The sequence below is a fragment of the Schistocerca gregaria genome, chromosome 10 (genome assembly GCF_023897955.1).
Source record: "Schistocerca gregaria isolate iqSchGreg1 chromosome 10, iqSchGreg1.2, whole genome shotgun sequence".
In the NCBI taxonomy this organism is placed as follows: Eukaryota; Metazoa; Arthropoda; class Insecta; order Orthoptera; family Acrididae; genus Schistocerca; species Schistocerca gregaria.
This window is the reverse complement of record NC_064929.1, coordinates 29,838,675-29,910,763: the sequence shown is the minus strand read 5'-3', so window position 1 is coordinate 29,910,763 and position 72,089 is coordinate 29,838,675.

Here is a 72,089-nt window from a genome sequence, read left to right as displayed (position 1 = left end):
TCGGGATTGAATACAACATATACCATGCGCTCTTTCCTCCATGGGAGTAAATTCTCAAACAGTGTACGCTTTGATAGTTCCCTGGAAGACCTGAAGTTGTTTCCGATTCACATCTGGAGGCATTCTGTAATCTGTGTACTATCAGAGTGCTCATGAAACACAGAAATTGCATCGGGATGAATAAAACTGTCACATTCCGCACCTTCCTAAATGGGAGTAATGTCTCAAACAGTCTACGCTTTGATCGTTCCCTGGAAGACCTGAAGTAGCTTCCTATGCACATCTGGAGGCATTCTGTAATCTGTGGACTATCAGAGTGTTGATAAAACACAGAAATTGCATCGGGACTGAATACAACAGACACCATGCTACCTTTCCTCCATGGGAGTAAATTCTCAAACAGTCTACGCTTCGGTAGTTCCCTGGAAGACCTGAAGTTGTTTCCGATGCACATCTGGAGGCATTCTGTAATCTGTGGACAATCAGAGTGTTGACCAAACACAGAAATTGCATCGGGATTCAATACAACAGTCACCATGCGCACTTTCCTCCATGAGAGTAATGTCTCAAACAGTCTACGCTTTGATCGTTCCCTGGAAGACCAGTAGTAGTTTCCGAAGCACATCTGAAGGCATTCTGTAATCTCTGGACTATCAGGGTGCTGATGAAACACAGAAATTGCATCGGGATTGAATAAAACAGTCACCATGCGCACTTTCCTAAATGGGAGTAATGACTCAAGCAGTCTACGCTTTAATCGTTCCCTGGAAGACCTGAAGTAGTTTCCGATGCACATCTGGAGGCATTCGGTAATCTGTGGACTATCAGAGTGTTGATGAAGCACTAGAATTGCATCGGGATAGAGTGCAATAGCCACCATGAGCACTTTCCTCCATGAGAGTAATGTCTCAAACAGTCTACGCTTTGATCGTCCCCTGGCAGTCCAGTAGTAGTTTGCGATGCACATCTGAAGGCATTCTGTAATCTGTGGACTATAAGAGTGTTGATGAAACACAGAAATTTCATCGGGATTGATTACAACAGTCACCATGCGCACTTTCCTCCATGGGAGTAGTGTCTCATACAGTCTACGCTTTGATCGTTCCCTGGAACATCGGAAGTAGTTTCCGATGCACATCTGGAGGCATTCTGAAATCTGTGGATTAACTGAGTGTTGATGAAACACAGAAATTGCATCGGGATTAAATAAAACAGTCACCATGCGCACTTTCCTAAATGGGAGTAATGTCTCAAACAGTCTACGCTTAGATCGTTCCCTGGAAGATCTGAAGTAGTTTCCGATGCACATCTGGAGGCATTCTGTAACCTGTGGACAATCAGAGTGTTGATAAAACACAGAAATTGCATCGGGATTGAATACAACAGACACGACGCCATCTTTCCTCCATGAGAGTAAATTCTCAAACAGTCTACGCTTTGATAGTTCCCTGGAAGACCTGAAGTTGTTTCCGATGCACATCTGGAGGCATCCTGTAATCTGTGGACTATCAGACTGTTGATAAAACACAGAAATTGCATCGGTATTAAATACAACAGACACCACGCGCTCTTTCCTCCATGGGAGTAAATTCTCAAACAGTCTACGCTTTGATAGTTCCCTGAAGACCTGAAGTTGTATCAGATGCACATCTGGAGGCATTCTGTAATCTGTGGAGTATCAGAGTGTTGATGAAACACAGAAATTGCATCGAGATTGAATACAACAGTCACCATGCGCACTTTCCTCCATGGGAATAATGTCTCAAACAGTCTACGCTTTGATCGTTCCCTGGAAGACCAGTACTAGTTTCCGATGTACATCTGGAGGTATTCTGTAATCTGTGGACTATCAGAGTGTTGATGAAACACAGAAATTGCATCGGGATTGAATACAACAGTCACCATCCGCACTTTCCTCCATGGGAGTAACGTCTCAAACAGTCTACGCTTTGATCGTTCCCTGGAAGACCAGTAGTAGTTTCCGATGCACATCTGGAGGCATTCTGTAATCTGTGGACTATCAGAGTGCTGATGAAACACAGAAATTTTATCGGGATTGAATAAAACAGTCACCATGCGCATTTTCCTAAATGGGAGTAATGTCTCAAACAGTCTACGCTTTGATCGTTCCCTGGAAGACCTGAAGTAGCTTCCGATGCACATCTTGAGGCATTCTGTAATCTGTGGACTATCAGAGTGTTGATAAAACACAGAAATTGCATCGGGATTTAATACAACAAACACCATGCGCTCTTTCCTCCATGGGAGTAATGTCTCAAACTGTCTACGCTTTGATCGTTCCTAGGAAGACCAGTAGTAGTTACCGATGCACATCTGGAGGCACTCTGTTATCTGTGGAATATCAGACTGTTGATGAAATACAGAAATAGAATCGAAATTGAATACAACAGTCACCATGCGCACTTTCCTCCATGGGAGTAGTGACTCTTACAGTCTACGCTTTGATCGTTCCCTGGAATACCAGAAGTAGTTTCCGATGCACATCTGGAGGCATTCTGAAATCTGTGGACTAACTGAGTGTAGATGAAACACAGAAATTGGATCGGGATTGAATACAACAGTCACCATGCGCAATTTTCTCCTCGTAAGTAATTCTCAAACAGTCTACTCTTTGATCGTTCCCTGGAAAACCAGTAGTAGTTTCCGATGCACATCTGAAGGCATTCTGTAATCTGTGGATTATCAGAGTGCTGATGAAAAACAGAAATTGCATCGGGATTGAATAAAACAGTCACTATGCGCACTTTCCTAAATGGGAATAATGTCTCAAACAGTATACGCTTTGATCGTTCCCTGGAAGACCTGAAGTAGTTTCCGATGCACATCTGGAGTCATTCTGTAATCTGTGGACAATCAGAGTGATGATAAAACACAGAAATTGCTTCGGGATTCAATACAACAGTCACCATGCGCACTTTCCTCCATGGGCGTAGTGTCTCATACAGTGTACGCTTTGATCGTTCCCTGGAATACCTGAAGTAGTTTCCGATGCACATCTGGAGGCATTCTGAAATCTGTGGATTAACTGAGTGTTGATGAAACACAGAAATTGCATCGGGATTGAATAAAACAGTCACCATGCGCACTTTCCTAAATGGGAGTAATGTCTCAAACAGTCTACGATTTGATCGTTCCCTGGAAGACCTGAAGTAGTTTTCGATGCACATCTGGAGGCATTCTGTAATCTGTGGACTATCAGACTGTTGATAAAACACAGAAATTGCATCGGTATTAAATACAACAGACACCACGCGCTCTTTCCTCCATGGGAGTAAATTCTCAAACAGTCTACGCTTTGATAGTTCCCTGAAGACCTGAAGTTGTATCAGATGCACATCTGGAGGCATTCTGTAATCTGTGGAGTATCAGAGTGTTGATGAAACACAGAAATTGCATCGAGATTGAATACAACAGTCACCATGCGCACTTTCCTCCATGGGAATAATGTCTCAAACAGTCTACGCTTTGATCGTTCCCTGGAAGACCAGTACTAGTTTCCGATGTACATCTGGAGGTATTCTGTAATCTGTGGACTATCAGAGTGTTGATGAAACACAGAAATTGCATCGGGATTGAATACAACAGTCACCATCCGCACTTTCCTCCATGGGAGTAACGTCTCAAACAGTCTACGCTTTGATCGTTCCCTGGAAGACCAGTAGTAGTTTCCGATGCACATCTGGAGGCATTCTGTAATCTGTGGACTATCAGAGTGTTGATAAAACACAGAAATTGCATCGGGATTGAATACAACTGACACCATGCGCTCTTTCCTCCATGGGAGTAAATTCTCAAAAAGTCTACGCTTCGATAGTTCCCTGGAAGACCTGAAGTTGTTTCCGATTCACATCTGAAGGCATTCTGTAATCTGTGGACTATCAGAGTGTTGACGAAACACAGAAATTGCATCGGGATTCAATACAACAGTCACCATGCGCACTTTCCTCCATGGGAGTAATGTCTCAAAGTTTCTACGCTTTGATCGTTCCCTGGAAGACCAGTAGTAGTTTCCAATGCACATCTGGAGGCATTCTGCAATCTGTGGAGTATCAGAGTGTTGATGAAACACAGAAATTGCATCGGGATTCAATACAACAGTCACCATGCGCACTTTCCTAAATGGGAGTAATGTCTCAAACAGTCTACACTTTGGTCGTTCCCTGGAAGACCAGTAGTAGTTTCCGATGCACATCTGGATTCATTCTGTAATCTCTGGACTATCAGAGTGTTGATGAAGCACTAAAATTGGATCGGGATTGAGTGCAATAGCCACCATGAGCACTTTCCTCCATGGCAGTAATGTCTCAAACAGTCTACGGTTTGATCGTTTCCTGGAAGACCAGTAATAGTTTCCGACGCACATCTGGTGGCATTCTGTAATCTGTGGACTATCAGAGTTTTGATGAAACACAGAAATTTCATCGGGATTGAATACAACAGTCACCATGCGCACTTTCCTCCATGGGAGTAGTGTCTCATTCAGTCCACGTTTTGATCGTTCCCTGGAATACCAGATGTAGTTTCCGATGCACATCTGGAAGCATTGTGAAATCTGTGGATTAACTGAGTGTTGATGAAACACAGAAATTGCATCGGGATTGAATAAAACAGTCACATTGCGCACGTTCCTCCATGGCAGTAATGTCTCAAACAGTCTATGCTTTGATCGTTCCGTGGAAGACCTGAAGTAGCTTCCGATGCACATCTGGAGGCATTCTGTAATCTGTGGACTGTCAGAGTGTTGATAAAACACAGAAATTGCATCGAGATTGAATACAACAGACACCATGCGCTCTTTCCTCCATGGGAGTAAATTCTCAAACAGCCTACGCTTTGATAGTTCCCTGGAAGACCTGAAGTTGTTTCCGATGCACATCTGGAGGCATTCTGTAATCTGTAGACTATCAGAGTGTTGACGAAACACAGAAATTGCATCGGGATTCAATACAACAGTCACCATGCGCACTTTCCTCCATGGGAGTAATGTCTCAAACAGTCTACGCTTAGATCGTTCCTAGGAAGACCTGTAGTAGTTTCCGATTCACATCTGGAGGCATTCTGTATTCTGTGGAGTATCAGAGTGTTGATGAAACACAGAAATTGCAACGGGATTGAATACAACAGTCACCATGCGTACTTTCTTCCATGGGAGTAATGTCTCAAACACTCTACGCTTTGATCGTTCCCTGGAAGTCCAGTAGTAGTTTCAGATGCACATCTGAAGGCATTCTGAAATCTGTGGACTAACTGAGTGCTGATGAAACACAGAAATTGCATCGGGTTTGAATAAAACAGTTAGTAATGTCTCAAACAGTCTACGCTTTGATCGTTCCCTGGAAGACCAGTAGTAGTTTCCGATGCACATCTGGATGCATTCTGTAATCTGTGGATTATCAGACTGTTGATGAAATACAGAAATTGCATCGGAATTGAATACAACAGTCACCATGCGCACTTTCCTCCATGGGAGTAATGTCTCAAACAGTCTACGCTTTGATCGTTCCCTGGAAGACCAGTAGTAGTTTCCGATGCACATCTGAAGGCATTCTGTAATCTGTGGACTATCAGAGTGTTGATGAAACACAGAAATTGCATCGGGATTGAATACAACAGTCACCATGCGCACTTTCCTCCACGGGAGTAGTGTCTCATACAATCCACGTTTTGATCGTTCCCTGGAATACATGATGTAGTTTCCGATGCACATCTGGAAGCATTCTGAAAACTGTGGATTAACTGAGTGTTGATGAAACACAGAAATTGCATCGGGATAGAATAAAACAGTCACATTGCGCACATTCCTCCATGGCAGTAATGTCTCAAATAGTCTACGCTTTGATCGTTCCCTGGCAGACCTGAAGTAGCTTCCGATGCACATCTGGAGGCATTCTGTAATCTGTGGACTATCAGAGTGTTGATAAATCACAGAAATTGCATCGGGATTGAATACAACAGACACCTTGCGCTCTTTCCTGCATGGGAGTAAAATCTCAAACAGTCTACGCTTTGATAGTTCCCTGGAAGACCTGTAGTTGTTTCCGATGCACATCTGGAGGCATTCTGTAATCTGTGGACTATCAGAGTGTTGACGAAACACAGAAATTGCATCGGGATTCAATACAGCAGTCACCATGCGCACTTTCCTCAATGGGAGTAATGTCTCATACAGTCTACGCATAGATCGTTCCTAGGAAGACCAGTAGTAGTTTCCGATGCACATCAGGAGGCATTCTGAATTCTGTGGAGTATCAGAGTGTTGATGAAACACAGAAATTGCATCGGGATTGAATACAACAGTCACCATGCTCACTTTCTTCAATAGGAGTAATGTCTCAAACACTCTACGTTTTGATCGTTCCCTGGAAGTCCAGTAGTAGTTTCCGATGCACACCATTAGGCATTCTGTAATCTGTGGACTATCAGAGTGCTGATGAAACACAGAAATTGCATCGGAATTGAATACAACAGTCACCATGCGCACTTTCCTCCATGGGAGTAATGTCTCAAACAGTCTACGTTTTGATACTTCCCTGGAAGACCAGTAGTAGTTTCCGATGCACATCAGGAGGCATTCTGTAATCTGTGGACTATCAGAGTGTTGATAAAACACAGAAATTGCATCGGGATTGAATACAACATATACCATGCGCTCTTTCCTCCATGGGAGTAAATTCTCAAACAGTCTACGCCTTGAAAGTTCCCTGGAAGACCTGAAGCTGTTTCCGATTCACATCTGGAGGCATTCTGTAATCTGTGTACTATCAGAGTGCTCATGAAACACAGAAATTGCATCGGGATGAATAAAACTGTCACATTGCGCACCTTCCTAAATGGGAGTAATGTCTCAAACAGTCTACGCTTTGATCGTTCCCTGGAAGACCTGAAGTACCTTCCTATGCACATCTGGAGGCATTCTGTAATCTGTGGACTATCAGAGTGTTGATAAAACACAGAAATTGCATCGGGACTGAATACTACAGACACCATGCTATCTTTCCTCCATGGGAGTAAATTCTCAAACAGTCTACGCTTCGGTAGTTCCCTGGAAGACCTGAAGTTGTTTCCGATGCACATCTGGAGGCATTCTGTAATCTGTGGACAATCAGAGTGTTGACCAAACACAGAAATTGCATCGGGATTCAATACAACAGTCACCATGCGCACTTTCCTCCATGAGAGTAATGTCTCAAACAGTCTACGCTTTGATCGTTCCCTGGAAGACCAGTAGTAGTTTCCGAAGCACATCTGAAGGCATTCTGTAATCTGTGGACTATCAGGGTGCTGATGAAACACAGAAATTGCATCGGGATTGAATAAAACAGTCACCATGCGCACTTTCCTAAATGGGAGTAATGACTCAAGCAGTCTACGCTTTAATCGTTCCCTGGAAGACCTGAAGTAGTTTCCGATGCACATCTGGAGGCATTCGGTAATCTGTGGACTATCAGAGTGTTGATGAAGCACTAAAATTGCATCGGGATAGAGTGCAATTGCCACCATGAGCACTTTCCTCCATGAGAGTAATGTCTCAAACAGTCTACGCTTTGATCGTCCCCTGGCAGTCCAGTAGTAGTTTGCGATGCACATCTGAAGGCATTCTGTAATCTGTGGACTATCAGAGTGTTGATGAAACACAGAAATTTCATCGGGATTGATTACAACAGTCACCATGCGCACTTTCCTCCATGGGAGTAGTGTCTCATACAGTCTACGCTTTGATCGTTCCTTGGAACATCGGAAGTAGTTTCCGATGCACATCTGGAGGCATTCTGAAATCTGTGGATTAACTGAGTGTTGATGAAACACAGAAATTGCATCGGGATTAAATAAAACAGTCACCATGCGCACTTTCCTAAATGGGAGTAATGTCTCAAACAGTCTACGCTTAGATCGTTCCCTGGAAGATCTGAAGTAGTTTCCGATGCACATCTGGAGGCATTCTGTTACCTGTGGACAATCAGAGTGTTGATAAAACACAGAAATTGCATCGGGATTGAATACAACAGACACCATGCCATCTTTCCTCCATGAGAGTAAATTCTCAAACAGTCTACGCTTTGATAGTTCCCTGGAAGACCTGAAGTTGTTTCCGATGCACATCTGGAGGCATCCTGTAATCTGTGGACAATCAGAGTGTTGACGAAACACAGAAATTGCATCGGGGTTCAATTCAACAGTCACCATGCGCACTTTCCTCCATGGGAGTAATGTCTCAAACAGTCTACGCTTTGATCGTTAGTAGGAAGACCAGTAGTAGTTTCCGATGCACATCTGGAGGCATTCTGTAATCTGTGGAGTATCAGAGTGTTGATGAAACACACAAATTGCATCGGGATTGAATACAACAGTCATTATGCGCACTTTCCTATATGGGAGTAATGTCTCTAACTACGCTTTGATCGTTCCCTGGAAGTCCAGTAGTAGTTTCCGATGCACACCTTTAGGCATTCTTCAATCTGTGGACTATCAGAGTGTTGATGAAACACAGAAATTGCATCGAGATTGAATACAACAGTCACCATGCTCACTTTCTTCCATGGGAGTAATGTCTCAAACAGTGTACGCTTTGAGTTCCCTGGAAGACCTGTAATAGTTTCCGATGCACATCTGGAGGCGTTTTGTAATCTGTGGACTATCAGACTGTTGATGAAATACACAAATTGCATCGGAATTGAATACAAGAGTCACCATGCGCACTTTACTCCATGGGAGTAATGTCTCAAACAGTCTACGTTTTGATACTTCCCTGGAAGACCAGTAATAGTTTCCGATGCACATCAGGAGGAATTCTGTAATCTGTGGACTATCAGAGTGTTGATGAAACACAGAAATTGCATCGGGATTGAATACAACAGTCACCATGCGCACTTTCCTCCATGGGAGTAATGTCTCAAACACTCTACGCTTTGATCGTCCCTGGAAGTCCAGTAGTAGTTTCCGATGCACACCTTTAGGCATTCTGTAATCTGTGGACTATCAGACTGTTGATGAAACACAGATATTGCATCGGAATTGAATACAACAGTCACCATGCGCACTTTCCTCCATGGGAGTAATTCTCAAAAAGTCTACGCTTTGATCGTTCCCTGGAAGACCAGTAGTAGTTTCCGATGCACATCTGGTGGCATTCTGTAATCTGTGGACCATCAGAGTGTTGATGAAACACAGAAATTGCATCGAGATTGAATACAACAGTCACCGTGCGCACTTTCCTCCATGGGAGTAATGTCTCAAACAATGTACGCTTTGAGTTCCCTGGAAGACCTGTAGCAGTTTCCGATGCACGTCTGGAGGCATTCTGTAATCTGTGGACTATCAGACTGTTGATGAAATACAGAAATTGCATCGGAATTGAATACAACAGTCACCATGCGCACTTTCCTCCATGGGAGTAATGTCTCAAACAGTCTACGCTGTGATCGTTCCCTGGAAGACTTGAAGTAGTTTCCGATGCACATCTGGAGGCATTCTGTAATCTGTGGACTATCAGAGTGTTGACCAAACACAGAAATTGCATCGGGATTCAATACAACAGTCACCATGCGCACTTTCCTCCATGAGAGTAATGTCTCAATCAGTCTACGCTTTGATCTTTCCTAGGAAGACCAGTAGTAGTTTCCGATGCACACCTTCAGGCATTCTGTAATCTGTGTACTATCAGAGTGCTCATGAAAAACAGAAATTGCATCGGGATGAATAAAACTGTCACATTGCGCACTTTCCTAAATAGGAGTAATTCTCAAGCAGTCTACGCTTTGATCGTTCCCTGGAAGACCAGTAGTTGTTTCCGATGCACATCTGGTGGCATTCTGTAATCTGTGGACTATCACAGTGTTGATGAAACACAGATATTGCATCGAGATTGAATACAACAGTCACCATGCGTACTTTCCTCCATGGGAGTAATGTCTCAAACAGTGTACGCTTTGAGTTCCGTGGAAGACCTGTAGTAGTTTCTGAAGCACATCTGGAGGCAATTTGTAATCAGTGGACTATCAGACTGTTGATGAAATACAGAAATTGCATCGGAATTGAATACAACAGTCACCATGCGCAATTTCCTCCACGGGAGTAATTCTCAAACAGTCTACGCTTTGATCGTTCCCTGGAAGACCAGTACTAGTTTCCGATGCACATCATGAGGAATTCTGTAATCTGTGGACTATCAGAGTGTTGATGAAACACAGAAATTGCATCGGGATTGAATAAAACAGTCACCATGCGCACTTTCCTAAATGGGAGTAATGACTCAAGCAGTCTACGCTTTAATCGTTCCTTGGAAGACCTGAAGTAGCTTCCGATGCACATCTGGAGGCATTCTGTAAACTGTGGACATTCAGAGTGTTGATGAAGCACTAAAATTGCATCGGGATAGAGTGCAATTGCCACCATGAGCACTTTCCTCCATGAGAGTAATGTCTCAAACAGTCTACGCTTTGATCGTCCCCTGAAAGTCCAGTAATAGTTTCCGATGCACACCTGGAGGCATTCTGTAATCTGCGGATTATCAGACTGCTGATGAAATACAGAAATTGCACCGGAATTGAATACAACAGTCACCATGCGCACTTTCCTCCATGGGAGTAATGTCACAAACAGTCTACGCTTTGATCGTTCCCTGGAAGACCAGTAGTAGTTTCCGATGCACATCTGAAGACATTCTGTAATCTGTGGACTATCAGAGTGTTGATGAAACACAGAAATTTCATCGGGATTGATTACAACAGTCACCATGCGCACTTTCCTCCATGGGAGTAGTGTCTCATACAGTCTACGCTTTGATCGTTCCCTGGAACACCGGAAGTAGTTTCCGATGCACATCTGGAGGCATTCTGAAATCTGTGGATTAACTGAGTGTTGATGGAACACAGAAATTGCATCGGGATTAAATAAAACAGTCACCATGCGCACTTTCCAAAATGGGAGTAATGTCTCAAACAGTCTACGCTTTGATCGTTCCCGGGAAGACCTGAAGTAGTTTCCGATGCACATCTGGAGTCATTCTGTAACCTGTGGACAATCAGAGTGTTGATAAAACACAGAAATTGCATCGGGATTGAATACAACAGACACCATGCCATCTTTCCTCCATGGGAGTAAATTCTCAAACAGTCTACGCTTTGATAGTTCCCTGGAAGACCTGAAGTTGTTTCCAATGCACATCTGGAGGCATCTTGTAATCTGTGGACTATCAGAGTGTTGACGAAACACAGAAATTGCATGGGGGTTCAATTCAACAGTCACCATGCGCACTTTACTCCATGGGAGTAATGTCTCAAACAGTCTACGCTTTGATCGTTAGTAGGAAGACCAGTAGTAGTTTCCGATGCACATCTGGAGGCATTCTGTAGTCTGTGGAGTATCAGAGCGTTGATGAAACACAGAAATTGCATCGGGATTGAATACAACAGTCACCATGCGCACTTTCCCATATGGGAGTAATGTCTCAAACTACGCTTTGATCGTTCCCTGGAAGTCCAGTAGTAGTTTCCGATGCACACCTTTAGGCATTCTGTAATCTGTGGATTATCAGAGTGCTGATGAAACACAGAAATTGCATCGAGATTGAATACAACAGTCACCATGCGCACTTTCTTCCATGGGAGTAATGTCTCAAACAGTGTACGCTTTGAGTTCCCTGGAAGACCAGTAGTAGTTTCCGATGCACATCTGGAGGCATTTTGTAATCTGTGGACTATCAGACTGTTGATGAAATACACAAATTGCATCGGAATTGAATACAACAGTCACCATGCGCACTTTACTCCATGGGAGTAATGTCTCAAACAGTCTACGTTTTGATACTTCCCTGGAAGACCAGTACTAGTTTCCGATGCACATCATGAGGAATTCTGTAATCTGTGGACTATCAGAGTGTTGATGAAACACAGAAATTGCATCGGGATTGAATACAACATATACCATGCGCTCTTTCCTCCATGGGAGTAAATTCTCAAACAGTGTACGCTTTGATAGTTCCCTGGAAGACCTGAAGTTGTTTCCGATTCACATCTGGAGGCAGTCGTTAATCTGTGGACCATCAGAGTGTTGATGAAACACAGAAATTGCATCGGGATTGAATACAACAGTCACCATGCGCAATTTCCTCCACGGGAGTAATTCTCAAACAGTCTACGCTTTGATCATTCCCTGGAAGACTAGTAGTAGTTTCCGATGCACATCTGAAGGCATTCTGTAATCTGTGGACTATCAGAGTGCTGATGAAACACAGAAATTGGATCGGGATTGAATAAAACAGTCACCATGCGCACTTTCGAAAATGGGAGTAATGTCTCAAACAGTCTACGCTTTGATCGTTCCCTGGAAGACCTTAAGTAGCTTCCGATGAACATCTTGAGGCATTCTGTAATCTGTGGACTATCAGATTGTTGATAAAACACAGAAACTGCATCGGGATTGAATACAACAGACACCATGCGCTCTTTCCTCCATGGGAGTAATGTCTCAAACTGTCTACGCTTTGATCGTTCCTAGGAAGACCAGTAGTAGTTACCGATGCACATCTGGAGGCATTCTGTTATCTGTGGAGTATCAGACTGTTGATGAAATACAGAAATTGCATCGGAATTGAACACAACAGTCACCATGCGCACTTTCCTCCATGGGAGTAATGTCTCAAACAGTCTACGCTTTGATCGTTCCCTGGAAGACCAGTAGAAGTTTCCGATGCACATCTGGAGGCAGTCGTTAATCTGTGGACTATCAGAGTGTTGATGAAACACAGAAATTGCATCGGGATTGAATACAACAGTCACCATGCGCACGTTCCTCCATGGGAGTAGTGACTCTTACAGTCTACGCTTTGATTGTTCCCTGGAATACCAGAAGTAGTTTCCGGTTCACATCTGGAGGCATTCTGAAATCTGTGGACGAACTGAGTGTAGATGAAACACAGAAATTGCATCGGTATTGAATACAACAGTCACCATGCGCACTTTCCTCCATGGGAGTAATGTCTCAAACAGTCTACGCTTTGATCGTTCCCTGGAGGACCAGTAGTAGTTTCCGATGCACATCTGGAGGAATTCTGTAATCTGTGGACTATCACAGTGTTGATGAAACACAGTAATTGCATCGGGATTGAATACAACAGTCACCATGCGCAATTTTCTCCTCGTAAGTAATTCTCAAACAGTCTACTCTTTGATCGTTCCCTGGAAAACCAGTAGTAGTTTCCGATGCACATCTGAAGGCATTCTGTAATCTGTGGATTATCAGAGTGCTGATGAAAAACAGAAATTGCATCGGGATTGAATAAAACAGTCACTATGCGCACTTTCCTAAATGGGATTAATGTCTCATACAGTATACGCTTAGATCGTTCCCTGGAAGACCTGAAGTAGTTTCCGATGCACATCTTGAGTCATTCTGTAATCTGTGGACAATCAGAGTGATGATAAAACACAGAAATTGCATCGGGATTGAAAACAACAGACACCATGCCCTCTTTCCTCCATGGGAGTAAATTCTCAAACGGTCTACGCTTTGATAGTTCCCTGGAAGACCTGAAGTTGTTTCCGATGCACATCTGGAGGCATCCTGTAATCTGTGAACTATCAGAGTGTTGACGAAACACAGAAATTGCATCGGGATTCAATACAACAGTCACCATGCGCACTTTCCTCCATGGGAGTAATCTCTCAAACAGTCTACGCTTTGATCGTTCGTACGAAGACCAGTAGTACTTTCCGATGCACATCTGGAGGCATTCTGTTATCTGTGGACTATCAGAGTGTTGATGAAACACAGAAATTGCATCGGGATTGAATAAAACAGTCACCATGCGCACTTTCCTACATGGGAGTAATGTCTCAAACACTCTACGCTTTGATCGTCCCTGGAAGTCCAGTAGTAGTTTCCGATGCACACCTTTAGGCATTCTGTAATCTGTGGACTATCAGACTGTTGATGAAACACAGAAATTGCATCGGAATTGAATACAACAGTCACCATGCGCACTTTCCTCCATGGGAGTAATTCTCAAAAAGTCTACGCTTTGTTCGTTCCCTGGAAGAAAAGTAGTAGTTTCCGATGCACATCTGGTGGCATTCTGTAGTCTGTGGACTATCAGAGTGTTGATGAAACACAGCAATTGCATCGAGATTAAATACAACAGTCACCATGCGCACTTTCCTCCATGGGAGTAATGTCTCAAACAGTGTACGCTTTGAGTTCCCTGGAAGACCTGTAGTAGTTTCCGAAGCACATCCTGAGGAATTCTGTAATCTGTGGACTATCAGACTGTTGATGAAATACAGAAATTGCATCGGAATTGAATACAACAGTCACCATGCGCACTTTCCTCCATGGGAGTAATGTCTCAAACAGTCTACGCTTTGACCGTTCCCTGAAAGACCAGTAGTAGTTTCCGATGCACATCTGGAGGTATTCTGTAATCTGTGGACTATCAGAGTGTTGATGAAGCTCTAACATTGCATCGGGATAGAGTGCAATAGCCACCATGAGCACTTTCCTCCATGAGAGTAATGTCTCAAACAGTCTACGCTTTGATCGTTCCCTGGAAGACCTGAAGTAGTTTCCGATGCACATCTGGAGGCATTCTGTAACCTGTGGACTATCAGAGTGTTGATAAAACACAGAAATTGCATCGGGATTGAATACAACAGACACCATGCCATCTTTCCTCCATGGGAGTAAATTCTCAAACAGTCTACGCTTTGATAGTTCCCTTGAAGACCTGAAGTTGTTTCCGATGCACATCTGGAAGCATCCTGTAATCTGTGGACTATCAGTGTGTTGACGAAACACAGAAATTGCTCGGGGTTCAATTCAACAGTCACCATGCGCACTTTCCTCCATGGGAGTAATGTCTCAAACAGTCTACGCTTTGGTCGTTAGTAGGAAGACCAGTAGTAGTTTCCGATGCACATCTGGAGGCATTCTGTAATCTGTGGAGTATCAGAGCGTTGATGAAACACAGAAAATGCATCGGGATTGAATACAACAGTCACCATGCGCACTTTCCTATATGGGAGTAATGTCTCAAACTACGCTTTGATCGTTCCCTGGAAGTCCAGTAGTAGTTTCCGATGCACACCTTTAGGCATTCTGTAATCTGTGGATTATCAGAGTGTTGATGAAACACAGAAATTGCATCGAGATTGAATACAACAGTCACCATGCGCACTTTCTTCCATGGGAGTAATGTCTCAAACAGTGTACGCTTTGACTTCCCTGGAAGACCTGTAATAGTTTCCGATGCACATCTGGAGGCATTTTGTAATCTGTGGACTATCAGACTGTTGATGAAATACACAAATTGCATCGGAATTGAATACAACAGTCACCATGCACACTTTACTACATGGGAGTAATGTCTCAAACAGTCTACGTTTTGATACTTTCCTGGGAGACCAGTAGTAGTTTCCGATGCACATCAGGAGGAATTCTGTAATCTGTGGACTATCAGAGTGTTGATGAAACACAGAAATTGCATCGGGATTGAATACAACAGTCACCATGCGCACTTTCCTCCATGGGAGTAGTGACTCTTACAGTCTACGCTTTGATCGTTCCCTGGAATACCAGAAGTAGTTTCCGATGCACATGTGGAGGCATTCTGAAATCTGTGGACTAACTGAGTGTAGATGAAACACAGAAATTGCATCGGGATTGAATACAACAGTCACCATGCGCACTTTCCTCCATGGGAGTAATGTCTCAAACAGTCTACGCTTTGATCGTTCCCTGGAAGACCAGTAGAAGTTTCCGATGCACATCTGGAGACAGTCTGTAATCTGTGGACTATCAGAGTGTTGATGAAACACAGAAATTGCATCGGGATTGAATACAACAGTCACCATGCGCACTTTCCTCCATGCGAGTAGTGACTCTTACAGTCTACGCTTTGATCGTTCCCTCGAATACCAGAAGTAGTTTCCGATGCACATCTGGAGGCATTCTGAAATCTGTGGACTATCTGAGTGTAGATGAAACACAGAAATTGCATCGGGATTGAATACAACAGTCACCATGCGCAATTTTCTCCTCGTAAGTAATTCTCAAACAGTCTACTCTTTGATCGTTCCCTGGAAAGCCAGTAGTAGTTTCCGATGCACATCTGAAGGCATTCTGTAATCTGTGGATTATCAGAGTGCTGATGAAAAACAGAAATTGCATCGGGATTGTATAAAACAGTCACTATGCGCACTTTCCTAAATCGGATTCATGTCTCAAACAGTATACGCTTTGAACGTTTCCTGGAAGACCTGAAGTAGTTTCCGATGAACATCTGGAGTCATTCTGTAATCTGTGGACAATCAGAGTGATGATCAAACACAGAAATTGCATCGGGATTGAAAACAACAGACACCATGCCCTCTTTCCTCCATGGGAGTAAATTCTCAAACGGTCTACGCTTTGATAGTTCCCTGGAAGACCTGAAGTTGTTTCCGATGTACATCTGGAGGCATCCTGTAATCTGTGAACTATCAGAGTGTTGACGAAACACAGAAATTGCATCGGGATTCAATACAACAGTCACCTTGCGCACTTTCCTCCATGGGAGTAATGTCTCAAACAGTCTACGCTTTGATCGTTCGTACGAAGACCAGTAGTACTTTCCGATGCACATCTGGAGGCATTCTGTAATCTGTGGAGTATCAGAGTGTTGATGAAACACAGATATTGCATCGGGATTGAATACAACAGTCACCATGCGCACTTTCCTCCATGGGAGTAATGTCTCAAACACTCTACGCTTTGATCGTCCCTGGAAGTCCAGTAGTAGTTTCCGATGCACACCTTTAGGCATTCTGTAATCTGTGGACTATCAGACTGTTGATGAAACACAGAAATTGCATCGGAATTGAATACAACAGTCACCATGCGCACTTTCCTCCATGGGAGTAATTCTCAAAAAGTCTACGCTTTGATCGTTCCCTGGAAGACCAGTAGTAGTTTCCGATGCACATATGGTGGCATTCAGTAATCTGTGGACCATCAGAGTGTTGATGAAACACAGAAATTGCATCGAGATTGAATACAACAGTCACCGTGCGCACTTTCCTCCATGGGAGTAATGTCTCAAACAATGTACGCTTTGAGTTCCCTGGAAGACCTGTAGCAGTTTCCGATGCACATCTGGAGGCATTCTGTAATCTGTGGACTATCAGACTGTTGATGAAATACAGAAATTGCATCGGGATTCAATACAACAGTCACCTTGCGCACTTTCCTCCATGGGAGTAATGTCTCAAACAGTCTACGCTTTGGTCGTTCGTACGAAGACCAGTAGTACTTTCCGATGCACATCTGGAGGCATTCTGTAATCTGTGGAGTATCAGAGTGTTGATGAAACACAGAAATTGCATCGGGATTGAATACAACAGTCACCATGCGCACTTTCCTCCATGGGAGTAATGTCTCAAACACTCTACGCTTTGATCGTCCCTGGAAGTCCAGTAGTAGTTTCCGATGCACACCTTTAGGCATTCTGTAATCTGTGGACTATCAGACTGTTGATGAAACACAGAAATTGCATCGGAATTGAATACAACAGTCACCATGCGCACTTTCCTCCATGGGAGTAATGTCTCAAACAGTCTACGCTTTGATCGTTCGTACGAAGACCAGTAGTACTTTCCGATGCACATCTGGAGGCATTCTGTAATCTGTGGACTATCAGAGTGTTGACCAAACACAGAAATTGCATCGGGATTCAATACAACAGTCACCATGCGCACTTTCCTTCATGAGAGTAATGTCTCAAACAGTCTACGCTTTGATCGTTCCTAGGAAGACCAGTAGTAGTTTCCGATGCACACCTTTAGGCATTCTGTAATCTGTGTACTATCAGAGTGCTCATGAAAAACAGAAATTGCATCGGGACGAATAAAACTGTCACATTGCGCACTTTCCTAAATGGGAGTAATTCTCAAGCAGTCTACGCTTTGATGGTTCCCTGGAAGACCAGTAGTTGTTTCCGATGCACATCTGGTGGCATTCTGTAATCTGTGGACTATCACAGTGTTGATGAAACACAGATATTGCATCGAGATTGAATACAACAGTCACCATGCGCACTTTCCTCCATGGGAGTAATGTCTCAAACAGTGTACGCTTTGAGTTCCCTGGAAGACCTGTAGTAGTTTCTGAAGCACATCTGGAGGCAATTTGTAATCAGTGGACTATCAGACTGTTGATGAAATACAGAAATTGCATCGGAATTGAATACAACAGTCACCATGCGCAATTTCCTCCACGGGAGTAATTCTCAAACAGTCTACGCTTTGATCGTTCCCTGGAAGACCAGTAGTAGTTTCCGAAGCACATCTGAAGGCATTCTGTAATCTGTGGACTATCAGAGTGTTGATGAAACACAGAAATTTCATCGGGATTGATTACAACAGTCACCATGCGCACTTTCCTCCATGGGAGTAGTGTCTCATACAGTCTACGCTTTGATCGTTCCCTGGAACACCGGAAGTAGTTTCCGATGCACATCTGGAGGCATTCTGAAATCTGTGGATTAACTGAGTGTTGATGGAACACAGAAATTGCATCGGGATTAAATAAAACAGTCACCATGCGCACTTTCCTAAATGGGAGTAATGTCTCAAACAGTCTACGCTTTGATCGTTCCCGGGAAGACCTGAAGTAGTTTCCGATGCACATCTGGAGTCATTCTGTAACCTGTGGACAATCAGAGTGTTGATAAAACACAGAAATTGCATCGGGATTGAATACAACAGACACCATGCCATCTTTCCTCCATGGGAGTAAATTCTCAAACAGTCTACGCTTTGATAGTTCCCTGGAAGACCTGAAGTTGTTTCCGATGCACATCTGGAGGCATCTTGTAATCTGTGGACTATCAGAGTGTTGACGAAACACAGAAATTGCATGGGGGTTCAATTCAACAGTCACCATGCGCACTTTCCTCCATGGGAGTAATGTCTCAAACAGTCTACGCTTTGATCGTTAGTAGGAAGACCAGTAGTAGTTTCCGATGCACATCTGGAGGCATTCTGTAATCTGTGGACTATCAGACTGTTGATGAAACACAGAAATTGCATCGGAATTGAATACAACAGTCACCATGCGCACTTTCCCATATGGGAGTAATGTCTCAAACTACGCTTTGATCGTTCCCTGGAAGTCCAGTAGTAGTTTCCGATGCACACCTTTAGGCATTCTGTAATCTGTGGATTATCAGAGTGCTGATGAAACACAGAAATTGCATCGAGATTGAATACAACAGTCACCATGCGCACTTTCTTCCATGGGAGTAATGTCTCAAACAGTGTACGCTTTGAGTTCCCTGGAAGACCAGTAGTAGTTTCCGATGCACATCTGGAGGCATTTTGTAATCTGTGGACTATCAGACTGTTGATGAAATGCACAAATTGCATCGGAATTGAATACAACAGTCACCATGCGCACTTTACTCCATGGGAGTAATGTCTCAAACAGTCTACGTTTTGATACTTCCCTGGAAGACCAGTACTAGTTTCCGATGCACATCATGAGGAATTCTGTAATCTGTGGACTATCAGAGTGTTGATGAAACACAGAAATTGCATCGGGATTGAATACAACAGTCACCATGCGCAATTTCCTCCACGGGAGTAATTCTCAAACAGTCTACGCTTTGATCATTCCCTGGAAGACTAGTAGTAGTTTCCGATGCACATCTGAAGGCATTCTGTAATCTGTGGACTATCAGAGTGCTGATGAAACACAGAAATTGGATCGGAATTGAATAAAACAGTCACCATGCGCACTTTCGAAAATGGGAGTAATGTCTCAAACAGTCTACGCTTTGATCGTTCCCTGGAAGACCTGAAGTAGCTTCCGATGCACATCTTGAGGCATTCTGTAATCTGTGGACTATCAGATTGTTGATAAAACACAGAAATTGCATCGGGATTGAATACAACAGACACCATGCGCTCTTTCCTCCATGGGAGTAATGTCTCAAACTGTCTACGCTTTGATCGTTCCTAGGAAGACCAGTAGTAGTTACCGATGCACATCTGGAGGCATTCTGTTATCTGTGGAATATCAGACTGTTGATGAAATACAGAAATTGCATCGGAATTGAACACAACAGTCACCATGCGCACTTTCCTCCATGGGAGTAATGTCTCAAACAGTCTACGCTTTGATCGTTCCCTGGAAGACCAGTAGAAGTTTCCGATGCACATCTGGAGGCAGTCGTTAATCTGTGGACTATCAGAGTGTTGATGAAACACAGAAATTGCATCGGGATTGAATACAACAGGCACCATGCGCACGTTCCTCCATGGGAGTAGTGACTCTTACAGTCTACGCTTTGATTGTTCCCTGGAATACCAGAAGTAGTTTCCGGTTCACATCTGGAGGCATTCTGAAATCTGTGGACTAACTGAGTGTAGATGAAACACAGAAATTGCATCGGTATTGAATACAACAGTCACCATGCGCACTTTCCTCCATGGGAGTAATGTCTCAAACAGTCTACGCTTTGATCGTTCCCTGGAGGACCAGTAGTAGTTTCCGATGCACATCTGGAGGAATTCTGTAATCTGTGGACTATCAGAGTGTTGATGAAACACAGTAATTGCATCGGGATTGAATACAACAGTCACCATGCGCAATTTTCTCCTCGTAAGTAATTCTCAAACAGTCTACTCTTTGATCGTTCCCTGGAAAACCAGTAGTAGTTTCCGATGCACATCTGAAGGCATTCTGTAATCTGTGGATTATCAGAGTGCTGATGAAAAACAGAAATTGCATCGGGATTGAATAAAACAGTCACTATGCGCACTTTCCTAAATGGGATTAATGTCTCATACAGTATACGCTTTGATCGTTCCCTGGAAGACCTGAAGTAGTTTCCGATGCACATCTTGAGTCATTCTGTTATCTGTGGACAATCAGAGTGATGATAAAACACAGAAATTGCATCGGGATTGAAAACAACAGAAACCATGCCCTCTTTCCTCCATGGGAGTAAATTCTCAAACGGTCTACGCTTTGATAGTTCCCTGGAAGACCTGAAGTTGTTTCCGATGCACATCTGGAGGCATCCTGTAATCTGTGAACTATCAGAGTGTTGACGAAACACAGAAATTGCATCGGGATTCAATACAACAGTCACCATGCGCACTTTCCTCCATGGGAGTAATCTCTCAAACAGTCTACGCTTTGATCGTTCGTACGAAGACCAGTAGTACTTTCCGATGCACATCTGGAGGCATTCTGTTATCTGTGGACTATCAGAGTGTTGATGAAACACAGAAATTGCATCGGGATTGAATACAACAGTCACCATGCGCACTTTCCTACATGGGAGTAATGTCTCAAACACTCTACGCTTTGATCGTCCCTGGAAGTCCAGTAGTAGTTTCCGATGCACACCTTTAGGCATTCTGTAATCTGTGGACTATCAGACTGTTGATGAAACACAGAAATTGCATCGGAATTGAATACACCAGTCACCATGCGCACTTTCCTCCATGGGAGTAATTCTCAAAAAGTCTACGCTTTGTTCGTTCAATGGAAGACCAGTAGTAGTTTCCAATGCACATCTGGTGGCATTCTGTAATCTGTGGACTATCAGAGTGTTGATGAAACACAGCAATTGCATCGAGATTAAATACAACAGTCACCATGCGCACTTTCCTCCATAGGAGTAATGTCTCAAACAGTGTACGCTTTGAGTTCCTTGGAAGACCTGTAGTAGTTTCCGAAGCACATCCTGAGGAATTCTGTAATCTGTGGACTATAAGACTGTTGATGAAATACAGAAATTGCATCGGAATTGAATACAACAGTCACCATGCGCACTTTCCTCCATGGGAGTAATGTCTCAAACAGTCTACGCTTTGACCGTTCCCTGAAAGACCAGTAGTAGTTTCCGACGCACCTCTGGATGCATTCTGTAATCTGTCTACTATCAGAGTGTTGATGAAACACAGAAATTGCATCGGGATTGAATACAACAGTCACCATGCGCAATTTATTCCTCGGGAGTAATTCTCAAACAGTCTACGCTTTGATCGTTCCCTGGAAGACCAGTAGTAGTTTCCGATGCACATCTGGAGGTATTCTGTAACTTTTGGACTATCAGAGTGTTGATGAAGCTCTAACATTGCATCGGGATAGAGGGCAATAGCCACCATGAGCACTTTCTTCCATGAGAGTAATGTCTCAAACAGTCTACGCTTTGATCGTCCCCTGGAAGTCCAGTAGTAGTTTCCGATGCACACCTGGAGGCATTCTGTAATCTGTGGACTAACAGAGTGTTGATGAAACACAGAAATTTCATCGTGATTGAATACAACAGTCACCATGCGCACTTTCCTCCATGGGAGTAATGTCACAAACAGTCTACGCTTTGATCGTTCCCTGGAAGACCGGAAGTAGTTTCCGATGAACATCTGGAGGCATTCTTAAATCTGTGGATTAACTGAGTGTGGATGAAACACAAAAATTGCATCGGGATTAAATAAAACTGTCACCATGCGCACTTTCCTAAATGGGAGTAATGTCTCAAACGGTCTACGCTTTGATCGTTCCCTGGAAGACCTGAAGTAGTTTCCGATGCACATCTAAAGGCATTCTGTAATCTGTGGACAATCAGAGTGTTGATAAAACACAGAAATTGCATCGGGATTGAATACAACAGACTCCATGCCATCTTTCCTCCATGGGAGTAAATTCTCAAACAGTCTATGCTTTGATAGTTCCCTGGAAGACCTGAAGTTGTTTCCGATGCACATCTGGAGGCATCCTGTAATCTGTGGACTATCAGAGTGTTGACGAAACACAGATATTGCATCGGGATTGAATACAACAGTCACCATGCGCACTTTCCTCCATGGGAGTAATGTCTCAAACTACGCTTTGATCGTTCCCTGGACGTCCAGTAGTAGTTTCCGATGCACACCTTAAGGCATTCTGTAATCTGTGGACTATCAGAGTGTTGATGAAACACAGAAATTGCATCGAGATTGAATAAAACAGTCACCATGCGCACTTTCTTCCATGGGAGTAATGTCTCAAACAGTGTACGCTTTGAGTTCCCTGGAAGACCTGTAGTAGTTTCCGATGCACATCTGGAGGCATTTTGTAATCTGTGGACTATCAGACTGTGATGAAATACACAAATTGCATCGGAATTGAATACAACAGTCACCATGCGCCCTGTCCTCCATGGGAGTAATGTCTCAAACAGTTTACGTTTTGATACTTCCCTGGAAGACCAGTAGTAGTTTCCGATGCACATCAGGAGGAATTCTGTAATCTGTGGACTATCAGAGTGTTGATGAAACACAGAAATTGCATCGGGATTGTATAAAACAGTCACCATGCGCAATTTCCTCCACGGGAGTAATTCTCAAACAGTCTACGGTTTGATCATTCCCTGGAAGACCAGTAGTAGTTTCCGATGCACATCTGAAGGCATTCTGTAATCTGTGGAATATCAGAGTGCTGATGAAACACAGAAATTGGATCGGGATTGAATAAAACAGTCACCATGCGCACTTTCCTCCATGCTAGTAATGTCACAAACAGTCTACGCTTTGATCGTTCCCTGGAAGACCAGTAATAGTTTCCGATGCACATATGAAGGCATTCTGTAATCTGTGGACTATCAGAGTGTTGATGAAATACAGAAATTTCATCGGGATTGATTACAACAGTCACTATGCGCACTTTCCTCCATGGGAGTAGTGTCTCATACAGTCTACGCTTTGATCGTTCCCTGGAACACCAGAAGTAGTTTCCGATGCACATCTGGAGGCATTCTGAAATCTGTGGATTAACTGAGTGTTGATGAAACACAGAAATTGCATCGGGATTAAATAAAACAGTCACCATGCGCACTTTCCTAAATGGGAGTAATGTCTCAAACTGTCTACGCTTTGATCGTTCCCTGGAAGACCTGAAGTAGTTTCCGATGCACATCTGGAGGCATTCTGTAATCTGTGGACAATCAGAGTGTTGATAAAACACAGAAATTGCATCGGGATTGAATACAACAGACAGCATGCCATCTTTCCTCCATGGGAGTAAATTCTCAAACAGTCTATGCTTTGATAGTTCCCTGGAAGACCTGAAGTTGCTTCCGATGCACATCTGGAGGCATCCTGTAATCTGTGGACTATCAGAGTGTTGACGAAACACAGAAATTGCATCGGGATTGAATACAACAGTCACCATGCGCACTTTCCTCCATGGGAGTAATGTCTCAAACTACGCTTTGATCGTTCCCTGGAAGTCCAGTAGTAGTTTCCGATGCACACCTTTAGGCATTCTGTAATCTGTAGACTATCAGAGTGTTGATGAAACACAGAAATTGCATCGAGATTGAATACAACAGTCACCATGCGCACTTTCTTCCATGGGAGTAATGTCTCAAACAGTGTGCGCTTTGAGTTCCCTGGAAGACCTGTAGTAGTTTCCGATGCACATCTGGAGGCATTTTGTAATCTGTGGACTATCAGACTGTGATGAAATACACAAATTGCATCGGAATTGAATACAACAGTCACCATGCGCCCTTTACTCCATGGGAGTAATGTCTCAAACAGTCTACGTTTTGATACTTCCCTGGAAGACCAGTAGTAGTTTCCGATGCACAATCAGGAGGAATTCTGTAATCTGTGGACTATCAGAGTGTTGATGAAACACAGAAATTGCATCGGGACTGAATACAACAGTCACCATGCGCACTTTCCTACATGGGAGTAATGTCTCAAACACTCTACGCTTTGATCGTCCCTGGAAGTCCAGTAGTAGTTTCCGATGCACACCTTTAGGCATTCTGTAATCTGTGGACTATCAGACTGTTGATGAAACACAGAAATTGCATCGGAATTGAATACACCAGTCACCATGCGCACTTTCCTCCATGGGAGTAATTCTCAAAAAGTCTACGCTTTGTTCGTTCAATGGAAGACCAGTAGTAGTTTCCAATGCACATCTGGTGGCATTCTGTAATCTGTGGACTATCAGAGTGTTGATGAAACACAGCAATTGCATCGAGATTAAATACAACAGTCACCATGCGCACTTTCCTCCATAGGAGTAATGTCTCAAACAGTGTACGCTTTGAGTTCCTTGGAAGACCTGTAGTAGTTTCCGAAGCACATCCTGAGGAATTCTGTAATCTGTGGACTATAAGACTGTTGATGAAATACAGAAATTGCATCGGAATTGAATACAACAGTCACCATGCGCACTTTCCTCCATGGGAGTAATGTCTCAAACAGTCTACGCTTTGACCGTTCCCTGAAAGACCAGTAGTAGTTTCCGACGCACCTCTGGATGCATTCTGTAATCTGTCTACTATCAGAGTGTTGATGAAACACAGAAATTGCATCGGGATTGAATACAACAGTCACCATGCGCAATTTATTCCTCGGGAGTAATTCTCAAACAGTCTACGCTTTGATCGTTCCCTGGAAGACCAGTAGTAGTTTCCGATGCACATCTGGAGGTATTCTGTAACTTTTGGACTATCAGAGTGTTGATGAAGCTCTAACATTGCATCGGGATAGAGGGCAATAGCCACCATGAGCACTTTCTTCCATGAGAGTAATGTCTCAAACAGTCTACGCTTTGATCGTCCCCTGGAAGTCCAGTAGTAGTTTCCGATGCACACCTGGAGGCATTCTGTAATCTGTGGACTAACAGAGTGTTGATGAAACACAGAAATTTCATCGTGATTGAATACAACAGTCACCATGCGCACTTTCCTCCATGGGAGTAATGTCACAAACAGTCTACGCTTTGATCGTTCCCTGGAAGACCGGAAGTAGTTTCCGATGAACATCTGGAGGCATTCTTAAATCTGTGGATTAACTGAGTGTGGATGAAACACAAAAATTGCATCGGGATTAAATAAAACTGTCACCATGCGCACTTTCCTAAATGGGAGTAATGTCTCAAACGGTCTACGCTTTGATCGTTCCCTGGAAGACCTGAAGTAGTTTCCGATGCACATCTAAAGGCATTCTGTAATCTGTGGACAATCAGAGTGTTGATAAAACACAGAAATTGCATCGGGATTGAATACAACAGACTCCATGCCATCTTTCCTCCATGGGAGTAAATTCTCAAACAGTCTATGCTTTGATAGTTCCCTGGAAGACCTGAAGTTGTTTCCGATGCACATCTGGAGGCATCCTGTAATCTGTGGACTATCAGAGTGTTGACGAAACACAGATATTGCATCGGGATTGAATACAACAGTCACCATGCGCACTTTCCTCCATGGGAGTAATGTCTCAAACTACGCTTTGATCGTTCCCTGGACGTCCAGTAGTAGTTTCCGATGCACACCTTAAGGCATTCTGTAATCTGTGGACTATCAGAGTGTTGATGAAACACAGAAATTGCATCGAGATTGAATAAAACAGTCACCATGCGCACTTTCTTCCATGGGAGTAATGTCTCAAACAGTGTACGCTTTGAGTTCCCTGGAAGACCTGTAGTAGTTTCCGATGCACATCTGGAGGCATTTTGTAATCTGTGGACTATCAGACTGTGATGAAATACACAAATTGCATCGGAATTGAATACAACAGTCACCATGCGCCCTGTCCTCCATGGGAGTAATGTCTCAAACAGTTTACGTTTTGATACTTCCCTGGAAGACCAGTAGTAGTTTCCGATGCACATCAGGAGGAATTCTGTAATCTGTGGACTATCAGAGTGTTGATGAAACACAGAAATTGCATCGGGATTGTATAAAACAGTCACCATGCGCAATTTCCTCCACGGGAGTAATTCTCAAACAGTCTACGGTTTGATCATTCCCTGGAAGACCAGTAGTAGTTTCCGATGCACATCTGAAGGCATTCTGTAATCTGTGGAATATCAGAGTGCTGATGAAACACAGAAATTGGATCGGGATTGAATAAAACAGTCACCATGCGCACTTTCCTCCATGCTAGTAATGTCACAAACAGTCTACGCTTTGATCGTTCCCTGGAAGACCAGTAATAGTTTCCGATGCACATATGAAGGCATTCTGTAATCTGTGGACTATCAGAGTGTTGATGAAATACAGAAATTTCATCGGGATTGATTACAACAGTCACTATGCGCACTTTCCTCCATGGGAGTAGTGTCTCATACAGTCTACGCTTTGATCGTTCCCTGGAACACCAGAAGTAGTTTCCGATGCACATCTGGAGGCATTCTGAAATCTGTGGATTAACTGAGTGTTGATGAAACACAGAAATTGCATCGGGATTAAATAAAACAGTCACCATGCGCACTTTCCTAAATGGGAGTAATGTCTCAAACTGTCTACGCTTTGATCGTTCCCTGGAAGACCTGAAGTAGTTTCCGATGCACATCTGGAGGCATTCTGTAATCTGTGGACAATCAGAGTGTTGATAAAACACAGAAATTGCATCGGGATTGAATACAACAGACAGCATGCCATCTTTCCTCCATGGGAGTAAATTCTCAAACAGTCTATGCTTTGATAGTTCCCTGGAAGACCTGAAGTTGCTTCCGATGCACATCTGGAGGCATCCTGTAATCTGTGGACTATCAGAGTGTTGACGAAACACAGAAATTGCATCGGGATTGAATACAACAGTCACCATGCGCACTTTCCTCCATGGGAGTAATGTCTCAAACTACGCTTTGATCGTTCCCTGGAAGTCCAGTAGTAGTTTCCGATGCACACCTTTAGGCATTCTGTAATCTGTAGACTATCAGAGTGTTGATGAAACACAGAAATTGCATCGAGATTGAATACAACAGTCACCATGCGCACTTTCTTCCATGGGAGTAATGTCTCAAACAGTGTGCGCTTTGAGTTCCCTGGAAGACCTGTAGTAGTTTCCGATGCACATCTGGAGGCATTTTGTAATCTGTGGACTATCAGACTGTGATGAAATACACAAATTGCATCGGAATTGAATACAACAGTCACCATGCGCCCTTTACTCCATGGGAGTAATGTCTCAAACAGTCTACGTTTTGATACTTCCCTGGAAGACCAGTAGTAGTTTCCGATGCACAATCAGGAGGAATTCTGTAATCTGTGGACTATCAGAGTGTTGATGAAACACAGAAATTGCATCGGGATTGAATAAAACAGTCACCATGCGCAATTTCCTCCACGGGAGTAATTCTCAAACAGTCTACGCTTTGATCATTCCCTGGAAGACCAGTAGTAGTTTCCGATGCACATCTAAAGGCATACTGTAATCTGTGGACTATCAGAGTGCTGATGAAACACAGAAATTGGATCGGGATTGAATAAAACAGTCACCATGCGCACTTTCCTAAATGGGAGTAATGTCTCAAACAGTCGACGCTTTGATCGTTCCCTGGAAGACCTGAAGTAGTTTCCGATGCACATCTGGAGGCATTCTGTAATCTGTGGACTATCAGAGTGTTGACCAAACACAGAAATAGCATCGGGATTCAATACAACAGTCACCATGCGCACTTCCCTCCATGAGAGTAATGTCTCAAACAGTCTACGCTTTGATCGTTCCTAGGAAGACCAGTAGTAGTTTCCGATGCACACCTTTAGGCATTCTGTAATCTGTGTACTATCAGAGTGCTCATGAAACACAGAAATTGCATCGGGATGAATAAAACTGTCACATTGCGCACTTTCCTAAATGGGAGTAATTCTCAAGCAGTCTACGCTTTGATCGCTCCCTGGAAGACCAGTAGTTGTTTCCGATGCACATCTGGTGGCATTCTGTAATCTGTGGACTATCACAGTGTTGATGAAACACAGATATTGCATCGAGATTGAATACAACAGTCACCATGCGCACTTTCCTAAATGGGAGTAATGACTCAAGCAGTCTACGCTTTAATCGTTCCCTGGAAGACCTGAAGTAGCTTCCGATGCACATCTGGAGGCATTCTGTAATCTGTGGATTATCAGACTGCTGATGAAATACAGAAATTGCATCGGAATTGAATACAACAGTCACCATGCGCACTTTCCTCCATGGGAGTAATGTCACAAACAGTCTACGCTTTGATCGTTCCCTGGAAGACCAGTAGTAGTTTCCGATGCACATCTGAAGGCATTCTGTAATCTGTGGACTATCAGAGTGTTGATGAAACACAGAAATTTCATCGGGATTGATTAGAACAGTCACCATGCGCACTTTCCTCCATGGGAGTAGTGTCTCATACAGTCTACGCTTTGATCGTTCCCTGGAACACCGGAAGTAGTTTCCGATGCACATCTGGAGGCATTCTATAATCTGTGGATTAACTGAGTGTTGATGGAACACAGAAATTGCATCGGGATTAAATAAAACAGTCACCATGCGCACTTTCCAAAATGGGAGTAATGTCTCAAAAAGTCTATGCTTTGATCGTTCCCTGTAAGACCTGAAGTAGTTTCCGATGCACATCTGGAGGCATTCTGTAACCTGTGGACAATCAGAGTGTTGATAAAACACAGAAATTGCATCGGGATTGAATATAACAGACACCATGCCATCTTTCCTCCATGGGAGTAGATTCTCAAACAGTCTACGCTTTGATAGTTCCCTGGAAGACCTGAAGTTGTTTCCGATGCACATCTGGAGGCATCCTGTAATCTGTGGACTATCAGAGTGTTGACGAAACACAGAAATTGCATGGGGATTCAATTCAACAGTCACCATGCGCACTTTCCTCCATGGGAGTAATGTCTCAAACAGTCTACGCTTTGATCGTTAGTAGGAAGACCAGTAGTAGTTTCCTATGCACATCAGGAGGCATTCTGTAATCTGTAGAGTATCAGAGCGTTGATGAAACACAGAAATTGCATCGGGATTGAATACAACAGTCACCATGCGCACTTTCCTATTTGGGAGTAATGTCTCAAACTACGCTTTGATCGTTCCCTGGAAGTCCAGTAGTAGTTTCCGATGCACACCTTTAGGCATTCTGTAATCTGTGGACTATCAGAGTGTTGATGAAACACAGAAATTGCATCGAGATTGAATACAACAGTCACCATGCGCACTTTCTTCCATGGGAGTAATGTCTCAAACAGTGTACGCTTTGAGTTCCGTGGAAGACCTGTAATAGTTTCTGATGCACATCTGGAGGCATTTTGTAATCTGTGGACTATCAGACTGTTGATGAAATACACAAATTGCATCGGAATTGAATACAACAGTCACCATGCGCACTTTACTCCATGGGAGTAATGTCTCAAACAGTCTACGTTTTGATACTTCCCTGGAAGACCAGTAGTAGTTTCCGATGCACATCAGGAGGAATTCTGTAATCTGTGGACTATCAGAGTGTTGATGAAACACAGAAATTGCATCGGGATTGAATACAACAGTCACCATGCGCAATTTCCTCCACGGGAGTAATTCTCAAACAGTCTACGCTTTGATCATTCCCTAGAAGACCAGTAGTAGTTTCCGATGCACATCTGAAGGCATTCTGTAATCTGTGGACTATCAGAGTGCTGATGAAACACAGAAATTGGATCGGGATTGAATAAAACAGTCACCATGCGCACTTTCCTAAATGGGAGTAATGTCTCAAACAGTCTACGCTTTGATCGTTCCCTGGAGGACCTGAAGTAGCTTCCGATGCACATCTTGAGGCATTCTGTAATCTGTGGACTATCAGAGTGTTGATAAAACACAGAAAGTGCATCGGGATTGAATACAACAGACACCATGCGCACTTTCCTCCATGGGAGTAATGTCTCAAACTGTCTACGCTTTGATCGTTCCTAGGAAGACCAGTAGTAGTTACCGATGCACATCTGGAGGCATTCTGTTATCTGTGGAATATCAGACTGTTGATGAAATACAGAAATTGTATCGGAATTGAATACAACAGTCACCATGCGCACTTTCCTCCATGGGAGTAATGTCTCAAACAGTCTACGCTTTGATCGTTCCCTGGAAGACCAGTAGAAGTTTCCGATGCACATCTGGAGGCAGTCTGTAATCTGTGGACTATCAGAGTGTTGATGAAACACAGAAATTGCATCGGGATTGAATACAACAGTCACCATGCGCACTTTCCTCCATGGGAGTAGTGACTCTTACAGTCTACGCTTTGATCGTTCCCTGGAATACTAGAAGTAGTTTCCGATGCACATCTGGAGGCATTCTGAAATCTGTGGACTAACTGAGTGTAGATGAAACACAGAAATTGCATCGGTATTGAATACAACAGTCACCATGCGCACTTTCCTCCATGGGAGTAATGTCTCAAACAGTCTACGCTTTGATCGTTCCCTGGAGGACCAGTAGTAGTTTTCGATGCACATGTGGAGGAATTCTGTAATCTGTGGTCTATCAGAGTGTTGATGAAACACAGAAATTGCATCGGGATTGAATACAACAGTCACCATGCGCAATTTTCTCCTCGTAAGTAATTCTCAAACAGTCTACTCTTTGATCGTTCCCTGGAAAACCAGTAGTAGTTTCCGATGCACATCTGAAGGCATTCTGTAATCTGTGGATTATCAGAGTGCTGATGAAAAACAGAAATTGCATCGGGATTGAATAAAACAGTCAGTATGCGCACTTTCCTAAATGGGATTAATGTCTCAAACAGTATACGCTTTGATCGTTCCCTGGAAGACCTGAAGTAGTTTCCGATGCACATCCGGAGTCATTCTGTAATCTGTGGACAATCAGAGTGATGATAAAACACAGAAATCGCATCGGGATTGAAAACAACAGACACCATGCCCTCTTTCCTCCATGGGAGTAAGTTCTCAAACGGTCTACGCTTTGATAGTTCCCTGGAAGACCTGAAGTTGTTTCCGATGCACATCTGGAGGCATCCTGTAATCTGTGAACTATCAGAGTGTTGACGAAACACAGAAATTGCATCGAGATTCAATACAACAGTCACCATGCGCACTTTCCTCCATAGGAGTAATGTCTCAAACAGTCTACGCTTTGATCGTTCGTAGGAAGACCAGTAATACTTTCCGATGCACATCTGGAGGCATTCTGTAATCTGTGGAGTATCAGAGTGTTGATGAAACACAGAAATTGCATCGGGATTGAGTACAACAGTCACCATGCGCACTTTCCTTCATGGGAGTAATGTCTCAAACACTCTACGCTTTGATCGTCCCTGGAAGTCCAGTAGTAGTTTCCGATGCACACCTTTAGGCATTCTGTAATCTGTGGACTATCAGACTGTTGATGAAATACAGATATTGCATCGGAATTGAATACAACAGTCACCATGCGCACTTTCCTCCATGGGAGTAATTCTCAAAAAGTCTACGCTTTGATCGTTCCCTGGAAGACCAGTAGTATTTTCCGATGCACATCTGGTGGCATTCTGTAATCTGTGGACTATCAGAGTGTTGATGAAACACAGAAATTGCATCGAGATTGAATGCAACAGTCACCATGCGCACTTTCCTCCATGGGAGTAATGTCTCAAACAGTGTACGCTTTGAGTTCCCTGGAAGACCTGTAGTAGTTTCTGAAGCACATCTGGAGACAATTTGTAATCTGTGGACTATCAGACTGTTGATGAAATACAGAAATTGCATCGGAATTGAATACAACAGTCACCATGCGCAATTTCCTCCACGGGAGTAATTCTCAAACAGTCTACGCTTTGATCGTTCCCTGAAAGACCAGTAGTAGTTTCCGAAGCACATCTGAAGGCATTCTGTAATCTGTGGACTATCAGAGGGCTGATGAAGCACAGAAATTGCATCGGGATTGAATAAAACAGTCACCATGCGCACTTTCCTAAATGGGAGTAATGACTCAAGCAGTCTACGCTTTAATCGTTCCCTGGAAGACCTAAAGTAGCTTCCGATGCACATCTGGTTGCATTCTGTAATCTGTGGACTATCAGAGTGTTGATGAAGCACTAAAATTGCATCGGGATAGTGTGCAATTGCCACCATGAGCACTTTCCTTCATGAGAGTAATGTCTCAAACAGTCTACGCTTTGATCGTCCCCTGGTAGTCCAGTAATAGTTTCGGATGCACACCTGGAGGCATTCTGTAATCTGTGGATTATCAGACTGCTGATGAAATACAGAAATTGCATCGGAATTGAATACAACAGTCACCATGCGCACTTTCCTCCATGGGAGTAATGTCACAAACAGTCTACGCTTTGATCGTTCCCTGGAAGACCAGTAGTAGTTTCCGATGCACATCTGAAGGCATTCTGTAATCTGTGGACTATCAGAGTGTTGATGAAACACAGAAATTTCATCGGGATTGATTACAACAGTCACCATGCGCACTTTCCTCCATCGGAGTAGTGTCTCATACAGTCTACGCTTTGATCGTTCCCTGGAACACCGGAAGTAGTTTCCGATGCACATCTGGAGGCATTCTAAAATTTGTGGATTAACTGAGTGTTGATGGAACACAGAAATTGCATCGGGATTAAGTAAAACAGTCACCATGCGCACTTTCCTAAATGGGAGTAATGTCTCAAACAGTCTACGCTTTGATCGCTCCCTGGAAGACCTGAAGTAGTTTCCGATGCACATCTGGAGGCATTATGTAACCTGTGGACAATCACAGTGTTGATAAAACACAGAAATTGCATCGGGATTGAATACAACAGACACCATGCGCTCTTTCCTCCATGGGAGTAATGTCTCAAACTGTCTACGCTTTGATCGTTCCTAGGAAGACCAGTAGTAGTTTCCGATGCACATCTGGAGGCATTCTGTTATCTGTGGAAAATCAGACTGTTGATGAAATACAGAAATTGTATCGGAATTGAATACAACAGTCACCATGCGCACTTTCCTCCATGGGAGTAATGTCTCAAACAGTCTACGCTTTGATCGTTCCCTGGAAGACCAGTAGAAGTTTCCGATGCACATCTGGAGGCAGTCTGTAATCTGTGGACTATCAGAGTGTTGATGAAACACAGAAATTGCATCGGGATTGAATAAAACAGTCACCATGCGCAATTTTCTCCTCGTAAGTAATTCTCAAACAGTCTACTCTTTGATCGTTCCCTGGAAAACCAGTAGTAGTTTCCGATGCACATCTGAAGGCATTCTGTAATCTGTGGATTATCAGAGTGCCGATGAAAAACAGAAATTGCATCGGGATTGAATAAAACAGTCACTATGCGCACTTTCCTAAATGGGATTAATGTCTCAAACAGTATACGCTTTGATCGTTCCCTGGAAGACCTGAAGTAGTTTCCGATGCACATCTGGAGTCATTCTGTAATCTGTGGACAATCAGAGTGATGATAAAACACAGAAATTGCATCGGGATTGAAAACAACAGACACCATGCCCTCTTTCCTCCATGGGAGTAAATTCTCAAACGGTCTACGCTTTGATAGTTCCCTGGAAGACCTGAAGTTGTTTCCGATGCACAACTGGACGCATTCTGTAATCTGTGGAGTATCAGAGTGTTGATGAAACACAGATATTGCATCGGGATCGAATACAACAGTCACCATGCGCACTTTCCTACATGGGAATAATGTCTCAAACACTCTACGCTTTGATCGTTCCCTGGAAGACCAGTAGTATTTTCCGATGCACATCTGGTGGCATTTCGTAATCTGTGGACTATCAGAGTGCTGATGAAACACAGAAATTGGATCGGGATTGAATAAAACAGTCACCATGCGCACTTTCCTAAATGGGAGTAATGTCTCAAACAGTCTACGCTTTGATCGTTCCCTGGAGGACCAGTAGTAGTTTCCGATGCACATCTGGAGGAATTCTGTAATCTGTGGAGTATCAGAGTGTTGATGAAACACAGAAATTGCATCGGGGTTGAATAAAACAGTCACCATGCGCAATTTTCTCCTCGCAAGTAATTCTCAAACAGTCTACTCTTTGATCGTTCCCTGGAAGACCTGAAGTAGCTTCCGATGCACATCTTGAGGCATTCTGTAATCTGTGGACTATCAGAGTGTTGATAAAACACAGAAATTGCATCGGGATTGAATACAACAGACACCATGCGCTCTTTCCTCCATGGGAGTAATGTCTCAAACTGTCTACGCTTGGATCGTTCCTAGGAAGACCAGTAGTAGTTACCGATGCACATCTGGAGGCATTCTGTTATCTGTGGAATATCAGACTGTTGATGAAATACAGAAATTGTATCGGAATTGAATACAACAGTCACCATGCGCACTTTCCTCCATGGGAGTAATGTCTCAAACAGTCTCCGCTTTGATCGTTCAATGGAGGACCAGTAGTAGTTTCCGATGCACATCTGGAGGAATTCTGTAATCTGTGGAGTATCAGAGTGTTGATGAAACACAGAAATTGCATCGGGGTTGAATAAAACAGTCACCATGCGCAATTTTCTCCTCGTAAGTAATTCTCAAACAGTCTACTCTTTGATCGTTCCCTGGAAAACCAGTAGTAGCTTCCGATGCACATCTGAAGGCATTCTGTAATCTGTGGATTATCAGAGTGCTGATGAAAAACAGAAATTGCATCGGGATTGAATAAAACAGTCACTATGCGCACTTTCCTAAATGGGATTAATGTCTCAAACAGTATACGCTTTGATCGTTCCCTGGAAGACCTGAAGTAGTTTCCGATGCACATCTGGAGTCATTCTGTAATCTGTGGACAATCAGAGTGATGATAAAACACAGAAATTGCATCGGGATTGAAAACAACAAACACCATGCCCTCTTTCCTCCATGGGAGTAAATTCTCAAACACTCTACGCTTTGATCGTCCCTGGAAGTCCAGTAGTAGTTTCCGATGCACATCAGGAGGCATTCTGTAATCTGTGGACTATCAGACTGTTGATGAAACACAGAAATTGCATCGGAATTGAATACAACAGTCACCATGCGCACTTTCCTCCATGGGAGTAATTCTCAAAAAGTCTACGCTTTGATCGTTCCCTGGAAGACCAGTAGTATTTTCCGATGCACATCTGGTGGCATTCTGTAATCTGTGGACTATCAGAGTATTGATGAAATACAGAAATTGCATCGGAATTGAATACAACAGTCACCATGCGCACTTTCCTCCATGGGAGTAATGTCTCAAACAGTCTACGCTTTGACCGTTCCATGGAAGACCAGTAGTAGTTTCCGATGCACCTCTGGATGCATTCTGTAATCTGTGGACCATCAGAGTGTTGATGAAACACAGAAATTGCATCGGGATTGAATACAACAGACACCATGCCATCTTTCCTCCATGGGAGTAAATTCTCAAACAGTCTATGCTTTGATAGTTCCCTGGAAGACCTGAAGTTGTTTCCGATGCACATCTGGAGGCATCCTGTAATCTGTGGACTATCAGAGTGTTGACGAAACACAGAAATTGCATCGGGATTGAATACAACAGTCACCATGCGCACTTTCCTCCATGGGAGTAATGTCTCAAACAGTCTACGCTTTGATCGTTCCCTGGAAGGCCAGTAGAAGTTTCCGATGCACATCTGGAAGCAGTCTGTAATCTGTGGACTATCAGAGTGTTGATGAAACACAGAAATTGCATCGGGATTGAATACAACAGTCACCATGCGCACTTTCCTCCATGGGAGTAATGTCTCAAACAGTCTCCGCTTTGATCGTTCCCTGGAGGACCAGTAGTAGTTTCCTATGCACATCTGGAGGAATTCTGTAATCTGTGGACTATCAGAGTGTTGATGAACCACAGAAATTGCATCGGGATTGAATACAACAGTCACCATGCGCAATTTTCTCCTCGTAAGTAATTCTCAAACAGTCTACCCTTTGATCGTTCCCTGGAAATCCAGTAGTAGTTTCCGATGCACATCTGAAGGCATTCTGTAATCTGTGGATTATCAGAGTGCTGTTGAAAAACAGAAATTGCATCGGGATTGAATAAAACAGTCACCATGCGCACTTTCCTAAATGGGAGTAATGTCTCAAACAGTATACGCTTTGATCGTTCCCTGGAAGACCTGAAGTAGTTTCCGATGCACATCTGGAGTCATTCTGTAATCTGTGGACAATCAGAGTGATGATAAAACACAGAAATTGCATCGGGATTGAAAACAACAGACACCATGCCCTCTTTCCTCCATGGGAGTAAATTCTCAAACAGTCTACGCTTTGATAGTTCCCTGGAAGACCTGAAGTAGTTTCCGATGCACATCTGGAGGCATCCTGTAATCTGTGAACTATCAGAGTGTTGACGAAACACAGAAGTTGCATCGGGATTCAATACAACAGTCACCATGCGCGCTTTCCTCCATGTGAGTAATGGCTCAAACAGTCTACGCTTTGATCGTTCGTAGGAAGACCAGTAGTACTTTCCGATGCACATCTGGAGGCATTCTGTAATCTGTGGAGTATCAGAGTGTTGATGAACCACAGAAATTGCATCGGGATTGAATACAACAGTCACCATGCGCACTTTCCTCCATGTGAGAAATGTCTCAAACACTCTACGCTTTGATCGTCCCTGGAAGTCCAGTAGTAGTTTCCGATGCACACCTTTAGGCATTCTGTAATCTGTGGACTATCAGACTGTTGATGAAACACAGAATTTGCATCGGAATTGAATACAACAGTCACAATGCGCACCTTCCTCCATGGGAGTAATGTCTCAAACAGTCTACGCTTTGATCGTTCCCTGGAAGACCAGTAGAAGTTTCCGATGCACATCTGGAGGCAGTCTGTAATCTGTGGACTATCAGAGTGTTGATGAAACACAGAAATTGCATCGGGATTGAATAAAACAGTCACCATGCGCAATTTTCTCCTCGTAAGTAATTCTCAAACAGTCTACTCTTTGATCGTTCCCTGGAAAACCAGTAGTAGTTTCCGATGCACATCTGAAGGCATTCTGTAATCTGTGGATTATCAGAGTGCTGATGAAAAACAGAAATTGCATCGGGATTGAATAAAACAGTCACTATGCGCACTTTCCTAAATGGGATTAATGTCTCAAACAGTATACGCTTTGATCGTTCCCTGGAAGACCTGAAGTAGTTTCCGATGCACATCTGGAGTCATTCTGTAATCTGTGGACAATCAGAGTGATGATAAAACACAGAAATTGCATCGGGATTGAAAACAACAGACACCATGCCCTCTTTCCTCCATGGGAGTAAATTCTCAAATGGTCTACGCTTTGATAGTTCCCTGGAAGACCTGAAGTTGTTTCCGATGCACAACTGGACGCATTCTGTAATCTGTGGAGTATCAGAGTGTTGATGAAACACAGATATTGCATCGGGATTGAATACAACAGTCACCATGCGCACTTTCCTACATGGGAGTAATGTCTCAAACACTCTACGCTTTGATCGTCCCTGGAAGTCCAGTAGTAGTTTCCGATGCACATCAGGAGGCATTCTGTAATCTGTGGACTATCAGACTGTTGATGAAACACAGAAATTGCATCGGAATTGAATACAACAGACACCATGCGCACTTTCCTCCATGGGAGTAAATTCTCAAACGGTCTACGCTTTGATAGTTCCCTGGAAGACCTGAAGTTGTTTCCGATGCACAACTGGACGCATTCTGTAATCTGTGGAGTATCAGAGTGTCGATGAAACACAGATATTGCATCGGGATTGAATACAACAGTCACCATGCGCACTTTCCTACATGGGAGTAATGTCTCAAACACTCTACGCTTTGATCGTCCCTGGAAGTCCAGTAGTAGTTTCCGATGCACATCAGGAGGCATTCTGTAATCTGTGGACTATCAGACTGTTGATGAAACACAGAAATTGCATCGGAATTGTATACAACAGACACCATGCCCTCTTTCCTCCATGGGAGTAAATTCTCAAACGGTCTACGCTTTGATGGTTCCCTGGAAGACCTGAAGTTGTTTCCGATGCACAACTGGACGCATTCTGTAATCTGTGGAGTATCAGAGTGTTGATGAAACACAGATATTGCATCGGGATTGAATACAACAGTCACCATGCGCACTTTCCTACATGGGAGTAATGTCTCAAACACTCTACGCTTTGATCGTCCCTGGAAGTCCAGTAGTAGTTTCCGATGCACATCAGGAGTCATTCTGTAATCAGTGGAGTATCAGAGTGTTGATGAAACACAGATATTGCATCGGGATTGAATACAACAGTCACCATGCGCACTTTCCCCCATGGGAGTAATTCTCAAAAAGTCTACGCTTTGATCGTTCCCTGGAAGACCAGTAGTATTTTCCGATGCACATCTGGTGGCATTCTGTAATCTGTGGACTATCAGAGTGCTGATGACACACAGAAATTGGATCGGGATTGAATAAAACAGTCACCTTGCGCACTTTCCTAAATGGGAGTAATGTCTCAAACAGTCTACGCTTTGATCGTTCCCTGGAGGACCAGTAGTAGTTTCCGATGCACATCTGGAGGAATTCTGTAATCTGAGGAGTATCAGAGTGTTGATGAAACACAGAAATTGCATCGGGGTTGAATAAAACAGTCACCATGCGCAATTTTCTCCTCGTAAGTAATTCTCAAACAGTCTACTCTTTGATCGTTCCCTGGAAGACCTGAAGTAGCTTCCGATGCACATCTTGAGGCATTCTGTAATCTGTGGACTATCAGAGTGTTGATAAAACACAGAAATTGCATCGGGATTGAATACAACAGACACCATGCGCTCTTTCCTCCATGGGAGTAATGTCTCAAACTGTCTACGCTTGGATCGTTCCTAGGAAGACCAGTAGTAGTTACCGATGCACATCTGGAGGCATTCTGTTATCTGTGGAATATCAGACTGTTGATGAAATACAGAAATCGTATCGGAATTGAATACAACAGTCACCATGCGCACTTTAATCTATGGGAGTAATGTCACAAACAGTCTACGCTTTGATCGTTCCCTGGAGGACCAGTAGTAGTTTCCGATGCACATCTGGAGGAATTTTGTAATCTGTGGAGTATCAGAGTGTTGATGAAACACAGAAATTGCATCGGGGTTGAATAAAACAGTCACCATGCGCAATTTTCTCCTCGTAAGTAATTCTCAAACAGTCTACTCTTTGATCGTTCCCTGGAAAACCAGTAGTAGTTTCCGATGCACATCTGAAGGCATTCTGTAATCTGTGGATTATCAGAGTGCTGATGAAAAACAGAAATTGCATCGGGATTGAATAAAACAGTCACTATGCGCACTTTCCTAAATGGGATTAATGTCTCAAACAGTATACGCTTTGATCGTTCCCTGGAAGACCTGAAGTAGTTTCCGATGCACATCTGGAGTCATTCTGTAATCTGTGGACAATCAGAGTGATGATAAAACACAGAAATTGCATCGGGATTGAAAACAACAGACACCATGCCCTCTTTCCTCCATGGGAGTAAATTCTCAAACACTCTACGCTTTGATCGTCCCTGGAAGTCCAGTAGTAGTTTCCGATGCACACCTTTAGGCATTCTGTAATCTGTGGACTATCAGACTGTTGATGAAACACAGAAATTGCATCGGGATTGAATACAACAGACACCATGCCATCTTTCCTCCATGGGAGTAAATTCTCAAACAGTCTATGCTTTGATAGTTCCCTGGAAGACCTGAAGTTGTTTCCGATGCACATCTGGAGGCATCCTGTAATCTGTGGACTATCGGAGTGTTGACGAAACACAGAAATTGCATCGGGATTGAATACAACAGTCACCATGCGCACTTCCCTCCATGGGAGTAATGGCTCAAACAGTCTACGCTTTGATCGTTCCCTGGAAGACCAGTAGAAGTTTCCGATGCACATCTGGAAGCAGTCTGTAATCTGTGGACTATCAGAGTGTTGATGAAACACAGAAATTGCATCGGGATTGAATACAACAGTCACCATGCGCACTTTCCTCCATGGGAGTAGTGACTCTTACAGTCTACGCTTTGATCGTTAGCTGGAATACCAGAAGTAGTTTCCGATGCACATCTGGAGGCATTTTGAAATCTGTGGACTAACTGAGTGTAGATGAAACACAGAAATTGCATCGGGATTGAATACAACAGTCACCATGCGCACTTTCCTCCATGGGAGTAATGTCTCAAACAGTCTACGCTTTGATCGTTCCCTGGAGGACCAGTAGTAGTTTCCTATGCACATCTGGAGGAACTCTGTAATCTGTGGACTATCAGAGTGTTGATGAAACACAGAAATTGCATCGGGATTGAATACAACAGTCACCATGCCCAATTTTCTCCTCGTAAGTAATTCTCAAACAGTCTACCCTTTGATCGTTCCCTGGAAAACCAGTAGTAGTTTCCGATGCACATCTGAAGGCATTCTGTAATCTGTGGATTATCAGAGTGCTGTTGAAAAACAGAAATTGCATCGGGATTGAATAAAACAGTCACCATGCGCACTTTCCTAAATGGGAGTAATGTCTCAAACAGTATACGCTTTGATCGTTCCCTGGAAGACCTGAAGTAGTTTCCGATGCACATCTGGAGTCATTCTGTAATCTGTGGACAATCAGAGTGATGATAAAACACAGAAATTGCATCGGGATTGAAAACAACAGACACCATGCCCTCTTTCCTCAATGGGAGTAAATTCTCAAACAGTCTACGCTTTGATAGTTCCCTGGAAGACCTGAAGTAGTTTCCGATGCACATCTGGAGGCATCCTGTAATCTGTGAACTATCAGAGTGTTGACGAAACACAGAAGTTGCATCGGGATTCAATACAACAGTCACCATGCGCACTTTCCTCCATGTGAGTAATGGCTCAAACAGTCTACGCTTTGATCGTTCGTAGGAAGACCAGTAGTACTTTCCGATGCACATCTGGAGGCATTCTGTAATCTGTGGAGTATCAGAGTGTTGATGAACCACAGAAATTGCATCGGGATTGAATACAACAGTCACCATGCGCACTTTCCTCCATGTGAGAAATGTCTCAAACACTCTACGCTTTGATCGTCCCTGGAAGTCCAGTAGTAGTTTCCGATGCACACCTTTAGGCATTCTGTAATCTGTGGACTATCAGACTGTTGATGAAACACAGAAATTGCATCGGAATTGAATACAACAGTCACCATGCGCACCTTCCTCCATAGGAGTAATTCTCAAACAGTCTACGCTTTGATCGTTAACTGGAAGACCAGTAGTAGTTTCCGATGCACATCTGGTGGCATTCTGTAATCTGTGGACTATCAGAGTGTTGATGAAACACAGAAATTGCATCGAGATTGAATACAACAGTCACCATGCGCACTTTCCTCCATGGGAGTAATGTCTCAAACAGTGTACGCTTTGAGTTCCCTGGAAGACCTGTAGTAGTTTCCGATGCACATCTGGAGGCATTCTGTAATCTGTGGGCTATCAGACTGTTGATGAAATACAGAAATTGCATCGGAATTGAATACAACAGTCACCAAGCGCAATTTTTTCCTCGGGAGTAATTCGCAAACAGTCTACGCTTTGATCGTTAACTGGAAGACCAGTAGTAGTTTCCGATGCACATCTGGTGGCATTCTGTAATCTGTGGACTATCAGAGTGTTGATGAAACACAGAAATTGCATCGAGATTGAATACAACAGTCACCATGCGCACTTTCCTCCATGGGAGTAATGTCTCAAACAGTGTACGCTTTGAGTTCCCTGGAAGACCTGTAGTAGTTTCCGATGCACATCTGGAGGCATCCTGTAATCTGTGAACTATCAGAGTGTTGACGAAACACAGAAATTGCATCGGGATTCAATACAACAGTCACCATGCGCACTTTCCATCATGTGAGTAATGTCTCAAACACTCTACGCTTTGATCGTCCCTGGAAGTCCAGTAGTAGTTTCCGATGGACACCTTTAGGCATTCTGTAATCTGTGGACTATCAGACTGTTGATAAAACACAGAAATTGCATCGGAATTGAATACAACAGTCACCATGCGCACCTTCCTCCATAGGAGTAATTCTCAAACAGTCTACTCTTTAATCGTTAACTGGAAGACCAGTAGTAGTTTCCGATGCACATCTGGTGGCATTCTGTAATCTGTGGACTATCAGAGTGTTGATGAAACACAGAAATTGCATCGAGATTGAATACAACAGTCACCATGCGCACTTTCCTCCATGGGAGTAATGTCTCAAACAGTCTACGCTTTGATCGATCCCTGGAAGACCAGTATTAGTTTCCGATGCACCTCTGGAGACATTCTGTAATCTGTGGACTATCAGAGTGTTGATGAAACACAGAAATTGCATCGGGATGAATACAAGATTCACCATGCGCAATTTTTTCCTCGGGAGTAATTCTCAAACAGTCTACGCTTTGATCGTTAACTGGAAGACCAGTAGTAGTTTCCGATGCACATCTGGTGGCATTCTGTAATCTGTGGACTATCAGAGTGTTGATGAAACACAGAAATTGCATCGAGATTGAATACAACAGTCACCATGCGCACTTTCCTCCATGGGAGTAATGTCTCAAACAGTGTACGCTTTGAGTTCCCTGGAAGACCTGTAGTAGTTTCCGATGCACATCTGGAGGCATCCTGTAATCTGTGAACTATCAGAGTGTTGACGAAACACAGAAATTGCATCGAGATTGAATACCACAGTCACCATACGCACTTTCCTCCATGGGAGTAATGTCTCAAACAGTCTACGCTTTGATCGATCCCTGGAAGACCAGTAGTAGTTTCCGATGCACCTCTGGAGACATTCTGTAATCTGTGGACTATCAGAGTGTTGATGAAACGCAGAAATTGCATCGGGATGAATACAACATTCACCATGCGCAATTTTTTCCTCGGGAGTAATTCTCAAACAGTCTACGCTTTGATCGTTAACTGGAAGACCAGTAGTACTTTCCGATGCACATCTGGAGGCATTCTGTAATCTGTGGAGTATCAGAGTGTTGATGAACCACAGAAATTGCATCGGGATTGAATACAACAGTCACCATGCGCACTTTCCTCCATGTGAGTAATGTCTCAAACACTCTACGCTTTGATCGTCCCTGGAAGTCCAGTAGTAGTTACCGATGGACACCTTTAGGCATTCTGTAATCTGTGGACTATCAGACTGTTGATAAAACACAGAAATTGCATCGGAATTGAATACAACAGTCACCATGCGCACTTTCCTCCATGGGAGTAATTCTCAAACAGTCTACGCTTTGATCGTTAACTGGAAGACCAGTAGTAGTTTCCGATGCACATCTGGTGGCATTCTGTAATCTGTGGACTATCAGAGTGTTGATGAAAGACAGAAATTGCATCGAGATCGAATACAACAGTCACCATGCGCACTTACCTCCATGGGAGTAATGTCTCAAACAGTGTACGCTTTGAGTTCCCTGGAAGACCTGTAGTAGTTTCCGATGCACATCTGGAGGCATTCTGTAATCTGTGGACTATCAGACTGTTGATGAAATACAGAAATTGCATCGGAATTGAATACAACATTCACCATGCGCACTTTCCTCCATGGGAGTAATGTCTCAAACAGTCTACGCTTTGATCGATCCCTGGAAGACCAGTAGTAGTTTCCGATGCACCTCTGGAGACATTCTGTAATCTGTGGACTATCAGAGTGTTGATGAAACACAGAAATTGCATCGGGATGAATACAACATTCACCATGCGCAATTTTTTCCTCGGGAGTAATTCTCAAACAGTCTACGCTTTGATCGTTAACTGGAAGACCAGTAGTAGTTTCCGATGCACATCTGGTGGCATTCTGTAATCTGTGGACTATCAGAGTGTTGAAGAAACACAGAAATTGCATCGAGATTGAATACAACAGTCACCATGCGCACTTTCCTCCATGGGAGTAATGTCTCAAACAGTCTACGCTTTGATCGTTCGTAGGAAGACCAGTAGTACTTTCCGATGCACATCTGGAGGCATTCTGTAATCTGTGGAGTATCAGAGTGTTGATGAACCACAGACATTGCATCGGGATTGAATACAACAGTCACCATGCGCACTTTCCTCCATGTGAGTAATGTCTCAAACACTCTAAGCTTTGATCGTCCCTGGAAGTCCAGTAGTAGTTTCCGATGCACACCTTTAGGCATTCTGTATTCTGTGGACTATCAGACTGTTGATAAAACACAGAAATTGCATCGGAATTGAATACAACAGTCACCATGCGCACATTCCTCCATGGGAGTAATTCTCAAACAGTCTACGCTTTGATCGTTAACTGGAAGACCAGTAGTAGTTTCCGACGCACATCTGGTGGCATTCTGTAATCTGTGGACTATCAGAGTGTTGATGAAAGACAGAAATTGCATCGAGATTGAATACAACAGTCACCATGCGCACTTTCCTCCATGGGAGTAATGTCTCAAACAGTGTACGCTTTGAGTTCCCTGGAAGACCTGTAGTAGTTTCCGATGCACATCTGGAGGCATTCTGTAATCTGTGGACTATCAGACTGTTGGTGAAATACAGAAATTGCATCGGAATTGAATACAAAAGTCACCATGCGCACTTTCCTCCATGGGAGTAATGTCTCAAACAGTCTACGCTTTGATCGATCCCTGGAAGACCAGTAGTAGTTTCCGATGCACCTCTGGAGACATTCTGTAAACTGTGGACTATCAGAGTGTTGATGAAACACAGAAATTGCATCGAGATTGAATACAACAGTCACCATGCGCACTTTCCTCCATGGGAGTAATGTCTCAAACAGTGTACGCTTTGAGTTCCCTGGAAGACCTGTAGTAGTTTCCGATGCACATCTGGAGGCATTCTGTAATCTGTGGGCTATCAGACTGTTGATGAAATACAGAAATTGCATCGGAATTGAATACAACAGTCACCAAGCGCAATTTTTTCCTCGGGAGTAATTCGCAAACAGTCTACGCTTTGATCGTTAACTGGAAGACCAGTAGTAGTTTCCGATGCACATCTGGTGGCATTCTGTAATCTGTGGACTATCAGAGTGTTGATGAAACACAGAAATTGCATCGAGATTGAATACAACAGTCACCATGCGCACTTTCCTCCATGGGAGTAATGTCTCAAACAGTGTACGCTTTGAGTTCCCTGGAAGACCTGTAGTAGTTTCCGATGCACATCTGGAGGCATCCTGTAATCTGTGAACTATCAGAGTGTTGACGAAACACAGAAATTGCATCGGGATTCAATACAACAGTCACCATGCGCACTTTCCATCATGTGAGTAATGTCTCAAACACTCTACGCTTTGATCGTCCCTGGAAGTCCAGTAGTAGTTTCCGATGGACACCTTTAGGCATTCTGTAATCTGTGGACTATCAGACTGTTGATAAAACACAGAAATTGCATCGGAATTGAATACAACAGTCACCATGCGCACCTTCCTCCATAGGAGTAATTCTCAAACAGTCTACTCTTTAATCGTTAACTGGAAGACCAGTAGTAGTTTCCGATGCACATCTGGTGGCATTCTGTAATCTGTGGACTATCAGAGTGTTGATGAAACACAGAAATTGCATCGAGATTGAATACAACAGTCACCATGCGCACTTTCCTCCATGGGAGTAATGTCTCAAACAGTCTACGCTTTGATCGATCCCTGGAAGACCAGTATTAGTTTCCGATGCACCTCTGGAGACATTCTGTAATCTGTGGACTATCAGAGTGTTGATGAAACACAGAAATTGCATCGGGATGAATACAAGATTCACCATGCGCAATTTTTTCCTCGGGAGTAATTCTCAAACAGTCTACGCTTTGATCGTTAACTGGAAGACCAGTAGTAGTTTCCGATGCACATCTGGTGGCATTCTGTAATCTGTGGACTATCAGAGTGTTGATGAAACACAGAAATTGCATCGAGATTGAATACAACAGTCACCATGCGCACTTTCCTCCATGGGAGTAATGTCTCAAACAGTGTACGCTTTGAGTTCCCTGGAAGACCTGTAGTAGTTTCCGATGCACATCTGGAGGCATCCTGTAATCTGTGAACTATCAGAGTGTTGACGAAACACAGAAATTGCATCGAGATTGAATACCACAGTCACCATACGCACTTTCCTCCATGGGAGTAATGTCTCAAACAGTCTACGCTTTGATCGATCCCTGGAAGACCAGTAGTAGTTTCCGATGCACCTCTGGAGACATTCTGTAATCTGTGGACTATCAGAGTGTTGATGAAACGCAGAAATTGCATCGGGATGAATACAACATTCACCATGCGCAATTTTTTCCTCGGGAGTAATTCTCAAACAGTCTACGCTTTGATCGTTAACTGGAAGACCAGTAGTACTTTCCGATGCACATCTGGAGGCATTCTGTAATCTGTGGAGTATCAGAGTGTTGATGAACCACAGAAATTGCATCGGGATTGAATACAACAGTCACCATGCGCACTTTCCTCCATGTGAGTAATGTCTCAAACACTCTACGCTTTGATCGTCCCTGGAAGTCCAGTAGTAGTTTCCGATGGACACCTTTAGGCATTCTGTAATCTGTGGACTATCAGACTGTTGATAAAACACAGAAATTGCATCGGAATTGAATACAACAGTCACCATGCGCACTTTCCTCCATGGGAGTAATTCTCAAACAGTCTACGCTTTGATCGTTAACTGGAAGACCAGTAGTAGTTTCCGATGCACATCTGGTGGCATTCTGTAATCTGTGGACTATCAGAGTGTTGATGAAAGACAGAAATTGCATCGAGATCGAATACAACAGTCACCATGCGCACTTACCTCCATGGGAGTAATGTCTCAAACAGTGTACGCTTTGAGTTCCCTGGAAGACCTGTAGTAGTTTCCGATGCACATCTGGAGGCATTCTGTAATCTGTGGACTATCAGACTGTTGATGAAATACAGAAATTGCATCGGAATTGAATACAACATTCACCATGCGCACTTTCCTCCATGGGAGTAATGTCTCAAACAGTCTACGCTTTGATCGATCCCTGGAAGACCAGTAGTAGTTTCCGATGCACCTCTGGAGACATTCTGTAATCTGTGGACTATCAGAGTGTTGATGAAACACAGAAATTGCATCGGGATGAATACAACATTCACCATGCGCAATTTTTTCCTCGGGAGTAATTCTCAAACAGTCTACGCTTTGATCGTTAACTGGAAGACCAGTAGTAGTTTCCGATGCACATCTGGTGGCATTCTGTAATCTGTGGACTATCAGAGTGTTGAAGAAACACAGAAATTGCATCGAGATTGAATACAACAGTCACCATGCGCACTTTCCTCCATGGGAGTAATGTCTCAAACAGTCTACGCTTTGATCGTTCGTAGGAAGACCAGTAGTACTTTCCGATGCACATCTGGAGGCATTCTGTAATCTGTGGAGTATCAGAGTGTTGATGAACCACAGACATTGCATCGGGATTGAATACAACAGTCACCATGCGCACTTTCCTCCATGTGAGTAATGTCTCAAACACTCTAAGCTTTGATCGTCCCTGGAAGTCCAGTAGTAGTTTCCGATGCACACCTTTAGGCATTCTGTAATCTGTGGACTATCAGACTGTTGATAAAACACAGAAATTGCATCGGAATTGAATACAACAGTCACCATGCGCACATTCCTCCATGGGAGTAATTCTCAAACAGTCTACGCTTTGATCGTTAACTGGAAGACCAGTAGTAGTTTCCGACGCACATCTGGTGGCATTCTGTAATCTGTGGACTATCAGAGTGTTGATGAAAGACAGAAATTGCATCGAGATTGAATACAACAGTCACCATGCGCACTTTCCTCCATGGGAGTAATGTCTCAAACAGTGTACGCTTTGAGTTCCCTGGAAGACCTGTAGTAGTTTCCGATGCACATCTGGAGGCATTCTGTAATCTGTGGACTATCAGACTGTTGGTGAAATACAGAAATTGCATCGGAATTGAATACAAAAGTCACCATGCGCACTTTCCTCCATGGGAGTAATGTCTCTAACAGTCTACACTTTGATCGTTCCCTGGAAGACCAGTAGTAGTTTCCGATGCACATCTGGAGGCATTCTGTAATCTGTGGACTATAATTGTGTTGATGAAGCACAGAAATTGCATCGAGATTGAGTGCAATAGCCACCATGAGCACTTTCCTCCATGGGAGTAATGTCTCAAACAGTCTACGCATTGATCGTTCCCTGGAAGCCCAGTAGTAGTTTCCGATGCACACCTGGAGACATTCTGTAATCTGTGGATTCTTAGACTGTTGATGAAATACAGAAATTGCATCAGAATTGAATACAACAGTCACCATGCGCACTTTCCTCCATGGGAGTAAAGTCTCAAACAGTCTACGCTTTGATCGTTCCCTGGCAGACCAGTATTAGTTTCCGATGCACATCTGAAGGCATTCTGTAATCTGATGACTATCAGAGTGTTGATGAAACACAGATATTGCATCGGGATTGAATACAACAGTCCCCATGCGCACTTTCCTCCATGGGAGTAGTGTCTCATACAGTCTACGCTTTTTATCGTTCCCTGGAATACCAGAGGTAGTTTCCGATGCACATCTGGAGGCACTCTGAAATCTGTGGATTAACTGTATGTTGATGAAACACAGAAATTGCATCGGGATTGACTAAAACAGTCACCATGCGCACTTTCTTAAATGGGAGTAATGTCTCAAACCGTCTACGCTTTGATCGTTCTCTGGAAGACCTGAAGTAGCTTCCGATGCACATCTTGAGGCATTCTGTAATCTGTGGACTATCAGAGTGTTGATAAAACACAGAAATTGCATCGGGATTGAATACAACAGACACCATGAGCTCTCTTCCTCCATGGGAGTAATGTCTCAAACTGTCTACGCTTTGATCTTTCCTAGGAAGACCAGTAGTAGTTTCCGATGCACATCTGGAGGCATTCTGTTATCTGTGGACTATCAGACTGTTGATGAAATACAGAAATTGCATCGGAATTGAATACAACAGTCACCATGCGCACTTTCCTCCATGGGAGTAATGTCTCAAACAGTCTACGCTTTGATCGTTCCCTGGAAGACCAGTAGAAGTTTCCGATGCACATCTGGAGGCAGTCTGTAATCTGTGGACTATCAGAGTGTTGATGAAACACAGAAATTGCATCGGGATTGAATACAACAGTCACCATGCGCACTTTCCTCCATGGGAGTAATTCTCAAACAGTCTACGCTTTGATCGTTAACTGGAAGACCAGTAGTAGTTTCCGATGCACATCTGGTGGCATTCTGTAATCTGTGGACTATCAGAGTGTTGATGAAAGACAGAAATTGCATCGAGATCGAATACAACAGTCACCATGCGCACTTACCTCCATGGGAGTAATGTCTCAAACAGTGTACGCTTTGAGTTCCCTGGAAGACCTGTAGTAGTTTCCGATGCACATCTGGAGGCATTCTGTAATCTGTGGACTATCAGACTGTTGATGAAATACAGAAATTGCATCGAGATTGAATACAACAGTCACCATGCGCACTTTCCTCCATGGGAGTAATGTCTCAAACAGTCTACGCTTTGATCGATCCCTGGAAGACCAGTATTAGTTTCCGATGCACCTCTGGAGACATTCTGTAATCTGTGGACTATCAGAGTGTTGATGAAACACAGAAATTGCATCGAGATTGAATACAACAGTCACCATGCGCACTTTCCTCCATGGGAGTAATGTCTCAAACAGTCTACGCTTTGATCGATCCCTGGAAGACCAGTATTAGTTTCCGATGCACCTCTGGAGACATTCTGTAATCTGTGGACTATCAGAGTGTTGATGAAACACAGAAATTGCATCGGGATGAATACAAGATTCACCATGCGCAATTTTTTCCTCGGGAGTAATTCTCAAACAGTCTACACTTTGATCGTTAACTGGAAGACCAGTAGTAGTTTCCGATGCACATCTGGTGGCATTCTGTAATCTGTGGACTATCAGAGTGTTGATGAAACACAGAAATTGCATCGAGATTGAATACAACAGTCACCATGCGCACTTTCCTCCATGGGAGTAATGTCTCAAGCAGTGTACGCTTTGAGTTCCCTGGAAGACCTGTAGTAGTTTCCGATGCACATCTGGAGGCATCCTGTAATCTGTGAACTATCAGAGTGTTGACGAAACACAGAAATTGCATCGAGATTGAATACCACAGTCACCATACGCACTTTCCTCCATGGGAGTAATGTCTCAAACAGTCTACGCTTTGATCGATCCCTGGAAGACCAGTAGTAGTTTCCGATGCACCTCTGGAGACATTCTGTAATCTGTGGACTATCAGAGTGTTGATGAAACGCAGAAATTGCATCGGGATGAATACAACATTCACCATGCGCAATTTTTTCCTCGGGAGTAATTCTCAAACAGTCTACGCTTTGATCGTTAACTGGAAGACCAGTAGTACTTTCCGATGCACATCTGGAGGCATTCTGTAATCTGTGGAGTATCAGAGTGTTGATGAACCACAGAAATTGCATCGGGATTGAATACAACAGTCACCATGCGCACTTTCCTCCATGTGAGTAATGTCTCAAACACTCTACGCTTTGATCGTCCCTGGAAGTCCAGTAGTAGTTTCCGATGGACACCTTTAGGCATTCTGTAATCTGTGGACTATCAGACTGTTGATAAAACACAGAAATTGCATCGGAATTGAATACAACAGTCACCATGCGCACTTTCCTCCATGGGAGTAATTCTCAAACAGTCTACGCTTTGATCGTTAACTGGAAGACCAGTAGTAGTTTCCGATGCACATCTGGTGGCATTCTGTAATCTGTGGACTATCAGAGTGTTGATGAAAGACAGAAATTGCATCGAGATCGAATACAACAGTCACCATGCGCACTTACCTCCATGGGAGTAATGTCTCAAACAGTGTACGCTTTGAGTTCCCTGGAAGACCTGTAGTAGTTTCCGATGCACATCTGGAGGCATTCTGTAATCTGTGGACTATCAGACTGTTGATGAAATACAGAAATTGCATCGGAATTGAATACAACATTCACCATGCGCACTTTCCTCCATGGGAGTAATGTCTCAAACAGTCTACGCTTTGATCGATCCCTGGAAGACCAGTAGTAGTTTCCGATGCACCTCTGGAGACATTCTGTAATCTGTGGACTATCAGAGTGTTGATGAAACACAGAAATTGCATCGGGATGAATACAACATTCACCATGCGCAATTTTTTCCTCGGGAGTAATTCTCAAACAGTCTACGCTTTGATCGTTAACTGGAAGACCAGTAGTAGTTTCCGATGCACATCTGGTGGCATTCTCTAATCTGTGGACTATCAGAGTGTTGAAGAAACACAGAAATTGCATCGAGATTGAATACAACAGTCACCATGCGCACTTTCCTCCATGGGAGTAATGTCTCAAACAGTCTACGCTTTGATCGTTCGTAGGAAGACCAGTAGTACTTTCCGATGCACATCTGGAGGCATTCTGTAATCTGTGGAGTATCAGAGTATTGATGAACCACAGAAATTGCATCGGGATTGAATACAACAGTCACCATGCGCACTTTCCTCCATGTGAGTAATGTCTCAAACACTCTAAGCTTTGATCGTCCCTGGAAGTCCAGTAGTAGTTTCCGATGCACACCTTTAGGCATTCTGTAATCTGTGGACTATCAGACTGTTGATAAAACACAGAAATTGCATCGGAATTGAATACAACAGTCACCATGCGCACATTCCTCCATGGGAGTAATTCTCAAACAGTCTACGCTTTGATCGTTAACTGGAAGACCAGTAGTAGTTTCCGACGCACATCTGGTGGCATTCTGTAATCTGTGGACTATCAGAGTGTTGATGAAAGACAGAAATTGCATCGAGATTGAATACAACAGTCACCATGCGCACTTTCCTCCATGGGAGTAATGTCTCAAACAGTGTACGCTTTGAGTTCCCTGGAAGACCTGTAGTAGTTTCCGATGCACATCTGGAGGCATTCTGTAATCTGTGGACTATCAGACTGTTGATGAAATACAGAAATTGCATCGGAATTGAATACAAAAGTCACCATGCGCACTTTCCTCCATGGGAGTAATGTCTCAAACAGTCTACGCTTTGATCGATCCCTGGAAGACCAGTAGTAGTTTCCGATGCACCTCTGGAGACATTCTGTAAACTGTGGACTATCAGAGTGTTGATGAAACACAGAAATTGCATCGGGATGAATACAACATTCACCATGCGCAATTTTTTCCTCGGGAGTAATTCTCAAACAGTCTACGCTTTGATCCTTCCCTCGAAGACCAGTAGTAGTTTCCGATGCACATCTGAAGGCATTCTGTAATCTGTGGACTATCAGAGTGCTGATGAAACACAGAAATTGCATCGGGATTGAATACAACAGTCACCATGCGCACTTTCCTAAATGGGAGTAATGTCTCAAACAGTCTACGCATTGATCGGTCCCTGGAAGACCAGTAGTAGTTTCCGATGCACATCTGGAGGCATTTTGTAACCTGTGGACTATCAGAGTGTTGATGAAACACAGAAATTGCATCGGGATTGAATACAACAGTAACCATCCGCACTTTCCTCCATGGGATTAATGTCTGAAACAGTACACGTTTGATCGTTCCCTGGAAGACCCATAGTAGATTCCGATGCACATCTGGTTGCATTCTGTAATCTGTGGACTATCAGAGTGTTGATGGAACACAGAAATTGCATCGAGATTGAATACAACAGTCACCTTGCGCACTTTCCTCCATGGGAGTAATGTCTCTAACAGTCTACACTTTGATCGTTCCCTGGAAGACCAGTAGTAGTTTCCGATGCACATCTGGAGGCATTCTGTAATCTGTGGACTATAATTGTGTTGATGAAGCACAGAAATTGCATCGAGATTGAGTGCAATAGCCACCATGAGCACTTTCCTCCATGGGAGTAATGTCTCAAACAGTCTACGCATTGATCGTTCCCTGGAAGCCCAGTAGTAGTTTCCGATGCACACCTGGAGACATTCTGTAATCTGTGGATTCTTAGACTGTTGATGAAATACAGAAATTGCATCAGAATTGAATACAACAGTCACCATGCGCACTTTCCTCCATGGGAGTAAAGTCTCAAACAGTCTACGCTTTGATCGTTCCCTGGCAGACCAGTATTAGTTTCCGATGCACATCTGAAGGCATTCTGTAATCTGATGACTATCAGAGTGTTGATGAAACACAGATATTGCATCGGGATTGAATACAACAGTCCCCATGCGCACTTTATTCCATGGGAGTAGTGTCTCATACAGTCTACGCTTTTTATCGTTCCCTGGAATACCAGAGGTAGTTTCCGATGCACATCTGGAGGCACTCTGAAATCTGTGGATTAACTGTATGTTGATGAAACACAGAAATTGCATCGGGATTGACTAAAACAGTCACCATGCGCACTTTCTTAAATGGGAGTAATGTCTCAAACCGTCTACGCTTTGATCGTTCTCTGGAAGACCTGAAGTAGCTTCCGATGCACATCTTGAGGCATTCTGTAATCTGTGGACTATCAGAGTGTTGATAAAACACAGAAATTGCATCGGGATTGAATACAACAGACACCATGAGCTCTCTTCCTCCATGGGAGTAATGTCTCACACTGTCTACGCTTTGATCTTTCCTAGGAAGACCAGTAGTAGTTTCCGATGCACATCTGGAGGCATTCTGTTATCTGTGGACTATCAGACTGTTGATGAAATACAGAAATTGCATCGGAATTGAATACAACAGTCACCATGCGCACTTTCCTCCATGGGAGTAATGTCTCAAACAGTCTACGCTTTGATCGTTCCCTGGAAGACCAGTAGAAGTTTCCGATGCACATCTGGAGGCAGTCTGTAATCTGTGGACTATCAGAGTGTTGATGAAACACAGAAATTGCATCGGGATTGAATACAACAGTCACCATGCGCACTTTCCTCCATGGGAGTAATGTCTCAAACAGTCTACGCTTTGATCGTTCCCTGGAGGACCAGTAGTAGTTTCCTATGCACATCTGGAGGAATTCTATAATCTGTGGACTATCAGAGTGTTGATGAAACACAGAAATTGCATCGGGATTGAATACAACAGTCACCATGCGCAATTTTCTCCTCGTAAGTAATTCTCAAACATTCTACTCTTTGATCGTTCCCTGGAAAACCAGTAGTAGTTTCCGATGCACATCTGAAGGCATTCTGTAATCTGTGGATTATCAGAGTGCTGATGAAAAACAGAAATTGCTTCGGGATTGAATAAAAGAGTCACCATGCGCACTTTCCTAAATGGGAGTAATGTCTCAAACAGTATACGCTTTGATCGTTCCCTGGAAGACCTGAAGTAGTTTCCGATGCACATCTGAGTCATTCTGTAATCTGTGGACAATCAGAGTGATGATAAAACACAGAAACTGCATCGGGATTGAAAACAACAGACACCATGCCCTCTTTCCTCCATGGGAGTAAATTCTCAAACAGTCTACGCTTTGATAGTTCCCTGGAAGACCTGAAGTTGTTTCCGATGCACATCTGGAGGCATCCTGTAATCTGTGAACTATCAGAGTGTTGACGAAACACAGAAATTGCATCGGGATTCAATACAACAGTCACCATGCGCACTTTCCTCCATGGGAGTAATGTCTCAAACAGTCTACGCTTTGATCGTTCGTAGGAAGACCAGTAGTACTTTCCGATGCACATCTGGAGGCATTCTGTAATCTGTGGAGTATCAGAGTGTTGATGAAACACAGAAATTGCATCGGGATTGAATACAACAGTCACCATGCGCACTTTCCTCCATGTGAGTAATGTCTCAAACACTCTACGCTTTGATCGTCCCTGGAAGTCCAGTAGTAGTTTCCGATGCACACCTTTAGGCATTCTGTAATCTGTGGACTATCAGACTGTTGATGAAACACAGAAATTGCATCGGAATTGAATACAACAGTCACCCTGCGCACTTTCCTCCATGGGAGTAATTCTCAAACAGTCTACGCTTTGATCGTTAACTGGAAGACCAGTAGTAGTTTCCGATGCACATCTGGTGGCATTCTGTAATCTGTGGACTATCAGAGTGTTGATGAAACACTGAAATTGCATCGAGATTGAATACAACAGTCACCATGCGCACTTTCCTCCATGGGAGTAATGTCTCAAACAGTGTACGCTTTGAGTTCCCTGGAAGAACTGTAGTAGTTCCCGATGCACATCTGGAGGCATTCTGTAATCTGTGGACTATGAGAATGTTGATGAAATACAGAAATTGCATCGGAATTGAATACAACAGTCACCATGCGCACTTTCCTCCATGGGAGTAATGTCTCAAACAGTCTACGCTTTGATCGTTCCCTGGAAGACCAGTAGTAGTTTCCGATGCACCTCTGGAGACATTCTGTAATCTGTGGACTATCAGAGTGTTGATGAAACACAGAAATTGCATCGGGATGAATACAACATTCACCATGCGCAATTTTTTCCTCGGGAGTAATTCTCAAACATTCTACGCTTTGATCGTTCCCTCGAAGACCAGTAGTAGTTTCCGATGCACATCTGAAGGCATTCTGTAATCTGAGGACTATCAGAGTGTTGATGAAACACAGAAATTGCATCGGGATTGAATACAACAGTCCCCATGCGCACTTTCCTCCATGGGAGTAGTGTCTCATACGGTGTACGCCTTTTATCGTTCCCTGGAAAACCAGAGGTAGTTTCCGATGCACATCTGGAGGCACTCTGACATCTGTGGATTAACTGAATGTCGATGAAACACAGAAATTGCATCGGGATTGAGTAAAACAGTCACCATGCGCACTTTCTTAAATGGGGGTAATATCTCAAACCGTCTACGCTTTGATCGTTCTCTGGAAGACCTGAAGTAGTTTCCGATGCACATCTGGAGGCATTCTGTAATCTGTGGACTATCAGAGTGTTGATAAAACACAGAATTTGCATCGGGATTGAATACAACAGTCACCATGCGCACTTTCCTCCAGGGGAGTAATGTCTCAATCAGTGTACGTTTTGAGTTCCCTGGAAGACCTGTAGTAGTTTCCGATGCACATCTGGAGGCAATCTGTAATCTGTGGACTATCAGACTGTTGATGAAATACAGAAATTGCATCGGAATTGAATACAACAGTCACCAAGCGCACTTTCCTCCATAGGAGTAATGTCACAAACAGTCTACGCTTTGATCGTTCCCTGGAAGACCAGTAGTAGTTTCCGATGCACATCTGGAGGCATTCTGTAATCTGTGGACTATCAAAGTGTTGATGAAACACAGAAATTGCATCGGGATTGAATACAACAGTCACCATCCGCACTTTCCTCCATGGGATTAATGTCTGAAACCGTCTACGTTTGATCGTTCCCTGTAAGACCAGAAGTAGATTCCGATGCACATCTGGTGGCATTCTGTAATCTGTGGACTATCAGAGTGTTGATGAAACACAGAAATTGCATCGAGATTGAATACAACTGTCACGATGCGCACATTCCTCGATGGGAGTAATGTCTCAAACAGTGTACGCTTTGAGTTCCCTGGAAGACCTGTAGTAGTTTCCGATGCACATCTGGAGGCATTCTGAAATCTGTGGACTATCAGAGTGTTGATGAAGCACTAAAATTGCATCGGGATTGAGTACAATAGCCACCATGAGCACTTACCTCCATGGGAGTAATGTCTCAAACAATCTATGCTTTGATCGTTCCCTGGAAGACCAGTTGTAGTTTCCGATGCACATCTGGAGCCATTCTGTAATCTGTGGACTATAAGTGTGTTGATGAAGCACTGAAATTGCATCGGGATTGAGTGCAATATCCAGCATGAGAACTTTCCTCCATGGGAGTAATGTCTCAAACAGTCTACGCATTGATCGTTCCCTGGAAGCCCAGTAGTAGTTTCCGATGCACATCTGGAGGCATTCTGTAATCTGTGGACTATCAGAGTGCTGATGAAACACAGAAATTGCATCGGGATTGAATAAAACAGTCACCATGCGCACTTTCCTAAATGGGTGTAATGTCTCAAACAGTCTACGCTTTGATCGGTCCCTGGAAGACCTGAAGTAGTTTCCGATGCACATCTGGAGGTATTCTGTAATCTGTGGACTATCAGAGTGTTGATAAAAGAGAGAAATTGCATCGGGATTGAATACAACAGACACCATGATCTCTTTCCTCCATGGGAGTAAACTCTCAAACAGTCTACGCTTTGATAGTTCCGTGGAAGACCTGAAGTTGTTTCCGATGCACATCTGGAAGCATTCTGTAATCTGTGGACTATCAGAGTGTTGACGAAACACAGAAATTGCATCGGGACTCAATACAACAGTCACCTTGCGCACTTTCCTCCATGGGAGTAATGTCTCAAACTGTCTACGCTTTGATCGTTCCTAGGAAGACCAGTAGTAGTTTCCGATGCACATCTGGAGGCATTCTGTAACCTGTGGACTATCAGAGTGTTGATGAAACACAGAAATTACATCGGGATTGAATACAACAGTCACCATCCGCACTTTCCTCCATGGGATTAATGTCTGAAACAGTACACGTTTGATCGTTCCCTGGAAGACCAGTAGTAGATTCCGATGCACATCTGGTTGCATTCTGTATTCTGTGGACTATCAGAGTGTTGACGAAACACAGAAATTGCATCGGGACTCAATACAACAGTCACCATGCGCACTTTCCTCCATGGGAGTAATGTCTCAAACTGTCTACGCTTTGATCGTTCCTAGGAAGACCAGTAGTAGTTTCCGATGCACATCTGGAGGCAATCTGTAATCTGTGGACTATCAGACTGTTGATGAAATACAGAAATTGCATCGGAATTAAGTACAACAGTCACCATGCGCACTTTCCTCCATGGGATTGATGTCACAAACAGTCTACGCATTGATCGTTCCCTGGAAGACCAGTAGTAGTTTCCGTTGCACATCTGGAGGCATTCTGTAATCTGTGGACTATCAAAGTGTTGATGAAACACAGAAATTGCATCGGGATTGAATACAACAGTCACCATTCGCACTTTCCTCCATGGGATTAATGTCTGAAACCGTCTACGTTTGATCGTTCCCTGTAAGACCAGTAGTAGATTCCGATGCACATCTGGTGGCATTCTGTAATCTGTGGACTATCAGAGTGTGATGAAACACAGAAATTGCATCGAGATTGAATACAACAGTCACCATGCGCACATTCCTCGATGGGAGTAATGTCTCAAACAGTGTACGCTTTGAGTTCCCTGGAAGACCTGTAGTAGTTTCCGATGCACATCTGGAGGCATTCTGTAATCTGTGGACTATAAGACTGTTGATGAAATACAGAAATTGCATCGGAATTGAATACAACAGTCACCATGCGCACTTTCCTCCATGGGAGTAATGTCTCTAACAGTCTACACTTTGATCGTTCCCTGGAAGACCAGTAGTAGTTTCCGATGCACATCTGGAGCCATTCTGTAATATGTGGACTATCAGAGTGTTGATGAAGCACTAAAATTGCATCGGGATTGAGTACAATAGCCACCATGAGCACTTACCTCCATGGGAGTAATGTCTCAAACAATCTATGCTTTGATCGTTCCCTGGAAGTCCAGTAGTAGTTTCCGATGCACACCTGGAGGCATTCTGTAATCTGTGGACTATCAGACTGTTGATGAAATACAGAAATTGCATCGGAATTGAATACAACAGTCACCATGCGCACTTTCCTCCATGGGAGTAATGTCTCAAAGAGTCTACGATTTTATCGTTCCCTGGAAGACCAGTAGTAGTTTCCGATGCACATCTGGAGGCATTCTGAAATCTGTGGACTATCAGAGTGTTGATTAAACACAGAAATTGCATCGGGACTGAATACACCTGTCACCATGCGCACTTTCCTCCATGGGAGTAGTGTCTCATACAGTCTACGCTTTGATCGTTCTGTGGAATACCAGAAGTAGTTTCCGATGCACATCTGGAGGCATTCTGAAATCTGTGGACTAACTGAGTGTTGATGAAACACAGAAATTGCATCGAGATTGAATAAAACAGTCACCATGCTCTCTTTCCTCCATGGGAGTAAATTCTCAAACAGTCTACGCTTTGATAGTTCCCTGGAAGACCTGAAGTTTTTTCCGATGCACATCTGGAAGTATTCTGTAATCTGTGGACTATCAGAGTGTTGACGAAACACAGAAATTGCATCGGGACTCAATACAACAGTCACCATGCGCACTTTCCTCCATAGGAGTAATGTCTCAAACTGTCTACGCTTTGATCGTTCCTAGGAAGGCCAGTAGTAGTTTCCGATGCACATCTGGAGGCATTCTGCAATCTGTGGACTATCAGAGTGTTGATGGAACACAGAAATTGCATCGAGATTGAATACAACAGTCACCTTGCGCAATTTCCTCCATGGGAGTAATGTCTCCAACAGTCTTCACTTTGATCGTTCCCTGGAAGACCTGTAGTAGTTTCCGATGCACATCTGGAGGCATTCTGTAATCTGTGGACTATAAGAGTGTTGATGAAGCACTGAAATTGCATCGGGATTGAGTGCAATAGCCACCATGAGCACTTTCCTCCATGGGAGTAATGTCTCAAACAGTCTACGCATTGATCGTTCCCTGGAAGCCCAGTAGTAGTTTCCCATGCACACTTGGAGACATTCTGTAATCTGTGGATTCTTAGACTGTTGATGAAATACAGAAATTGCATCGGAATTGAATACAACAGTCACCATGCGCACTTTCCTCCATGGGAGTGATGTCTCAAACCGTCTACGCTTTTTATCGTTCCCTGGAATACCAGAAGTAGTTTCCGATGCACATTATGGAGGCACTCTGAAATCTGTGGATTAACTGAATGTTGATGAAACACAGAAATTGCATCGGGATTGAATAAAACAGTCACCATGCGCACTTTCCTAAATGGGAGTAATGTCTCAAACCGTCTACGCTCTGATCGTTCCCTGGAAGACCTGAAGTAGTGTCCGATGCACATCTGGAGGCATTCTGTACTCTGTGGACAATCAGAGTGTTGACGAAACACAGAAATTGCATCGGGATTCAATACAACAGTCACCATGCGCACCTACCTCCATGGGAGTAATTCTCAAACAGTCTACGCTTTGATCGTTCCCTGGAAGTCCAGTAGTAGTTTCCGATGCACATCTGGTTTCATTCTGTAACCAGTGGACTATCAGAGTGTTGATGAAACACAGAAATTGCATCGAGATTGAATACAACAGTCACCATGTGCACTTTCCTCCAGGGGAGTAATGTCTCAAACAGTATACGCTTTGAGTTCCCTGGAAGACCTGTAGTAGTTTCCGATGCACATCTGGAGGCAATCTGTAATCTGTGGACTATCAGACTATTGATGAAATACAGAAATTGCATCGGAATTGAATACAACAGTCACCATGCGCACTCTCCTCCATGGGAGTAATGTCTCAAACAGTCTACGCTTTGATAGTTCCCTGAAGACCAGAAGTTGTTTCCGATGCACATCTGGGGGCATTCTGTAGTCTGTGGACTATCAGAGTGTTGACGAAACACAGAATTTGCATCGGGATTGAATACAACAGTCACCATGCGCACTTTCCTCCAGGGGAGTAATGTCTCAAACAGTGTACGCTTTGAGTTTCCTGGAAGACCTGTAGTAGTTCCCGATGCACATCTGGAGGCAATCTGTAACCTGTGGACTATCAGACTGTTGATGAAATACGGAAATTGCATCGGAATTGAATACAACAGTCACCATGCGCACTTTCCTCCATGGGAGTAATGTCACAAACAGTCTACCCTTTGATCGTTCCCTGGAAGACCAGTAGTAGTTTCCGATGCACATCTGGAGGCATTCTGTAATCTGTGGACTATCAAAGTGTTGATGAAACACAGAAATTGCGTCGGGATTGAATACAACAGTCACCATCCGCACTTTCCTCCATGGGATTAATGTCTGAAACCGTCTACGTTTGATCGTTCCCTGTAAGACCAGTAGTAGATTCCGATGCACATCTGGTGGCATTCTGTAATCTGTGGACTATCAGAGTGTGATGAAACACAGAAATTGCATCGAGATTGAATACAACAGTCACCATGCGCACATTCCTCGATGGGAGTAATGTCTCAAACAGTGTACGCTTTGAGTTCCCTGGAAGACCTGAAGTAGTTTCCGATGCACATCTGGAGGCATTCTGTAATCTGTGGACTATACGACTGTTGATGAATTACAGAAATTGCATCGGAATTGAATACAACAGTCACCATGCGCACTTTCCTCCATGGGAGTAATGTCTCTAACAGTCGACACTTTGATCGTTCCCTGGAAGACCAGTAGTAATTTCCGATGCACATCTGGAGCCATTCTGTAATATGTGGACTATCAGAGTGTTGATGAAGCACTAAAATTGCATCGGGATTGAGTACAATAGCCACCATGAGCACTTACCTCCATGGGAGTTATGTCTCAAACAATCTATGCTTTGATCGTTCCCTGGAAGTCCAGTAGTAGTTTCCGATGCACACCTGGAGGCATTCTGTAATCTGTGGACAATCAGACTGTTGATGAAATACAGAAATTGCATCGGAATTGAATACAACAGTCACCATGCGCACTTTCCTCCATGGGAGTAATGTCTCAAAGAGTCTACGATTTTATCGTTCCCTGGAAGACCAGTAGTAGTTTCCGATGCACATCTGGAGGCATTCTGAAATCTGTGGACTATCAGAGTGTTGATGAAACACAGAAATTGCATTGGGACTGAATACACCTGTCACCATGCGCACTTTCCTCCATGGGAGTAGTGACTCTTACAGTCTACGCTTTGATCGTTCCCTGGAATACCAGAAGTAGTTTTCGATGCACATCTGGAGGCATTCTGAAATCTGTGGACTAACTGAGTGTTGATGAAACACAGAAATTGCTTCGAGATTGAATAAAACAGTCATCATGCTCTCTTTCCTCCATGGGAGTAAATTCTCAAACAGTCTACGCTTTGATAGTTCCCTGGTAGACCTGAAGTTTTTTCCGATGCACATCTGGAAGCATTCTGTAATCTGTGGACTATCAGAGTGATGACGAAACACAGAAATTGCATCGGGACTCAATACAACAGTCACCATGCGCACTTTCCTCCATAGGAGTAATGTCTCAAACTGTCTACGCTTTGATCGTTCCTAGGAAGGCCAGTAGTAGTTTCAGATGCACATCTGGAGGCATTCTGCAATCTGTGGACTATCAGAGTGTTCATGGAACACAGAAATTGCATCGAGATTGAATACAACAGTCACCTTGCGCAATTTCCTCCATGGGAGTAATGTCTCTAACAGTCTACACTTTGATCGTTCTCGGGAAGGCCAGTAGTAGTTTCCGATGCACATCTGGAGGCATTCTGTAATCTGTGGACTATAAGAGTGTTGATGAAGCACTGAAATTGCATCGGGATTGAGTGCAATAGCCACCATGAGCACTTTCCTCCATGGGAGTAATGTCTCAAACAGTCTACGCATTGATCGTTCCCTGGAAGCCCAGTAGTAGTTTCCGATGCACACCTGGAGACATTCTGTAATCTGTGGATTCTTAGACTGTTGATGAAATACAGAAATTGCATCGGAATTGAATACAACAGTCACCATGCGCACTTTCCTCCATGGGAGTGATGTCTCAAACCGTCTACGCTTTGATCGTTCCCTGGAAGACCTGAAGTAGTTTCCGATGCACATCTGGAGGCATTCTGTAATCTGTGGACTATCAGAGTGTTGATAAAACACAGAAATTGCATCGGGATTGAATACAACAGACACCATGCGCTCTTTCCTCCATGGGAGTAAATTCTCAAACAGTCCACGCTTTGATAGTTCCCTGAAGACCAGAAGTTGTTTCCGATGCACATCAGGAGGCATTCTGTAGTCTGTGGACAATCAGAGTGTTGACGAAACACAGAAATTGCATCGGGATTCAATACAACAGTCACCATGCGCACCTTCCTCCATGGGAGTAATTCTCAAACAGTCTACGCTTTGATCGTTCCCTGGAAGTCCAGTAGTAGTTTCCGATGCACATCTGGTTTCATTCTGTAACCAGTGGACTATCAGAGTGTTGATGAAACACAGAAATTGAATCGAGATTGAATACAACAGTCACCATGTGCACTTTCCTCCAGGGGAGTAATGTCTCAAACAGTGTACGCTTTGAGTTCCCTGGAAGACCTGTAGTAGTTTCCGATGCACATCTGGAGGCAATCTGTAATCTGTGGACTATCAGACTATTGATGAAATACAGAAATTGCATCGGAATTGAATACAACAGTTACCATGCGCACTTTCCTCCATGGGAGTAATGTCTCAAACAGTCTACGCTTTGATCGTTCCCTGGAAGACCAGTAGTAGTTTCCGATGCACATCTGGAGGCATTCTGTAATCTGTGGTCTATCAAAGTGTTGATGAAACACAGAAATTACATCGGGATTGAATACAACAGTCACCATACGCACTTTCCTCCATGGGATTAATGTCTGAAACCGTCTACGTTTGATCGTTCCCTGTAAGACCAGTAGTAGATTCCGATGCACATCTGGTGGCATTCTGTAATCTGTGGACTATCAGAGTGTTGATGAAACAGAGAAATTGCATCGAGATTGCATACAACAGTCACCATGCGCACTTTCCTCGATGGGAGTAATGTCTCAAACAGTGTACGCTTTGAGTTCCCTGGAAGACCTGTAGTAGTTTCCAATGCACATCTGGAGGCATTCTGTAATCTGTGGACTATAAGACTGTTGATGAAATACAGAAATTGCATCGGAATTGAATACAACTGTCACCATGCGCACATTCCTCCATGGGAGTAATGTCTCTAACTGTCTACACTTTGATCGTTCCCTGGAAGCCCAGTAGTAGTTTCCGATGCACACCTGGAGACATTCTGTAATCTGTGGATTCTTAGACTGTTGATGAAATACAGAAAGAGCATCGGAATTGAATACAACAGTCACCATGCGCACTTTCCTCCATGGGAGTAATGTCTCAAACAGTCTACGCTTTGATCGTTCTCTGGAAGACCAGTAGTAGTTTCCGATGCACATCTGAAGGCATTTTTGTAATTTGTGGACTATCAGAGTGTTGATGAAACACAGAAATTGCATCGGGATTGAATGGAACAGTCCCCATGCGCAGTTTCCTCCATGGGAGTAGTGTCTCATACAGTCTACGCTTTTTATCGTTCCCTGGAATACCAGAAGTAGATTCCGATGCACATCTGGAGGCACTCTGAAATCTGTGGATTAACTGAATGTTGATGAAACACAGAAATTGCATCGGGATTGCATAAAACAGTCACCATGCGCACTTTCCTAAATGGGAGTAATGTCTCAAACCGTCTACGCTCTGATCGTTCCCTGGAAGACCTGAAGTAGTTTCCGATGCACATCTGGAGGCATTCTGTAATCTGTGGACTATCAGAGTGTTGATAAAACACAGAAATTGCATCGGGATTGAATACAACAGACACCATGCGCTCTTTCCTCAATGGGAGTAAATTCCGTAAACAGTGTACGCTTTGATAGTTCCCTGAAGACCAGAAGTTGTTTCCGATGCACATCTGGAGGCATTCTGTAGTCTGTGGACAATCAGGGTGTTGACGAAACACAGAAATTGCACCGGGATTGAATACAACAGTCACCATGCGCACATTCCTCCATGGGAGTAATGTCTCAAACATTCTACGCTTTGATTGTTCCTAGGAAGACCAGTAGTAGTTTCCGATGCACATCTGGAGGCATTTTGTAATCTGTGGACTATCAGTGTGTTGATGAAACACAGAAATTGCATCGGGATTGAATACAATAGTCACCATAAGCACTTTCCTGCATGGGAGTAATGTCACAAACACTCTACGCTTTGATCGTTCCCTGGAAGTCCAGTAGTAGTTTCCGATGCACACCTGTAGTCATTCTGTAATCTGTGGACTATCAGACTGTTGATGAAACACAGAAATTGCATCGGAATTGAATACAGCAGTCACCATGCGCACCTTCCTCCATGGGAGTAATTCTCAAACAGTCTACGCTTTGATCGTTCCCTGGAAGACCAGTAGTAGATTGCGATGCACATCTGAAGGCATTCTGTAATCTGAGGACTATCAGACTGTTGATGAAACACAGAAATTGCATCGGGTTTGAATAGAACAATCACCATGCGCACTTTCCTCCATGGGAGTAATGTCTCAAACAGTCTACGCTTTGATCGATCTCTGGAAGACCAGTAGTAGTTTCCGATGCACATCTGGAGGCATTCTGTAATCTGTGGACTATAAGAGTGTTGATGAAGCACTGAAATTGCATCGGGATTGAGTGCAATAGCCACCATGAGCACTTTCCTCCATGGGAGTAATGTCTCAAACAGTCTACGCATTGATCGTTCCCTGGAAGCCCAGTAGTAGTTTCCGATGCACACCTGGAGACATTCTGTAATCTGTGGATTCTTAGACTGTTGATGAAATAGAGAAATTCCATCGGAATTGAATACAACAGTCACCATGCGCACTTCCCTCCATGGGAGTGATGTCTCAAACCGTCTACGCTTTGATCGTTCCCTGGAAGACCTGAAGTAGTTTCCGATGCACATCTGGAGGCATTCTGTAATCTGTGGACTATCAGAGTGTTGATAAAACACAGAAATTGCATCGGGATTGAATACAACAGACACCATGCGCTCTTTCCTCCATGGGAGTAAATTCTCAAACAGTCCACGCTTTGATAGTTCCCTGAAGACCAGAAGTTGTTTCCGATGCACATCAGGAGGCATTCTGTAGTCTGTGGACAATCAGAGTGTTGACGAAACACAGAAATTGCATCGGGATTCAATACAACAGTCACCATGCGCACCTTCCTCCATGGGAGTAATTCTCAAACAGTCTACGCTTTGATCGTTCCCTGGAAGTCCAGTAGTAGTTTCCGATGCACATCTGGTTTCATTCTGTAACCAGTGGACTATCAGAGTGTCGATGAAACACAGAAATTGAATCGAGATTGAATACAACAGTCACCATGTGCACTTTCCTCCAGGGGAGTAATGTCTCAAACAGTGTACGCTTTGAGTTCCCTGGAAGACCTGTAGTAGTTTCCGATGCACATCTGGAGGCAATCTGTAATCTGTGGACTATCAGACTATTGATGAAATACAGAAATTGCATCGGAATTGAATACAACAGTTACCATGCGCACTTTCCTCCATGGGAGTAATGTCTCAAACAGTCTACGCTTTGATCGTTCCCTGGAAGACCAGTAGTAGTTTCCGATGCACATCTGGAGGCATTCTGTAATCTGTGGTCTATCAAAGTGTTGATGAAACACAGAAATTACATCGGGATTGAATACAACAGTCACCATACGCACTTTCCTCCATGGGATTAATGTCTGAAACCGTCTACGTTTGATCGTTCCCTGTAAGACCAGTAGTAGATTCCGATGCACATCTGGTGGCATTCTGTAATCTGTGGACTATCAGAGTGTTGATGAAACAGAGAAATTGCATCGAGATTGCATACAACAGTCACCATGCGCACTTTCCTCGATGGGAGTAATGTCTCAAACAGTGTACGCTTTGAGTTCCCTGGAAGACCTGTAGTAGTTTCCGATGCACATCTGGAGGCATTCTGTAATCTGTGGACTATAAGACTGTTGATGAAATACAGAAATTGCATCGGAATTGAATACAACTGTCACCATGCGCACATTCCTCCATGGGAGTAATGTCTCTAACTGTCTACACTTTGATCGTTCCCTGGAAGCCCAGTAGTAGTTTCCGATGCACACCTGGAGACATTCTGTAATCTGTGGATTCTTAGACTGTTGATGAAATACAGAAAGAGCATCGGAATTGAATACAACAGTCACCATGCGCACTTTCCTCCATGGGAGTAATGTCTCAAACAGTCTACGCTTTGATCGTTCTCTGGAAGACCAGTAGTAGTTTCCGATGCACATCTGAAGGCATTTTTGTAATTTGTGGACTATCAGAGTGTTGATGAAACACAGAAATTGCATCGGGATTGAATGGAACAGTCCCCATGCGCAGTTTCCTCCATGGGAGTAGTGTCTCATACAGTCTACGCTTTTTATCGTTCCCTGGAATACCAGAAGTAGATTCCGATGCACATCTGGAGGCACTCTGAAATCTGTGGATTAACTGAATGTTGATGAAACACAGAAATTGCATCGGGATTGCATAAAACAGTCACCATGCGCACTTTCCTAAATGGGAGTAATGTCTCAAACCGTCTACGCTCTGATCGTTCCCTGGAAGACCTGAAGTAGTTTCCGATGCACATCTGGAGGCATTCTGTAATCTGTGGACTATCAGAGTGTTGATAAAACACAGAAATTGCATCGGGATTGAATACAACAGACACCATGCGCTCTTTCCTCAATGGGAGTAAATTCCGTAAACAGTGTACGCTTTGATAGTTCCCTGAAGACCAGAAGTTGTTTCCGATGCACATCTGGAGGCATTCTGTAGTCTGTGGACAATCAGGGTGTTGACGAAACACAGAAATTGCATCGGGATTGAATACAACAGTCACCATGCGCACATTCCTCCATGGGAGTAATGTCTCAAACATTCTACGCTTTGATTGTTCCTAGGAAGACCAGTAGTAGTTTCCGATGCACATCTGGAGGCATTTTGTAATCTGTGGACTATCAGTGTGTTGATGAAACACAGAAATTGCATCGGGATTGAATACAATAGTCACCATAAGCACTTTCCTGCATGGGAGTAATGTCACAAACACTCTACGCTTTGATCGTTCCCTGGAAGTCCAGTAGTAGTTTTTGATGCACACCTGTAGTCATTCTGTAATCTGTGGACTATCAGACTGTTGATGAAACACAGAAATTGCATCGGAATTGAATACAGCAGTCACCATGCGCACCTTCCTCCATGGGAGTAATTCTCAAACAGTCTACGCTTTGATCGTTCCCTGGAAGACCAGTAGTAGATTGCGATGCACATCTGAAGGCATTCTGTAATCTGAGGACTATCAGACTGTTGATGAAACACAGAAATTGCATCGGGTTTGAATAGAACAGTCACCATGCGCACTTTCCTCCATGGGAGTAATGTCTCAAACAGTCTACGCTTTGATCGATCTCTGGAAGACCAGTAGTAGTTTCCGATGCACATCTGGAGGCATTCTGTAATCTGTGGACTATAAGAGTGTTGATGAAGCACTGAAATTGCATCGGGATTGAGTGCAATAGCCACCATGAGCACTTTCCTCCATGGGAGTAATGTCTCAAACAGTCTACGCATTGATCGTTCCCTGGAAGCCCAGTAGTAGTTTCCGATGCACACCTGGAGACATTCTGTAATCTGTGGATTCTTAGACTGTTGATGAAATAGAGAAATTCCATCGGAATTGAATACAACAGTCACCATGCGCACTTCCCTCCATGGGAGTGATGTCTCAAACCGTCTACGCTTTGATCGTTCCCTGGAAGACCTGAAGTAGTTTCCGATGCACATCTGGAGGCATTCTGTAATCTGTGGACTATCAGAGTGTTGATAAAACACAGAAATTGCATCGGGATTGAATACAACAGACACCATGCGCTCTTTCCTCCATGGGAGTAAATTCTCAAACAGTCCACGCTTTGATAGTTCCCTGAAGACCAGAAGTTGTTTCCGATGCACATCAGGAGGCATTCTGTAGTCTGTGGACAATCAGAGTGTTGACGAAACACAGAAATTGCATCGGGATTCAATACAACAGTCACCATGCGCACCTTCCTCCATGGGAGTAATTCTCAAACAGTCTACGCTTTGATCGTTCCCTGGAAGTCCAGTAGTAGTTTCCGATGCACATCTGGTTTCATTCTGTAACCAGTGGACTATCAGAGTGTTGATGAAACACAGAAATTGAATCGAGATTGAATACAACAGTCACCATGTGCACTTTCCTCCAGGGGAGTAATGTCTCAAACAGTGTACGCTTTGAGTTCCCTGGAAGACCTGTAGTAGTTTCCGATGCACATCTGGAGGCAATCTGTAATCTGTGGACTATCAGACTATTGATGAAATACAGAAATTGCATCGGAATTGAATACAACAGTTACCATGCGCACTTTCCTCCATGGGAGTAATGTCTCAAACAGTCTACGCTTTGATCGTTCCCTGGAAGACCAGTAGTAGTTTCCGATGCACATCTGGAGGCATTCTGTAATCTGTGGACAATCAAAGTGTTGATGAAACACAGAAATTGCATCTTGATTGAATACAACAGTCACCATCCGCACTTTCCTCAATGGGATTAATGTCTGAAACCGTCTACGCTTTGATTGTTCCTAGGTAGACCAGTAGTAGTTTCCGATGCACATCTGGAGGCATTCTGTAATCTGTGGACTATCAGAGTGTTGATAAAACACAGAAATTGCATCGGGATTGAATACAACAGACACCATGCGCTCTTTCCTCCATGGGAGTAAATTCTCAAACAGTCCACGCTTTGATAGTTCCCTGAAGACCAGAAGTTGTTTCCGATGCACATCAGGAGGCATTCTGTAGTCTGTGGACAATCAGAGTGTTGACGAAACACAGAAATTGCATCGGGATTCAATACAACAGTCACCATGCGCACCTTCCTCCATGGGAGTAATTCTCAAACAGTCTACGCTTTGATCGTTCCCTGGAAGTCCAGTAGTAGTTTCCGATGCACATCTGGTTTCATTCTGTAACCAGTGGACTATCAGAGTGTTGATGAAACACAGAAATTGAATCGAGATTGAATACAACAGTCACCATGTGCACTTTCCTCCATGGGAGTAATGTCTCAAACAGTCTACGCTTTGATTGTTCCTAGGTAGACCAGTAGTAGTTTCCGATGCACATCTGGAGGCATTCTGTAGTCTGTGGAGTATCAGAGTGTTGATGAAATACAGAAATTGCATCGGAATTGAATACAACAGTCACCATGCGCACTTTCCTCCATGGGAGTAATGTCTCTAACAGTCTACACTTTGATCGTTCCCTGGAAGACCAGTAGTAGTTTCCGATGCACATCTGGAGCCATTCTGTAATATGTGGACTATCAGAGTGTTGATGAAGCACTAAAATGGCATCGGGATTGAGTACAATAGCCACCATGAGCACTTACCTCCATGGGAGTAATGTCTCAAACAATCTTTGCTTTGATCGTTCCCTGGAAGTCCAGTAGTAGTTTCCGATGCACACCTGGAGGCATTCTGTAATCTGCGGACTATCAGAGTGTTGATGAAACACAGAAATTGCATCGGACTGAATACACCAGTCACCATGCGCACTTTCCTCCGTGGGAGTAGTGTCTCATACAGTCTACGCTTTGATTGTTCCGTGGAATACCAGAAGTAGTTTCCGATGCACATCTGGAGGCATTCTGAAATCTGTGGACTAACTGAGTGTTGATGAAACACAGAAATTGCATCGAGATTGAATAAAACAGTCACCATGCTCTCTTTCCTCCATGGGAGTAAATTCTCAAACAGTCTACGCTTTGATAGTTCCCTGGAAGACCTGAAGTTTTTTCCGATGCACATCTGGAAGCATTCTGTAATCTGTGGACTATCAGAGTGTAGACGAAACACAGAAATTGCATCGGGACTCAATACAACAGTCACCATGCGCACTTTCCTCCATGGGAGTAATGTCTCAAACTGTCTACGCTTTGATCGTTCCTAGGAAGTCCAGTAGTAGTTTCCGATGCACATCTGGAGGCATTCTGTAATCTGTGGACTATCAGAGTGTTGATGAAACACAGAAATTGCATCGGGATTGAATACAACAGTCACCATCCGCACTTTCCTCCATGGGATTAATGTCTGAAACAGTCTACGTTTGATCGTTCCCTGGAAGACCAGTAGTAGATTCCGATGCACATCTGGTGGCATTCTGTAATCTGTGGACTATCAGTGTGTTGATGGAACACAGAAATTGCATCGAGATTGAATACAAGTGTCACCTTGCGCACTTTCCTCCATGGGAGTAATGTCTCTAACAGTCTACACTTTGATCGTTCCCTGGAATACCAGTAGTAGTTTCCGATGCACATCTGGAGGCATTCTGTAATCTGTGGGCTATAAGTGTGTTGATGAAGCACTGAAATTGCATCGGGAATGAGTGCAATAGCCACCATGGGCACTTTCCTCCATGGGAGTAATGTCTCAAACAGTCTACGCATTGATCGTTCCCTGGAAGCCAAGTAGTAGTTTCCGATGCACATCTGGAGACATTCTGTAATCTGTGGATTCTTAGACTGTTGATGAAATACAGAAATTGCATCAGAATTGAATACAAAAG